This window comes from Alligator mississippiensis, chromosome 9, assembly GCF_030867095.1.
Source record: "Alligator mississippiensis isolate rAllMis1 chromosome 9, rAllMis1, whole genome shotgun sequence".
NCBI lineage: Eukaryota > Metazoa > Chordata > Crocodylia > Alligatoridae > Alligator > Alligator mississippiensis.
The window spans coordinates 22,125,648-22,197,736 of NC_081832.1; the positions used below are offsets into that span (position 1 = coordinate 22,125,648).

Genomic DNA, 72,089 nt, shown 5'->3' on the forward strand with positions numbered 1-72,089 from the left:
AGTTTTCAAGGTTACTGCCTGTGGATATTGGGTGGTATAGTCCATTAGGGCCAAAATATATTGGAACCCTATGTTACATCAGGGCAAAGGCCCCACAATATACACTGCCACCCACTGAAAAGGCTCTTCCATGAACAGCATGGCAACCAGCTGAGCCCTTGCCAGGTGCCCTTGGCGTGCTAGCTAGCACTCGGGGAAGTATTAACAGAACTGTCCTACCTCCTACTGCATCCCCAGGCAAGAACTCTCTGGTTTTATCCTCCTCTAGGTGGCCTCCTGTGGAGAACTCATGGGAGACTCTTAGCAGGGCCCTCCGGTACTTTTTTGGCACCAGGAGTTGGGTGACCTTATTTTCCAGCCCCCACCCATGGTTTATTCAGTACAATACTGCCACTCTTTACCTCATATCAGGGCACCATCCATACCAGGTCGGGTTGCACAACTTCTTCCTCTATCCAGGCAATGCCTCCTTCATATATCCACCAGAAGCAGTCCTCCCAGGACTGCTCCACCACAAACTGCTCCATCTCTAGCTCCCACTGCCAATCCACATTGGTCTCCCCCATGCAGGCCAATCCTCCAGATCTCATGCTTGGCTGGGATTCACCTAAGAGTCCCTCTACCTTGGGCCCCAGCCAAGATATCTTTTGCTGCACAAGCTACCAAACAACTGCAGGCAGTTGAGGCCAATCCCTGCCCAACAATACCAGGTAAGCCAAGTGCCCAGCTAGGCATGCCAACACTTGGTGAGTATGTCTCTCAATCGTCAACTGCACACAGGTTCTCTCATAGGTCTGGAGCTTGCCATGGAGGTAGAGCAGCTCCAGATGGTCTACCTGTCAGCAGTCCACTTCCCACACCAATTCCTGCTGCACCACCATCCACATGGAGCCACTGTCTACCAAGGCAGTCACTTGTTGGCCTTCAAGCCAGGCCTTGATGGTGATGCAGGATCCATCTGCTGCGTGCCCTGTTTTCCCTGGACATGGTCTGTTACAAAATCTTCACTCCACCTCCTCTGTGGGAATGGGTTCATGTCTGCAGGATGGTTCCTTTCCCCAACCCTCCTCCTAGGCTCCTCCTGCACTTCCCAGAGGGCAAATACAGGTGTAGTGTCTGGGTCATCCACACCAGAAGTAGAAGCCACCTGACCCCATCTGTAGTGGTTGTGGCACAGCCTTGCCCTGAGGGGAAGGAACTCCAATCTTCTTGGATCCCAGGTGCATTGCCTCCCACTCTAGTACGTGTTCGCACCCTACTGCCAGAAAATCCTTCCCCAGTTTCAGAGCCACCAACTGATTTAGGTTGGTGCTGCTGCACCCATGACTTGACACCCCCTTCCAAGTCCCAAACAAATTTTTCTAGGACTATGATCCCCGTCACCTCCTTCGAGCCCCTGTCTTGAAGCTGCAACAACTGATGTGCCTCATCCTAGAGTAAATGAACTAACTGCTGAGGGCTTAATGCCCCAAGGGCTTTCTTTGACAAAACCTTTGGTGGTGCAGTTCCTCAGCCACCTCCAACTGTGGGAAGATAGTTGCCTTCACCCAGTCATAATTGGTGGCATCAGTCAGCGGTATCCTCCCATAAGCCCTCTGGGCTTCCCCCATAAACAGTAGCCCTAGCCAGGGTACCCAAGTGGCTTGGGACCACTGAGGCTGTGCAGTCAAAGGCCTCCAGAAAAAGTTCTGGATCACCATCCTTGGTCATCTGGAGCATCGCTGCAGGTCCCAGGCTGACCACTGAGGCTCCTGCACTTCACTCCAAGACCTTTGCCATGGCTCTCCTACTCGCCTTGACCAACACCCTTCAGCTGCTCAGTGGCCTGTACCTGTAGTTGTGCCAGGCCATCTATGTGGGCCCCTTGCTGTTTGGTCTGCTCAGCCATTGCTGCCTGCTACTGCACCAGGAGCTGCAGTACCTGTTCTATGGCACCAGCTAGGACCTAATTCCAGCTGCCCCTCTGTCACACTCTACTTTGGAGGTGTGGGTTCAAGCCCCACTCCTGACACCACTTGTGGGCCACAAAGGTAGCTGCAACTCAAGAGGGGTAGTACTGGGCATGTTGGGTCAGGTGTAGTGCCACACCCCACCCCCTTTTATTCTAGCTGTGGAGATTTGGCCAAGGATCCACTGATCAGGACCCTGACCCCCCAAGCAGCCAGTCTGAGGCTTACCCCCAGACTATGGGCTTCTTTCTGCCCAGGCCCTGTGCTCTCTGCCCTGGCTCTGTAACTGAAAACACAAATCAATAGCGATAAAAAAAAAAGGTTGCACTTACCCTGTACCAGTCATTTCTAGTCTCTGTGGTCCATCCTCCACATTATGGTCCTGGTGCCCCAATTTCCCTGACCTGGGCATAGGCTGGAAACAGAGCCTTGGCCAGGTGAGGAAAAGCATGCCCAGGGACCATGTCATCCACATATGTCCCTGGTAGCAGCCACCTTCCCCTCACCCCAGAGGGACCTCTTTGCAGCCATTCCTGGCCTCTCTTAACCCCCTTTCTTGCAGAGGCAGGCCCTTCCACCTCCCTGAATGGCTGGGCTTTCAATTGCCCCCATCTAGGGGCACTCCCCTAGCCAGGGCTGCTTACCATGGCTGAGCCTGCCATGTGGGCTTCTGACTGGCTGGTGCACCTACAGCACAGCTGCATGTGTTTCAGAGTGGAAGTAGGGGAGGCTGTTCTAGGTTGGAGGCAGCTCAACACGCTCCTCCCTGCAGTAACAAGGCCTGGTCCTGTTACAACATATATAAGAGATTACTTCAACTGCCATGGAAAAAAATGCACTGAAGACTTTAATACACAAGTAAATGTCTTCTCTCAGGCATCTGGAACCCTCTGATTTCAGACACATTCTCTTAGACAGCTGGAATACATCCAGTGTTGGTTCCAGAACCCACTACATGTGAGTGTATTAGAGATGTGAAGGGTAACTGTTTAGAAATCAATATGAATATTTTTTCTGAAGAGAAGATGAACTGGAAAGCAGAGCAAATTGTTTTGGACACAAGGAGTTACTTAAGAAGTCATTAATGCCTTGCTACAGACGGCTTAATAAACTAGAGAGGGCAAAAGTCTGATAACTGTATAAGCCAGCTTGACAGAGTATGTATTGCTGTATATTTGTGTATTTCCTCTTGAAAGTCTCATCTGTCCCACATACCTGCTGAGCCTGGAACTGCTAAATGACAAACAACCTTTACCCACTCGCACCCACACCATGCACTCCCAAGCCTGGCAGTTAGGCAGAGCAAATAGCTCAGAGGATGCTCAATACCATGCACCAGCTTTGTGTCTTTGTCTCTGAACACAGACAGAAAACACTTCAAGTGGGTTCATGCAAGAGAAAATGTGTGAGAGACATGACCCATGTATGTGTGTATTTGCCAAAGGAAAAATATGAGTATGTATGTGCGTTCATCACTGTCAGGAAATACATACCGAAGAGAAAGAAACAGACCACTCACAGCCAGTATCAACATTTTAAAAATAAATGTATATAAATAGAGGACAATATCTCTACAACCACCCCACTGTTGTGCAGTTTTGAAAATCCCATAAGGTGACATGCCAGTTCTAAGTGACAGAGCCCAGGGAGCAATTCTTGCCTACAGAAGTGAAAATTCATTACTGGCAGTAAATCTAGTTTCCCTTCTCCACAGTTTAATTCAGCATTCCTGTCATAAATATTATACCAGTCCCTACATGACTGACAATCTAATTCTTCATGGGTTAAGACCTGTCTATGTTAGAAAAAAATTGTACCATATAATTAACAAATAATAATACCTAGCTCTTACACAGTACTTTTCAGCAATAGATTTTAAAATGCTTTATAAAAACAAGTCAGTTTCTTCATCCTGATCTTAGGGCCTTGTTACACATTAATTTTGGGCAGCTCCTGGAGCTCTTAACCCTTGGATTGTCCACAAATTAATACCTTTAAGTGGCTTAAAGCACTTGTTGTGTGGCTCAAAGTTACACTACTCCATGGTAGGATTATCTCTTGATCCACATAACCCTCCCCTGTTCCATTAAGGTGTGGTCACTCACCACAGATGTGCCACTGAGGATGCTATGGCATGGCTCGCTGATTACACACATGCGGACTGACTGACAGATGTGCCACTCAAGTTGAAGGTGTGACTATAAGCTAGCACTAGCCAATCAACATTCATGTCGCTCACTGTGTAGCTTGTTACAAAGCCCTTTCAGAAATGGAAACAAAGGGTGATGAGATAACTCACCCATGGTCAGTTACCAGGCCAGTGGCAGAGAAAAGAATAAACCCAACTCGCCTCTCCTCTATCCATTAGACGTCAATGCTCCATTGATTCAGGTACAGCATGGTGGATCACTATCATCTGCATGCTGCACTGCTTTGAAGAAGAGTTAATATCAATATGGCCTACTCTGTGTCACTCTGGTAACGGAGTGACACCAATTTATATTTCTCTAATGTGTGTGGGACCCTTGAATGGGAGGAGCACAGATGAAGCTTATGCTTTCAGAATACTGAGGTAGAGCAAGTAGAAGGGAGAGGGGGATGCATGTCCCATATACATCCTTAACTGTGGAATAAAACTAACAGTGTTCATCTTCATCATTCTGGCCAGACGGCAATCAGTGCAAAATGTAGGCCAACCCCACACATGAGGAGCATATATTTTTCACAAGCTTCCCCATATTTGATATTTCTACCCTTCAAATATTTGCAAATGGTTATCACTTTTCCCCTTTACTGTGGTTGTGCCCTGCAATAAAAACAGGTAGAGGAAAGTGGAGTGAAAGCAGCAAAAGATTGAAAAGCTTCAGCTTTCCAAGGAGTGAGGTCTGATTTCAGCAGCACTTCCCAAGAAGCATGATGGAAAATCAATTGCCCAAGGCATTTCAAACTGGACAAAGCAAAAATGAATATACAATAGGAATTATTAAAGCAGCGTTTGGGAATTTGCTGATGAATGGCAACAGTAGGGGAAGACCCATCTAAAAGGTCTTTGTCATCTAAAATTACTTAAATTCTAACAATTAATGGGGAAGATAAATATCTGCTCCCCTCTGCAGACAAAGCGCATACTGACAATTAGCTGCTTGCCCACTTAAAAAAAAAAACAACAACAAAATTGTAAGGGATGAAGAAAAGCTCCCAATAGAATGCAATGGAAATAGAATGGGGAAAAAAACCTCAATTATGGTTGGAAAAAGAACCACAGTTAATTTTTTTTTTATATGGGTTTCATAAAATGAGGCAGGGAAGCATACTAATTACATTTCTAGCCCTTATTGGAAACAGCTGATTCCATCTAACAAGACATGGGTCGAGTTTGGCTCAGCAATAGGCATTTTAGATCCAGTTATAGTTTTGCAGCTGCTAACATTCCCACTGTTCTAATTACCTTCTTCTCTTAAAGGAAATATTTTCATATACTGCATTTTCTGAGAATGGCCATTAAAACATAATGATCCAGTGATCACACGGGACATAGAGTCAGCATTCATATGTTCGTGTGTTCCATGAGCATGCCACCCACCCACTTTATGACTGAAAGCATGTCAATCAATTGTCCCATGCCTCAGTTTACCCATTTGTGAAATGAGATGCAAAATAGTATTGAATGCCATAGCAGATGTATAGTCAGCCAGAATGGGAATTTCTATGAGGATTTTCATAGGGGCATTAGGAAGGTAGCAATATAGCAGCCTCAAAATTATAAATGAAAAAAAAATAAAGCCAAAATAAATTGATGCTTGTTTTTCAAGATGAATTCCTGGTTTTTGCTCTTCCTTCTGGTTGTTGATTTTCACCCACTCCCCTCTGGAATGTGATGCAACAGTTACAGTAATTCCACTTTGGTAGATTTTGCCCCCCTGTTGCTGAAGCTCTCACTGGAAGCACCACTAGCAATTGAGGCTCTATTATGCTGAGTGCAGTATAAATCCATAAGAGAAAAGCTAACAATCGAATGCAAAGCATGATGGTGAGTTTGCATTATGGAAATTGAAGTGAGGACTAGCCAGGCTCGTTTTGTGTAAGGGCTACAGAACTTCCATTGAGTGGACGCAAATGTTAATCCCTTCTAAATTAGTATAATAAACCCCACCATCCCAGGAACTGGCACAGGAAGCCAAAAGAAAGGTTTCCAATTTTATACAGAAAATGCAAGGGATTACGGTCATAAGCTAATGGGCTAGTGAAAAATAAATGATCATAAGTAGATAAACATTAACATTAAAATACATAAATTTCAAAGCTGAGTAACAGATAACAAGCAACAACACTGGTGTATTCACTTAAGAACAGATACCTAATAACACACACTAGTACCAAAATACAGACACTCAAAGAACCTTGTACTCTCCCACACCTCCAGAGGTGTCCCAAACTATCCTCTAGTCCTGAGAGTGCTCAGTTGCTGTCCGCAAATCCGTGCCCTGCTGCTACAGTCCAACAGTCCTAGCTCCATCACTCCTCCAGAGTCTCCAGCCACGTTTCCCCTCTGCTGCTGCATCTGTGCTCCACTGCTGGTTCCCACGTTCTGCTCCTGCTTCCTCTGTCTTTTGTATCCCAGCGACTCTGGGAGTTGTAGTTACATGTAGTTAGCACAGTTTGAAAGGTCACATTCAGTTAGCAGGACTGCTCCCCCACTGTTGCACATGTACATTACAGTGCATTATAGTTAGCTTACACTGGATGCAGCTACATGAGATGTTTACTGTGAAGTAGACTAATTAGCTCAGCAGTAAATGTCTCAGCATCTATAGGTGCAGGGCAATAAAGCTGGAGTAAACTAATAAATTCTGCATCAGGGCAGTACTTGTAACTACAAGTACTATCCTGCTGCAGAGTTTTTTTCCTCTGCAGCAGAACATATATAGATGCTGATCCAGCTAGCTGGAACATGAGGGTGCTTCAGTGTGGGGGCTGCCTACCAGCTAACCCCACAGTGAAACACCCTTGTGCCCCAACCAGTCCCTCCATGGCATGTTGAACCAGAGCAGCCCTCTGCTCTGCAAAGCAGCCTTGGGCTGGCAGACTGACACCCTGGGCTCCCTGCCAGCCAAGGTTGCTCCAACCCAGCTCAACATGCTGTGGTCCTGGGAGCATGTGTTAACACGGTGCCCGGGAGCAATAAACTCCAGTGCAATAAGCACCAGAGTTTATTAGGTCACATTAATATGCATGTGTAGAGCTACTCACTGTCCATTACACTAGACCAAATCCATAATGGTGACCTAAAGGTAAAAGCCCAGTCTCCCATGGTTGCTATTACACTTTCAAGAACCAGGCTGCTTGACAGAATGATACGTTTATTAAATCAGATTCTGACCTTTCTGGGTGTGCAACACAGGTACTCTGACAAACAAAGAGTCTTCTGCACACTACTCTCTGTTGCAAACCCGATTTAAATATCCCATGCCCTATTCTTAAAGTAACACTTCCCATAACCAAATACATTTAATTGAAATGAAACAGTCAAATAAACATAGTTACAGCATCTACATTCTATTCAAAATACCATGATTTACAATGCAGAACTGTTCCAACAATTATTCCAATACCCCTACACTAACACTTATACCCACACATACATATATATACACATGCACACATATACGTATACACTAGGACTGTGTAAAATGTCACTGAGTGTTTCATTTCAAAGCTGTTTTGATGCATTCTGATCTCAAAACAGCAAAATAGAAACAACACAAAAAGCTTTGAAACAGCTTTGACATGAAATGAGGGCACTTGAAACATTTAAAAGGTTTCAAAACATTTCAAGTTTTGAAGCAGCCCAGTGGAGGGAGGCAGGGGACAGCCAGGGCTCTACAGCCCCATGGATCTCAGCCCAGTGGTGGGAGGCAAAGCGCAGCCCTGGCTCTCCCCGCCTCCCACCACCAGGCTGGGCTCTGACCAGGCCTGCCAGCCCCATGGAGCTCAACCCGGCAGCGGGAGGCAGGGAGAGCCAGGGCTGCACTCCGACTGCTTCTGCCAAATTCCTCTCAGGGATGCGGGCCCCTGGATTGGCATGCCAGATGACAGGAGGCTGCCACTGCTGCCTGGGGCCAGTGGCAGCATCAGTCTTCCCTGGCGCTAGGCGCAGGCTGTGCCCAGCACTAGTCCCAAGCGATAGCACCAGCCTCCTGTCGTTAGGCAGATCCAGGGACCCACATCCACAGGAGGAGTCCAGCACAGCCCCACAGCCCTCCTGGGGGTGGAGGCCCCCGGATTTGTGTGCTGGGTGACTGGAGGCTGCCGCTGCCAGCAAGCATCATGAGTTTTGCTTTGAACAGTTTGAGGCGCAGTTTACCAGGAACTTCTGCACCTATTTCCTTGAAACTTGGTAGGCTTCATGCCCTCAGAAGGGGCTACCATACGTACAATATTCATCGAAATCAGGCAAGAAATGACAAAGTTGTAGGCATTTTCATGATTCCCCATTATAGCCTATAGGCAAAACGTTGAAACGCGTCAAAACAGTGAAACAGTTTTGACAAAACGGAACAGAACAGTGCTTTGAAATGAAACGACCCAACAAAACAAACACTGTCCCTTTGAAACAGTAAAATGGACATCGGAACAAAATGGTAGTGTTTCATACAGCCCTAATACACACACACACACAAACACACACATGCACACACACACATATATATATACACACATACACGCATATACACATACACACACACACACACACACACACACATATATATATATATAAAAATTTTCGCAATTGTCATCAGCATAGTTTTAATGCAAAGACTTCAGTGCTGTTATACAAGCCTCTTTCCCATAAGCTATAGCCAGAGGGAAAGTGTGCTTCTTTCTTTTATGTGGGCCAAGACACTTAGGCACAGGCAATATAAACCCATTGCCAGTAGAATACAAAACCATTTGTCAGAACACCAAAGATGTTCAGAATTCATGCTTTCCCTTCCTGGCTCTGGAAGCATATTGTGGCCTAGCAGTTTCAGGTAGCACAGACAAATATAGCACCATCTATTCATAGATTGTTAGGGGCTGGAAGGGACCTTGTAGATCATTGGGTCCAGTCCCCCTGCACTAGACAAGAAAAAGCCAACTCGGGTCAAGTGACCCCAGCGAGATGACTGTCCAGTATCCTTTTGAAGATTTCTAGTGTAGATTACTGCACCACTGCTGGAGGGAGTTTATTCCACAGTAAGGACACCCTGACTGTGAAGGAGTTTTTCCTGAAATTGAGCCTGAAACAGCCTTCCAGGAGTTTGTATCCAATGCTCCTGGTCTTCCCTAGGGGTGCCCTGGTGAACAGCTGTTCACTGAGTTCATGAAGTACTCCCCTGATGTAGCAGTAAGCCACTACCAAGTCTCCTCTCAGCCTTATCTTCCATAGGCTGAAGAGGCTCAAGTTCCTCAGCCTCTCCTCGTGCGGCTTGTCTTGCAAGTCCTTGATCATATGGGTGGCTCTTCTCTGGACCCTCTCAAGTTTTTCCACATCCTTGTTGAAGTGCGGCGCCCAGAACTGAATGCAATACTCCAGCTGTGGTCTCACCAGAACTTCATCTGGTTCCTATCTGCCCAACTCTCCAGGCTGTCCAGGTCCACCTGCATCTGCAACCTATCTTCTGGCATGACCATGCTCCCCCATAACTTGGTGTTGTCCACAAACTTGGCCAATGAGTTTTTCACCCCCACATCCAAATCATTGATAATGATGTTGAAAAGCACCGATCCAAGCACAGATCCCTGAGGGACACCACTGGCCACTTCTCACCAGGACGACACAAATCCATTCATGCGAACTCTCTGGGTCCTGCCATGCAGCCAGTTTTCCACCCACTGAACTGTTGAGCAGTTAAGCCCACTGCGCCTGCCTTGCTTCGAATGCCCACTCGCCTGCCACCTTGGCACAAGCTGTAGAGAATGTCCATTCTCTGGCTTCGTGGGTTGTCCGCAATGGACTTCTGTTGTCCTTCTGGCTTTCCCCAAACTCACCTGCCATGGCTTTGAATGTTAAGTCAATGTGGGGTTCAGCCTCGAAGTTCCCCCCAGGAAGGACCACTCTGCTCACAGGATGTTTGTGGGGCTCCACCTTCCCTACACCCCAACCTTACACCAACCTCTGGTGGGATGCCTGGTCTTGAAATGGTCCCCCTCCAGTATGGATGTGCTTTGCACGCTCTCTAGACACTATCCCTCCTGCTCCTTGGAGAAGGATGTCCGGCCGCCTCAGGTCCTGGATCTGAGCCCCCCTCGAGTGGGTTGGCTCTGTTCCTGGAACCAGCGGGATGCCCCTGTCGGGCAGGGGTAAAGGAAACAAAACAAAGAAAAGAAGAAAAAGGAAAACACAGGAGAAAGCCCAAAAGACCTTCCAGTCCAGCATCCTACAGGCTGGCTCAGCAAGTCCTCCTGTCCATGCTTGGCAGTGCTCCTCCGACGCTGGTCCCACAGGGTCCCCTTATCCTTCCTGCCCCCAGCCCGGTTCCCTGACCTGGTACCTGAGGGCAATCGTGTGGGGTGACTTCTGATCCCTCGGGATCAGCTTCAGCCTCCGCCTCTGTGTCACCGCACTCAATGTGCCATGGTCCGGGGGTTTCACCGCCCTGTGTCCCCAGTAGTTTTAGGGGCACATCACCCCCAAAGCTCCTCCCCTTTCAGGGCTCAATTTTAGTGCCTCAGGTGGGGAGATCCCTTGCAGGCTCTGCTGCTGCTCACTGTCCGGGTGATCCCTGCCTGCGCCGGCTCCGCCTCTTCTGAGTACGGAGAGCCTCCGTCTCCTTGCTTGCTCTCCCTGCCATACTGCTGGCAGCCGCTTTTATCCTTGCCAACTGGTACGTCCCTGTGACATCACCCGCCGGCCTTAATTGTACAAATATGCGGCTTTTCTCCTCAGCGTTCCAGCATTGCTCCTCCTGCAGGTAAGTAAAAGTTCAGTTTTTCCCTCTCCATTTTGGGGTTTTTTCCTGTGCTGATCCCCACGGATGGGGCTTCCTGGTCCCGCTTCTTGTTCTCCCTGGGACACCCACAATCTACCGATTTTTCCACAAGGATATTGTGGGATACTAGATCAAAAGCCTTTTGGAAGTCTAGGTACATAACCATAATCATGTCGACCTTCTCTCCTGTGTCCAGGTGGCGAGACCTGTTCATACAAAGAGGTATGATTGGTAAGGCAAGACCTACCCACGATGAAGCCATGCTGACTGTCATTCAGAATCTTACCCCATGCTCAGGAAATCCCTGAGGACTTAACCAGGGACCTCAGCAGTAACATCCACTTCTACTCCAAGGCTTTGAACCCCAAATGGACCTAGTGGTTGTAATGTTGAGCACTGCAGCACTCTACTTTTAGGTTCCCTACCAAATAGTGAAATCCATAGCCGTGAGTTAGGCATTTAATCTCCCAATAATATCCATAAGGATAGCTAGGTGCCTAAGCATCACAGTCACGGAAGCCAACAGGCAAGGGTACGTCTAGTTTTTGGATCCCAATGTAACCTAAGCTAGAGCTACACTTTCTGGTGAGCACTGCAAACATTTAGGCTTCTCTGGGCACACCCAGAAGCCAGCATTTAGGTGCTGAGGGAAATTTATTAGCAGGAACTTAGGTGACAACAGACTTTACCCACCTCCAGGGTCAGGACAGGCACAGACATAGTCCCAATGGAAAAACTGGAACTAGAACTAATAGTCCCTGCCTGTGTAATGTAATGCATCTTCCACCACACTACAGAGAATTTTATGAATAAAAATATTATTATTGCTCTGTATTCCAATATACGGTTTATAGCTGTGTTCATCACATGGACATGTTTGCCAGGGCTTTTCCATTCAGCCATAGCCCATCAAATGCAAATACAAGAAGAATAGGTAAGTTACAGTTATCTGAGCAAAGTATTATTGTGAGGTGTGATCTGATTAGCAACTGATAGTGGCTTTTCTCAAGGCAAGCTTTTCTTGTGGCAGAAAGCCATAAAACGCAAGGGTCCAATCATCTTCACTAACCACTGATGCAACATGCTAATAACCTCAGCAAAGCTTCTATGGCCTTAGCTCTTTCTTTTTTTTAACTCTTGGAACCCACGCACAGAAAGCATATGAATAATTAATTGCACATTAGAAGGCACAATTTACTCAATACTGCCCATGATCTTGCTTGTTATTTATGGCTAATAAGTGAACAAATAAGAGACAAGAAACTAGCTGAAGTAGTAACCCTTTTCAACAAGCAAAACAAGGCTGACATGTTCAAGGCTTAATTTCCAGACAAAAAGAGTTGGAGGGGTATGTTTTAGCTAAGTACTGTATTTTACAGTGTACAAGTCTACACAGTAAATAAGTCGATCCCATATTTCTGTTGAAAAAAGTTAGGATTTTCATAGATCCAGTGTATAAGTTGACCCCATCACTCACAGCACTGCTCACTGTTGCCATCCTGGGCCCTGATGTTGCTGGTAGTGGGCCACTTGCTGTTGCCGCTCTGCATCCTCGTGCTAGTGCTAGTGGTGGTGGGCAGTGGTACCACAGCTCCCACACTGTCGAACAGTAGCTCCACCCCACTGGCCAAGATCTACCCACGGGGCAGCCAGTGGGCCATGGGTAAGTGACCCCACGCCAGACTCAATGGGCGCAGGGTTTGGGTGCCCAACCTAGCTGCCGGGGTTGCGCAGGGGTTGGGGGGGGAGTCAGGAGCCTGACTTGGCCTCAATCAGTGCTGGGGAAGCCCCTGGATGCCATCACACCACCTCTTCATGGGCTAGGTATGGCAGGACGCCAGCACAGAGTCCAGGTTTGTATTGATACAGTGTATAATCCGAGGTGGAAATTTAAATATTTTGGCTTCAAACTTCAACTTACACACCATGAAATACGGTACTACCTGCCCAGGACCAGGGTTCATGGAGTAGTATGAGCAGCGAGACTGAAGAAGAAAGACTAGGTTTAGCAGAGGCCTCATTTGGTGTGGCATGAAAGGTCACAAATGTAAGCTGGGGTACAAGCTGCTGGCACATAGCATGCACTAGAATGGACACGTACATTTTACAGTTCTCTTTTTGTGCCCTGTCCAGAGGGGCAAAGAATCTATTTTTGCTCACACTGTAGAGGCTCATGCCCTTAACCCTGGATATCCCCAGTGGATCAGATAAGATGGCAGCCATTACACAGGTCTAATAAAGATCTCTTTCCTATAAATCTGCCAGCTTGACACATTTCTTATTGCTGAAGAAACACATGGCTGAGTTTTTACTTTCACAGTCTGTGGAGAAGCTGTAATAGGTGGCTTGAGTCTTTACTGCCTAGCACTCTGCATAATCAATTACATGGGGACCAAATGAGTGTTCAGATTTGATAGAATTTACATTCCCTTTGCATAGGTTTAAATAATGAAGCAGTCAGCAAGCAGAAGCACTAGGAGAAAGTCCATCTCAGTTGATTCCTGGCCCCTCTACACTGAAGAAAGAGGCCCCAACAAAGCTTTGAAGCATTCCCCATACCCATCCACTGGCCCCAAGAAATATCTCATCCCTGGGCCCTCCCAAACCCCTCTACATAGATGCAAAGCTGTGAGAGCTGTCTCTTTGCCATTCCTTACAGGAGCCACAGTCACACAGTGCATGCCAGTAGAGGGGTATGTCTTGGCCCTTGGATATAGTCCAGGGAAAGACCCTTACCATAGAAGGGGTGGGCACCAGCCATTCATAGTACCAGTAGCCCATCTCCCCATTGATTATAGAGGCTACAGGATGTGCGTGGAGATAGATTTCATAGACTTTAGGGCTGGAAGGGAACTTGGAGATCATCGAGTCCAGCTCCCTGCCCCAGGGGCAGGAAGTCATCAAGGATCATAGGATCCCAGCAAGATAAACATCGAAGTGTCTCTTGAAGGTGTTCAAAGTAGGTGTTTGAACCACCTCCGGCAGCAGTCTATTCCAAACCTTGGGGACTCGGACAGTAAAGACGTTCTTCCTTATGTCCAGCCTGAAACGGTCCTGAAGGAGTTTGTGACCATTCGACCTTGTCATCCCTTGGGGTCCTCTAGTGAACAGACATTCCCCCAGATCCTGATGAGCACCCCTGATAAACTTATAGATGGCCACCAGGTCACCCCTGAGCCTGAGCTTTTCCAGGCTGAAGAGTCCCATAGCTCTCAGCCTCCCATCATAAGGTCTGTTTTCCTGACCTCTGATCATGCATGTGGCTCTCCTCTGCACTCTCTCAAGCTTTTCCACATCCTTTTTAAATTGTGGAGCCCAGAACTGGACATAGTACTCCAGCTGTGGCCTCACCAAGGCCGAGTAGAATGGGAGAATAATGTCCTGGGATTTGCCTGAGAAGCATCTATGGATGCAAGCCAGCATTTTGCTCGCTTTACTAGCTGCAGCATCACATTGATAGCTCATGTTCATCCTGTGGTCAATCATGACCCCCAAGTCCCTTTCATGGCAAACTCTTATTGACCCAGGCTAGCCCAGAATGTGACGGACTATTGCAGATCGTGTGGGATGTGCCAGCAGATGGGCAAGAGTGGAGACAAGAGAAAGGCTCCCCTACAGCTCCTACCTATCATTGATCAAGCCTTCCAAAGAGTGGTAATAGACATTGTGGGCCCTCTAAGGTATAAGACTCATAGAGGGAAGAAATATATCCTGACTCTTGTGGATTTCACAACACGGGACCCAGAGGCAGTTGCCCTAGCCTCCACAGAGGCTCTGGTGGTCGCTGATGCACTGACAAAGATTTTTTTTCCAGCTGGCTTTCCCAATTGAGATCCTGACTAACAGGGGTGGGAACTTCCTGGCTGAAGTGATAGAGTGCCTGTGGAAGTGCTGTAGAGTTAAACACCTCAAGACCTCAGCCTATCACCCACAGACGAATGGGCTGGTAGAGAGATTCAGTGAGACCTTGAAGGCTATGCTGAAGGCCTATGTGAACTCTAACCCCAACAACTTGGATGAGAAGCTTCCACATTTGCTCTTTGCCTACAGAGAGGTACCCCCGGAGTCCACCAGGTTCTCACCCTTCAAGATGATATTTGGGAGATGAGTCAGGGGTCACCTCAATCTTGTGAGAGAGGAATGGGAAGGTAAAATCTCCACTTCTAAAACCTCTGTGGTAGAGTACACGCTAAGCTTTTGCCAAAAGCTAGCTGATATGATGAAGGTGGGCAAGACTCCCTGGCCCAGGTCCAGGAGATGCAGTGTCTGGTATGATAAGGAGACTTGCTTGCATACCTTTGAACCAAGGGATAAGGTCATGGTCTTCCTACCCCTAAAGACAGACAAGCTGCAAGCAGCTTGGGAAGGTTCCCATATCATCCTGGACAAGCTAGATGACATGACGTATGTAGTGGCCATATGTGGGTCAGGCAAAAGGCCTAAGGTAGTACATGTAAACATGCTTAAATGCTACTATAACAGAAGTGATGTCATATTTTGGATTTCCTCTGTTGAGGAATCACCTGAGGACCCAGAGGACCTGTTCCTGTGTGCGGACTGGGAAGGAGAGGTAGGAATAGAGGAGTTTCACCTACCATATTGTCTGAACGCGCAGGACAAGCACAGCTCTCAAAAATGTTGAGATGGCGTTCTCAAACAAACCAGGTAAAATGAACCTGGTGGTACACACTATAGGCATGGGCAGCCATCGCCCTATCCATTCAATGCCCTACCCAGTCAATAGAAAGGTGCTGCAAGAGATAAAGCAAGAGGTCAGTGACATGCTAGAGCTGGGTATAAAATGGCTTTCAACAAGCCCCTGGGCCAGCCCTGTGGTACTCATCTGGAAGCAGGATGGGAATGCTATTACCACCCCCAACACTTACCCTATGCCCAAGATGGACTCTCTGCTTGATACTCTGGGCCAAGCCAAGTTTACCTCTATTCTCTATCTATCCAAAGGGTTCTAGCAGATGGTACTGGATCCAGACGTCATAACCAAGTCTGCTTTTACCACACCTTTGGGACTGTTTGAGTTTACTGTGCTACCTTTCAGTATATGCAATTCTCCCACTTCTTTTCAGAGACTGATTAATAATTTGCTACTAGGATAGGAGCAGTTTGCAACAGCCTACGTAGACTATATCGCCATCTACAGTCATGACTTTCAATTGCACCTGATTCATCTAACCACAGTGTTAGATAAGATAAAACAGGCTGGATAACTGTAAAGGCAAAGAAATGCCAGTTGGCATTACCCAAAGTGGCGTATTTGGGACACCGTGTGGGTAGATGTACAATCACTGTGATGTGGGATAAGATTGAAGCCATTAGAGACTGGCCACCTCCACAAACTAAGAAGCAGGTCACAGCCTTTCTTGGTCTGGCTGGATACTACAGAAGGTTTATCCCTGACTTTGGGGCATATGCAACTTCCCTGCATGAGCTGACAACAAAGGACAACCCTGATCAAGTAATCCGGAAGCCAGAATGTCAACAGGCATTTGACACCTTGAAGGCTGCCCTGATCAAACAGCCAATTTTAAGGGCACCGGACTATGATAAGCCCTTCTGCGTAGCCACTGATGCCTTAGACACCAGACTTGGAGCTGTACTTCTGCAGGAGCATGAAGGGACATGACACCCCATGGCTTACTTAAGCCAGAAGTTTATTCCCCACAAACGGAATCTATCATCTATACAGAAGGAGTGTTTGGCTATCGTCTGGGTGCTGTGTAAGCTGAGGCCCTGTCTGTGGGGACAGCAGTTCATCATCCTATCAGACCATGCCCCATTTCAATGGCTGTAGACAGTTCAGAACATCAATGCAAAGCTTCAAAGATGGGTATGGCAGCTTCAGGAGTTCAACTTGACAGTGGAACACATCAAGGGAAGCCAGAATATGGTGACAGCTTCGCTGTCCAGAAAGGACTCTGGGTAACAGAGCAGAAGACTCAGGCCTACCCCCAGAGCACTCTGCCGCTTGGACACCTCAACTTTTCCTGATATTTTGTGTGTTATATAGGTTCATTTTAGGTATAGACAATAACCTTTCCAGACAAAGCACACCAGTGCATACAGCCCTGTCAGGCAATGGGCATGAGAAGAAATCACCTTTTTGGCTCCAGCACTAATTTTCTAAAGGATTCCTTGCTTGCTACCCTAGCAAGAGGGATTTCAGAATACCTTTTTCTTCTAGGCGCTTTTATTTTATTATTATATTCACTGATTCATTCTTTTGAATATTATACTTATATTGGATGGGATTACTATAGAATTTAATTTATATAGGAAGGGAAATACATTTCTATTTCATATAAATTTCTATTTTATATCTAGAGAGACAAGGTTCCTTGGGTGAATTTGATATCTTTTATTAGACCAACCCAAATGGTTGGAGAATAGTTATTAAGCAAGCTTTCAGGTTCAAAAACCCTTCGTCGGGCTAAGGAAGCTGCAGCAGTTGGTGTGTGCTCTTCCTGGATGGAATGAAAAGTAAACAAGCCAGGGGCTGGGCTGGGCTGGGCTGGGCTGGGCTGGGCTGGGGAGTCAGATTTTATATCTATACATTTAAAGCTTTGCAGTATACCATACATCATACATTATAGAATTTATATAGGAAGAAAGATACATTTATATTTGTTTTATATGTTCATTCTTTGCACCACACCTATGCTATTGAATTTATATAGGGAGAAAGATATATTTATATCGGTTTCATAAATTGCCTCACTGCACCACACCTACATTTTTTAATGCATATAGGGAGAAAGACCTATTTTTATTTGTTTGTATACATCATGGGGGCACAGAAGGGAATTGGTGAGGCTTTACTCACCAAGGCGCCCCTGGGGGTTACAAGAAATAATGGCCATAAGCTAGCAGAGAGCAGATTTAGACTAGACATTAGGAAGAACTTCTTCACAGTTAGAGTGGCCAAAGTCTGGAATGGGCTCCCAAGGGAGGTGGTGCTCTCCCCTACCCTGGGGGTCTTCAAGAGGAGGTTAGATAGGCATCTAGCTGGGGTCATCTAAACCCAGCACTCTTTCCTGCCTATGCAGGGGGTCGGACTCAATGATCTATTGAGGTCCCTTCCAACCCTAACATCTATGAATCTATGAATTTCTTCACTGCACCACACCTATGCTATTGAATTTATATATGGAGACAGATTTATGTCTATTGGTTTTCACAGATTTCTTCACTGCACCACACCTATGCTACTGAATTCATATAGGAAGAAAGATATATTTCTATCAGTTTCATACATTTCTTCACTGCACCACACCTACACTATTGAATTTATATGCAGAGACAGGTATATTTCTATTGGTTTTCATATATTTCTTTGCTGCACCACACCTATGCTATTGAATTTATATAGGGAGAAAGATATATTTCTATTTGTTTGTATACATTTCTTCACTGCACCACACCTACATTTCTGAATTTATATAGGAATGCAAATACATTTATATATTTGTAGAAAAGGAAGACATGAAACACACCATGAAGTGTGATGGAAAGGCAGGTGGCCACACTGGCCAGCCTTCAGGAAAGGGTGAAAGAGGGGGTAGAGGGAGAGCTGTAAGTTCCCCTGCCACACCAAACTGAGATGCAGCCTCTTTCCTCCAGCTAAAAGGGATGAGGTTGCTACAAGCAGCAAGGAGAGGGAATCAGTGCCACTCCCACTGCCTGTACCCGGGACTGCATCTCCTCCATGCACAGCAGCCATAATGCCCCCAACCCCCACCATGATGACAACCATAACCAGCAGCACCAGCACCAGCACATCAGCCTACTCCACCCCTATTTCACTTTCCATGCTGAGCCTTCCAGAGCCAGAAGAAGAGCTGGCACTAGATCTGAATCTCAGTACCCTAGCAAGGGAAATTCTGGGCAAGGAGGGGGAATCACCTGAGTTTGTGCTTGACACCCTTCAAGTTTCCCTTTGAGCCAGGTCTCCTTCCCCAGAAGGCACTTTGGAGGAGGTTGATGTACAGGTGGAGGCAAGTGGTTCAGCTGAGTCTGCTCCTCCTCTTGCTGTGCCTCTACCTGATGAGGAGGGGGAAAGTGCAGCAGCATCCACAGATGCATCTGCACCCCAAGCAAGTGGGTAGTGTGGTCTGAGATCATTTTGAGCTGGCAGATGATCCCATATACACTATCTGCCTGCACTGCCAAGCCAAAACCATCTGGGGCAAGGGAACAAAACATATGAGTGCCACAGGGATGCTGATGCATCTCCACAGGCACCACCCCCTTGCCCTTGCTCCTCCTCAGCCTGGCACCAGTGGGAGCATGCCCAAAGAGAAGTCCCCCACTCACTCCAAAGCCCCCGTCCCTCCATGGCAGAGGCAGACCACCCTGGAACAGTGGGGGAAAGCTGGACAGAAATGGGAGGGGTGTTCCAAAGGTGAGCAAGCTCACCCAGAGCATCAGGGAGATGCTTGCTGTCAATGGCCAGCCATTCTCCCTACTTGAGCAGCCAGGGTGCAGGCAGTTCATGGTGCTTGCGGTCCCATCATACCAAGTGCCCGCACATACCACCTTCAGGATGGTGGTGCCATCCCTGTATGAGGCATGCACAGAATACTTGAGGGAGGAGCTGTGCAAGGCAGGTCTGCAGGTGGCCTTACACTTCACCTCAGACATCTGGAGCAGCCAGGGCAGAGATCTTGCCTACCTCTCCCTCACAGGGCACTGGTGTGTCCAGTCAGGCCGCCAGTGGGCTCTCCTTCAAGCCAAGGTTATGGATGAGTCCCACATAGCAACAGAGATAATGGGGGCCATGAACTGCTTGGTGCAGGGGTGGCTCACTGGGAAGGACGAGCTCACCTGCAGGTTCATGGTCACCGACAATGGAGATAATATGGTCAAGGCGGTCCATGATGCCAAATTTGTTGGCATCTTCTGCGTGGCACACAGGTTGCACCTTGTTGTCGGGGATGCCGTGGAGGAGGACAGGGCTGATGGTGATGGTGCTGCCACTACCAGCAAACTAATTTCAAAATGCAGGAAGGTAGCAGGCTACTTCCAAGGAGCATCAAGGGGGGTAAGATGCTGTGGGATAAATAAAAAGAGCTGAACATCCCGCAGCACAAAATCATGCAGGATGTGGAGACTTGGTGGAACTCCACATACCTGATGCTCAAGAGGCTGGTGGAGCAACAGAAGGCCATCCATGAGATGGACTTGCTCAGGGAGATCAGGATCAGTGGCCCCCTGAACAGAGCTGAGTGGGATACCATGTCCCAGATCTTGGTGGTCCTGACGACCTCCTTAGCCAGGTGATCCCCATAGTGAGGGAACATCAGAGCCAAATGGAGAGCTTCCAAGTGATCAGTGTTCCTTGCTGGGGAGGGCCACTGTCACCAGACATGCAGGTTCTGGTGAGGTAGCTGAAGGAGGGCATCAGGAAATGGCTTGATCCCTTGCAGTCTGGCACAGTCCATGTGCTGGCTGCCATGTGTGACCCAAGGGTGAAGGGCACTATATGCAGCAGCCAAATGCTGAATCAGTGGACAGAGGCACTGGTAAAGAAAGTCAGGGAGGCAGAATGGCGGAGGCAGGGGGACATGGAACAGGGGGATCCACTGTCTCATGCTAGCACGCCATCCATGAGCCAGTCTTGTCCTCCACCACAGGCACTGCCAATATGGACTAAGGGCATGGCTTCTATAGTGGGGTCCAGAGCCACCAGACCCCAGATTCTGGCAGGTAGCACTCACACCTTGGTGGCTGCTTATCTTGCCAAGGACATGTAGCCGCTGCTGTGCAACCCCTTGGCCTACTGGGCAAGCTGCAGCCAGATGTGGACGGATCTGACCGCAGTTTTCCAGAAACACCTGTCCTGTCCACTGAACAGTGTTCCAAGCAAGAGGGTGTTCAGCATCTCTGGAGATATAGTGAGACCCCACTGTACCTGCTTGGATGCTGGTTTGGTGGAGCAGCTGGTGTTCCTAAAGATGAACCTCCTGCTGCTGGGGTTCCCCAAGCTCCAGGTACAGACATACTGAACGCCACCCTTCTCACTCCATCCACACCTATTTCCTTTTTTCATTTTTTTTAAAACCAGGTAAAGCCCCACTCTCAGCTGCAGGGGACACTCACTGCATTACCAGCCAGCAGGGGAAGAACATGTCCCCTGCCAGAATGAACTTGGAGGTATGGGCCCCAGGTCCTGGGCATGATCACTAAAACTGCACCCTGCCAGGGTAGGGAGGCCTGGTGGGACTGCTGGCAGCATGGCAGCCCCGTAAATGCCAGAACCAATGATCCCCTGGTGAAAGCCGGGTAGGAGGCACCATAACTTCCAGCTAAAGCACACATACATACACAGTCCTGGCTGGGGAAAGCCAAGACAAGTCACGTCTTTGACAGGCCTGATGCTTACTGGTTGCAGTAGTTGTGAGGCTCCTGGTGAGCTCAGCTTAGCTGCCTGGGATTCCAGCATTTGTGCTGAAAAACCCCTTGTCAGGATGAGGAAGCACCTGCAGTTGGTGTGTCTCCTGGTCCTGGATGGAAGGAATAGTAAAGAAGCCAGAGGCTGGCCTGGCAGGCAGACTGGCAAGAAAGCCAGTCAGTGAAAATAGAAATGGAGGCATCAGGGGGTGAGGGACAGGCTGGGGTGGGGAGGGGGAGAAAAGGGGATGTAGCAGCGCAGACAAAAGTGCATAAGCTGGTGGCATAATGCCCTCAGAATGGGCTACCATTCCTGCATGTTTCATCAAAATCAGGCCAGAAATGACAAGGTTATAGACTGTTTTGACCTTCCTCATTATATCCTATGGGCGAAATGTCGAAACAGGCTTGAAACAGTGCAATTGTTTTGACAAAATGGAAGGGAACGGAACAGCTTCTTTTGAATCAAAACCAAGTTTAAAACGGAACACTGTTCCATTGAAATGTCAAAACGCTGGTCGAAACGGAACGCTTCTGTTTCGCACAGCCCTACTGCCCATAAGGCAAAATGCACCATCTGCACTGCTGCATCTCCTTTGAAATGTCAGTGTTCAGAAGGAATGTTCACTCTACAACAAAAGCTGTTACATTTTTCTGCAGTAAGAATCAGGATGACTCAGCAACAATGGGCTAAAAGGACAAGCACTCTTCCTCATTATTCAATTTGGATTTCTAAGGTGAGTGTGTGTGTTAATGGGTTTTTTTACCTTCTTCCATTTTCCTGCCTGCAGGTGTTGCCTGGTGTTGTCATCATCATTGCCCGCTCTTAACCACACTGAGTTACCATTAAGCTAAAACAACCCAAGCAAACAATAACAGTCATGGATAAGAGATTTGAGGTGCATCTACAAGAGATGCTAATTATGCAGTAGACTAATTCTACTGTGCATTAGTGCAGGTGGCAAAAAACATGCTAATGCGCACTAGAATTCATCTACTGCACATTAGTGTCCCAAAAAAAGCATGTGCCGGCGCTACTGCACAGCAGTGCCAATTACAGCACATTAAGTTAGTACCTGTTATTACAGATACTAAAACTTAATGCGCTGTAATTACGTCACATTAATGAACATTTAAATGTGCCCTTGGAGAAACTTAATTTTATGAGAAACACATGTTGGTAAATCTCATCTAACTTAGGTAATGATGCAGCCCACATAATTTTCACTATGTTTATCCTCAAAGCCTGTGATGTACAGAAGTGCTATTATCTGCAATTTACAACTGAGGAACCCAGACCCAGAAAAAAGAAGGAAGTGATCTCCCACATCCTGGCGATAGTGGCCCTAGCCACTAGGGGTGTGCAAAGCTTTGGTTGCTGATTTGATTTGGAGAAGATTCGGCCTGTTCAGAGGCTGAATCACCGAATCCAAATTGAGTCGAGAGACAAAAAAAGTCTCCGAATCAATTCAGAAAAGATTCAGAAAACAATTAGGAGATTCGGAAGGCAGGGGAACAGAAACTAAGGAGAGGGAGAGGGAGAGGGAAAGGGAACAGGGAGGGAAAGACTGACATCTGTAGCTGGACAGTGACTGTGATCTTTCCCTAAGTCCCATTTCAATCACAGTGCTCTGGGGAAGGGACATCATATAAGCCTCTGTCTGCAGCCTTTCTGTCTCTTTTGTGAGCTGTTTCTGCCTGAGCAACAGTGTCTGAACTACTGGACTGGCTTGGCTTCCTAGTCAGTATCCTACTAGTCCCTCTTCTTGGAAAGAATTGGATACAGCTCTCCCAAAAACCTCATTTGTTCTTGTTAATTTTTCCCCACACTTTTTAAAAAGAAAGCTGTTTTCCCTGGCAATCCATCACTGTGCAGGAAAGCGCACACATTACACACACACACACACACACACAAACATATAGTAAACAGAGTACAGTACATACAGTAGAGAGAAGAAGTATTAATTACAGACACATACAGTAAATGGAGAAGAAGAGATATTAGTTACACACAGAGAGAAACAAGATATTACAGTTGTGCACATAAACACACACACATTTTCCATCACAACAAAAATTAATATGAAGTGTGCTGGAAAGGCAGGTGCCAGGTCTTCTGGCAGGGGAGGGAGAAGGACTAGAGGGGTAGGGGAAGAGCTGCAAGTCCTACCCCACTTCCCCAACCAAAACATAGATGCATCCTCTTTCCTGGCAGCAATGAGTCTTCTGCTGCCAGTGGGAGCAAGGACGTGGGAGCAGTACCTCCACCCCAACTTCATATCCCAGCATGAGCCTCCCAGTGGTAGAGGAGGAGCTGGATCTGGAAGCAGGGGACCTGAGCACTCTAGCAAAAGAAATTATGGGGAATGAGGGGGAATCTGTGTTTGTGCTCCACACTCCTCAAAGTTCCACTAGAGCCAAGTCTCCTTCTCTGGAAGGCACCTCAGAGGAGTTTATGGGGACAGGTGGTTCAGCTTCCCCTGTTGTTGTGCCTCTGCCTGCTGAGAAGCGGGATAAGGCAGGATCCCCACCCTCAACCCAGAAGCGGGGTGGGGATGGGGGGGATCATTTTGAGGTGGCAGATAATCTCAAGTATGCTATCTGCCAGCGCTGCTGAAGGCAGATCAGCCAGGGCAAGGAGGTGAAACACTTCACCACCATGGTGATGCTGCTGCATCTCAGGAGACAGCACCCACTTGCCCTTGCTCCTCCTCAGCCTGGCACCAGTGGGAGCATGCCCAAAGGGAAGTCAACCTCTCACTCCAAAGCCCCTGATCCCACAAAGCAGAGGCAGGACACCCTGGATCAGTGGGGTAAAGACACAGACAAAGGTTGGGGGTGGTGTTGCAAGGGCGAGTAACGTCAACCAGAGAATTGAGGAGATGCTTGCTCTGGACAGCCAGCCCTTCTCTTTAGTTGAATGTCCAGGGTTCAGGCAGATCCTGGTGCTCATGGCCCCATACTACCAAGTGCCCACTTGCACCACCTTTAGCAGGACGGTGGTGCCCTCCTTGTATGAGGCATGCAGGGAGTACTTAAGGGAGGAGCTGCAGAAGGCAGGTCTGCAGGTATCTCTGCACTTTACCTCAGATATCTGGAGCAACAGGTGTGGAGATCATGCCTACCTCTCCCTTACAGGGCACTGGTACAATCAATCAGGCCATTGGTGGGCTCTCCTTCAAGCAGAGGTGATGAGTGTGTCCCACATGGCAATGGAGATCATGGTGGCCATGAACCACATGGTGCAGAAGAAGCTCATTGGGCAGGGTGAGTTCACCCGCAGGTTCATGGTCACCAACAATGGGGCCAATATGGTCAAGGCAGTCCATGATGCCAACTTTGTTGGCATCCACTGTGTGGCACACAAGTTCCACCTCATAGTCAGGGACGGCTTGGAAGGGCATAGGACTACCAGTGATGGTGTCATCACTTATACCCTGCTAATTTCAAAATGCAGTAAGGTGGTGGGCTACTTCCACTGGAGCATCAAGGGGGTGGGAGCAAGATGCTGTGGGAGAAACAGGCAGAGCTGAGCATCCCGCAGCACAAAATCATGCAGAATGTGGACACTTGGTGGAACTCCACATACCTGATGCTTGAAGGGCTGGTGGAGCAACAGAAGGCCATCCATGAGATGGCCTTGCTTGGGGAGATTGGGATCAGCAACCCCCTTAACAGAGCTGAGTGGGATACCATCTCCTAGATCTTGGTGGTCCTCAAGCCCTTCCTCAAGGCCACCAAGACCCTCAGCACTGGCAATGCCCTCCTTATTCAGGTGATCCTCATAGTCAAGGAGCTTGAGAATCAAATGGAGAAGTTCCAGGGGATCAATGTTCCTAGCTAGAGCAAGCCACTTTCACCAGAGGTGCAGGCACTGGTGAAGTGGCTGAAGGAGGGCATCAAGAAACAGTACGGTGCACATGCTGGTGGGGATGTGTGACCCAATGGTGAAGGGGAGAATGTGCAGCACCAAAACTCTCAATCACTAGATGGAGGTGCTGGTGAATGGAGTCAGGGAGGTAGAAAGGCAGAGCCAAGGGGAGATGGAAGAGGGGGATCCACTTTCCTGTGCCAGCACTCCCAGCACCAGCCAGTCTCCTCCACCACAGCTGCTACCAATGTGGGCCAAGGGCATGGCTTCAATGTTGGGGTCCAGAGGCACCAGACCCCAGCCTCGGGCAGGTAGCACTAAGGCCTCAGTGACTACCTATCTCACTGAGGATGTGGAGCCGCTAGACTGTGACCCCTTGCCCTACTGGGCATGCTGCAGCCAGGTGTGGCAGAATCTGGCCACAGTTGCCCGGGAACACCTGTCCTGTCCACTGACCAGTGTTCCAAGTAAGAGGGTGTTCAGCATTGCTGGTGATGTTGTGACACCCCACTGCACCTCCTTGGATCCTGGTTTGGTGGAGCAGCTGGTGTTCCTCAAGGTGAACCTTCCGCTGCTGGGGTTCCCCAAGTTCCACCTGCAGTCAGAGTGTGTGCCACCCTCCTCACTCCATCCACACATATTTCCTTTTTTTTTAAACTTTTTTATGCCCCACTCTCAGACTGGAGGCAGCACTCACTGCATCACCAGCCAGCAGGGCAAGAATATCTCCCTGCTGAGCTCCCATACTAGGACCAACTTGGAGGTATGAGCTGGGGTTATGGGGAAAGAGGAGGCCTCAGGTCCTGGGCATGACCAAAAACTGCACCCTGCCAGGGTCAGGAGGCCTGGTGGGATTGCCAGTGACACAGCAGCCCCAAGAAATGCTAGGACTGCAAACCTCCCCGGTGAAAGGCAGGTAGGAGGCACCTTATAACCTCCAGCCACCACATGCATGCACAGTCCTGGCTAGGGAAAGCCCAGACCTGCAAGATATTTGAAAGGCATGAGGATTTCTGGTTGCAGTGGAGCTGTGAAGCTCCAGGTGAGCTTAGCTGCCTGGGATGACATCTGCAAGGCATGGGCCACAGTGTTAGGGGAGGTATGGAGCTGTGGAATGGATGCATGATACCCCTACACATCAAGGGCCTAAATGGGCAGCCTCCCACCTGGGAAACATCTGAATCAGTTTTCCATCAAGGTGTGGCAGGCGAAACAGGGGTGGAAGGTTGGCCCAGAAACAGGTGGGCGGGTCGAGATCTCACCCACACTGGGAAGACCCACTGCTCTTCCTGTATGGAATGAATAGTAAAGAATCCTGAGACTGACATGCAATGCAGGCAAGAGAACCGGTCATTGAAAATGGAAACGGAGGCATCGGGGTGAGGGACAGGCTGGGGTGGGGGGTGGGCAGGGGGAAGGAGGATGTAGCAGGTAAAAGTGGAGAGGTACCTGGGGAGTCAGATGTCTGGCAGGTTATAGTGTATCATAAATCCAATGTCTATATTAACTTAATGAGTTTCTGTATGTAGGGGATTGATGAAGTGAAGTTCATAGGCTCATCTGTGAAAAGTGGGCCTAAAGGGGAGCCAAAGTTCCCAGAGAGGGGACCACAGCTGGAGGGGGTGAAGGATGCAATCTGTGAGGCATGGCCCACAGTGTAAGGGAGGTACGAAGCTGCGGAATGGATGTCACCCCAAGACACCCAAATCGGCAGTCTCCTGCCTGGAAAACATCCGAACCAGTTTTCCATCAAGGCATGGCAAGAAAAAAGAGGGGTGGGTAGCTGGCCCAGAAACAGGTGGGTGGGTGGAGATCTAACTGGCACCAGGGAGGGCCCCTGCTACAGGCTGCCCTCACTGCTGATTTCATCCCACTGTGCCTCAACACATATACAAAGTCACACACGTCACGAGTTTTGCTTTCAGAAGTTTGAGGTATAGTTTCCCAGAAACCCCTGCACATATCTCTGTGAAACTTGGCAGGCCTCATGCTCTCAGAAGGGGCTACCATCCTGAATGTTTTCATCCAAAGATGCCAATAAATGACAAAGTTATAAGTATTTCAGTGATTTCCCATTGTAGTCTATGGCCAAATCACAAAATCTCTCCCAATTAGTGCCGAACCTTCTAAAGCCGATTCAGCCGAATCAGTTAGTCAACCAGATCTCTGAAATGAATCATTGTCCTCTGAATCAGCCAAAAATGAATCTGAATTGAATATGTCCCTATTCACACAAGCCTACTAGCCACTGGTCCAAGTCTTCTGCCCAATGAGGTACTGAGAACCCACTTGAAAAACCAAAGCTCTGGATTTAACAGTGCTCATAGCTTTTGGTCTGTGCATTTTCCTTGGTTCTGACAGGAGAATAATTCTGGGCTCCTCTCTAATTATTTCATCTGAATTTCATGGGTTAATTCAGAATCAAGAACATTTACCCTCAAATGCAAATCTTTTCTCCCTTTCCCCCTCATTTCAAATCACAGTTTTCCAACTTGGTTAGAAACAGACTGTTTGAAGTTTTAATTTTAAAATAAAATTTCCCTTATAATAAAAAAAGAATTGTTATTTTGATTGATTTAGTGTAGTTTAAGTTCAGAAAAGACTGTGTGGAACTTTAAAGGGATCTACCTAAATAAGGAAAATGGGCAACATATTAGGGGAAGGGGGATGAGGTAGGAGCAGAATGGTGCAAAATGCAGAGAGTATCAGGATGTGAAGTTGAGTAGGAGCCCCTGGGGTGGAGGCAGCACAGTGTAAAACATTGCTACAGCCAAGTAAGACTTTATTCATAGTTGAACACTGCTTCCAAGTGGGGGAGTTTGTTCATTTTAGAACACTCAATTAAAATATAAATGTCCCCAGATTTCTGGGTGGAGGCCCAAGCCAGACTTAGAAAATTGGTGTTAAATCCCTAAATTTGAACCCAGCCCTAATTACTGCCATCCAGGACCTGGATGAAGGTTTAAATGCACATTATATACAATATATGTAAGTATAAACAGGTCAGTACAAACTTCAGTTATTAGTGAAAAATTTGTAGATTGCCAGTAAAAAAAAAATTCTTGGATTGGCAACCCTGCTCCCCATGCTATCTGTACAACAGAGATAATAGCGCTTTCTATCTCTGGGGCTCCTATAACAACAAATACATTAAAAATTGTGAGGTGCTTTAGAAAGTACAGTAATGGGAGCCAATCTAAGTAACACAGACAACTAATAAGGAGATTCTAAAAATGCTGAACTGTGTAGAAGAGAGTGACTTCAAGCTTCATCAATGAAAGCAGAAGCCTGACAACCACCAACTAAGTCTCCGCAGTAACTTTGCACTCATAGTGCCCTAGACTTTAAAATTATTGCCAATAATGTAGTTTAATTACACTATTCCAGAAGAGCTGTTAAGTAGTCAAAAACACAGTTTAAAGCCATTTCACAATTACACACCTACTTTGCACATGTAATTTTAATTAGAAGCAGCTGTGCAGACACATGGCCAGAATGTGCATGAACTGCAGTAAATGCACACACACATTATTTACCCAATTGTGTCTCTATTTTGGGAGTATGTGATTTTCCAGAGCTGGATCCCAATATTTTTTCTTATGTAACAGCATCCCTACTCAAGTGGCTTTGAAATCAGGCCATGAATCTACAGTGCTTTCTCCCACTCAATTTGGGCCAGCTTCTTGGAGGAGACATATGAGTTAACGCCCATTGCACCCCCAGGAGCTGAAAACCTGGACCTGGACCCAGATTCCACTGACCCCTTAATGAGAGCCACGAGGTAAGGGAAACTGGGGCTAGAAAACAGTTGGGCAAGTGTAGGGGTGCATTGAGGGTGCGGGTGTGTGCAAGTGAGCGCATGTGCACGGGTGTGGGTCGTGCCAGGCAGGACGTGCCAGCTAAGTGGTACCTGGGAGGGGAATGCCCCCCACCCCTGGTCCCTACTTAGCTAAGCACCCCAGGGAGTACCATGACTGGAGCTGCACTAACAGAGAGCACAAACAGGTGCGACTCTACTTGGGCATGGCAGTTCGCACGGAAGAGTGTGCAAAGGCACCTGGAGGGCTGGTCTGAGTGAGGAGCCTGAGGCCAGAAGCCCAAAGAGGAGCTGCTGGGATGAGGTAGGGGCATGAACTCACTCCCAACCATGGTGGCAATTTGTCATGCCCACAGGCTTCCCAGCACCACTGAGATCTCCACCCAGACAGAGCCCATGAATTTGGCCCTCACCCAGACACAGCTGCTGGCCCCAAACTGTGGGGGCTGCCAGACACAGCTGCTGGCAGCTGAGCATGAAGGCACCCCCACTTGTCGTGTGTGCTCCCTGATGGAGCCCCTGGAGGGCTGGGTGTGGGAGCTTGAGGAGGAGGAAAATCAGCTGCATGCCATCAAGGCCCATGAAGAGTTCATCAATAGATACTACCAGACCCTTCTCCAGAAGAAGGAAGAAGAGAAAGAGACAGAAATGGTCACCAATGACCCACACGGAGACCCACACAGAGCTACCCAGAAGACAGTCACCTCATGTTCCAGGAAATGCAGGGCCAAGGATGCTCCTCCCTTGGCACTGCACAACACATATGGCTCCCCTCCCCACACATGAGGACACTCCAATGGTGATGCTGGAGGAGGAGGAAGGTAAGCAGCATGCTGCCACCCCCAAGAGGAGGCACAAAGTATTGGTGGTGGGAGACTCCCTCCTGCGGTGCACTGAGGGACCCATCTGTTGTTCAGACCCCCTAGAGCCCATGAGGTCTGCTGCCTCCCTAGGGCCCACATCTGAGATGTCGCAGAGAGGATCCCCAGGCTCGTCCAGCCCTCTGACTACTAACCCATGCTCCTCATCCATGTGGGAACAAATGACATGGCCAGGAGCAATCCAGACTGGGTCATGAGTGACTACAGAGCTCTGGGGGCTAGGCTTAAAGGGTCATGGCTCAAGTCTTTTCCTCTGTGCTCCCTGTTGCAGGCCATGGTCCTAGGAGGGAAGGATGCATCAAGGAAGTGAACTGACAATGGTGCCACCAAGACAGCTTCGGTTTCCTCAACCACAGCACACACTTCAGGGAGAAAGGACTCCTGGGAAGAGATTGCATCCACCTCATATGGAAAGGTAAGTCCCTGTTCTTGGCTAGGATGGCCAATTTTCTAGAGAGGGCTTTAAACTAAGAATGCTGGGGGACAGGGAAACACTGACCGGAGTGTGCCCAGGGACCGGCATACAAGAAAGCACCATAAATAGGGACACTAGGAGAGCCAGTCTTGCGGGAGCTGAGGGAATAGTTCTCCTTCAGCATGAGAGGAAGTCAAGGGCCTCAATAGGAGGAGCTGGGTGCCTGTACACTAATGCCAGGCACGTGGGGAACAAGCAGGAGGAGCTAGCCCTTCTACTCTCCAGTGGGCATTATGACCTAGTAGGGATTACAGAGACCTAGTGGGACTCCTCACACAATTGGAGCACAGCCATAGAGGGCTATGCCCTGCATAGAAGGGACCGAGTAGGGAAGAAAGGTAGAGGTGTAGCTCTCTATGTGAAGGAGCAGCACACCTCCTTGGAAGCTGTCATCAGCTCCAAAGGAGAATGGCTTGAAACCTTCTGAGTCAAACTGCAGGGGGGCATGTCGGTGAGAAAAACCTAACTATAGCTGTATACTACAGCACACCAAACCAGGGGGAAGAACTCAGTCTAGAGCTCACCCAAAAACTGACAGAGCCCGTATGCATGGGACATGGTCATCATGGGTGACTTCAATTATCCAGACATGTATTTGGAGGAACACTTGGCGAAGTCAGCTGCATTCCTTTCTGACCTGCATCAAAGAGCTTTTTCTGACTCAGGAGGTGCAAAGGCCAACCAGAGGAAATGCTCTTCTAGACTGAGTCCTAGCCAAAGAGATGACCTGGTGAGCAACTTAAACATAGAGGGAAGCCTGGGCAACAGAGACATACAGATAACGGAATGTTGGGACATGCCCCAAGGAGGACTATACAACAATGGCATGCACTTGTAGGGAACAGATTAGAAAGGCTAAGACAGTCTGAACTAAAATTAGCAATGGGAATCAAGGACAACAAGAAGTCCTTCTTTAGGTACCTAGGGAATGCCATTGTATACCTTGGCTTCCAAAAAGCCTTTGATCTGGTATCCCATAATGTTCTTGCAACAAAATTGGAGGATCGTAGGCTTAACTGCAAGACAGTTAGGTGGGTATGAAGCTGACTGTGGTATAGGACCCAGAGAGTCCTAATGAATGGATCTGTATTATCTTGGTGAGAAGAGGCCAGTGGTATCCCTCAGTGGTCAGTGCTTGGCCCAGTGCTATTCAACATCTTCACCAATGATTTGGATGTGGGGTTGAAGAGTACATTGGCCAAGTTCATGGACGACACCAAGTTAGGGGGAAGCATGGTCATGCTTGAAGATAGACTGCAGATACAGGTGGGCCTAGACAGGCTGGCAAGTTGGGCAGATCTGAACCAAATGAAGTATAACAACAGAAAATGCAAAATGCTCCACCTGAGGATGAACAATCCCTTGCACACCTACAGGCTTGGCAATGCCAGTCTGACCAGCCCTACAAATGAAAAGGACCTGGGGGTAATAATAGACCACAGTATGAACATGAGCCGGCAGTGTGATGCTGTAGTCAACAGGGCAAATAATACTCTGGCATGCATCAATCAATGCATTTCCAGCAAACCAAGGAAGTGAATCTTCCACTCTACTTGGCTTTGGTGCGACCACAGCTGGAGTACCGTATCCAACTCTGGATGCTGCACTTTAACAAGGATGCGGTAAAGCTTGAAAGAGTCCAGAGAAGGGCCACCTATATGGTCAGATATTTGCACGGCAAGCAATACGAGGAAAGGCTGAGGGACCTGGGACTCTTCAGCCTGAAAAAGAGAAGGCTGAGAGGGGACCTGGTAGCAGCTTACCACTACATCAGGGGCATACATCAAGGGCTCAGCAAACAAGTGTTCACCATGGCACCCTTGGGGAAAACCAGGAGTAATGGTCACAAACTCCTAGAAGACGATTTCAGGCTCAACACTAGGAAAAAATTTCTTCACAGTTAGAGTGTCCAGAATGTGGAATAAACTCCCTCCAGAGGTGGTGCAATCACCCACGCTGGAAATCTTCAAGAGAAGACTGGATGGTCACCTTGCTGGGGTCACCTGATTCCAGTTGTCTTTCCTGCTTGGTTCAGGGGGGCTGGATTCTATGATCTTCCAAGGTCAGCATGAGCCTCACAATCTATGAATCTATGAATCCAGGAATTTGGCTTTCTTGGCACAGCAAACAACACAAAATCCAGACAATTCTTCACCACAGTCAATTTTATTAATCCTTTCAGTGGTCACGTAAGTTGTATGAGCAGCTACAATATACCATCCAGTCCCTTAGAGAGTAACACCATGAATCGTCATCATCATCAATTTTAAGTGGTTATTTTCCTATGCGAGAATTTCACTTAATCCTTTTTGCTTATCTTTGTTAGCTAATTTTCTGGAACCATCAAAGCTACTATATTTGTAGTCATGGACAGCAAAGAAAAGCAAACAACACTGTTTTATTTATTTGTTTTTAATAATGCTTTATAATTGCAAGGACTGGATGGTATTTCACAGAAATTCGTCATTAAGTCTTTTTTTTACTCAGGGGATGGATGGTACACAGTGTTTTAAAAAGCATACAAAGCTCTAAGTCTTGCATTCAAGACTGACACCAAGTCAGCGGCAGCAGTTCTTCAATATGAGGATGACAGTCTTCTAGTAAACAGGAAAGTCATTTGTGAATCCCTAGATGACTGAAGAGATCGATCCAAGATCCATATGTTCTATTGCAGAGGTGGCAATTAGCTCCAGGTGGTAGGAGTAGATCCTTGTTGATGTCAGGTCACAGCTCTTTCCTTTTATCTCTGATCTATCTACCTCCATAGTGAGACAGAGGCAAGTTTTCTCAAAATGATAGATGCTTTGATGTACATCACAGTGCCACTGGGGATGATTCAGTGCTTGAGTCCTCCCAGTACAGATGTTCTTATTGCATTTCTTCAGATTGGCCTTCAAGGTGTCCTTGAATCTTGTCTTTTGCCCACCTCTACAGCAGCAACCATTAGTGAACTGGGAGTATAGGACCTACCTGTTTTGGGAGCCAGTTGTCAGGCATTCTTATGACATGTCCTGTCCAGCTGGTGTCCTATAAACATGGCTTCAGTGTTGGTATTGTTTTCCTGAGCCAGAACACTGGCATTTGTTCTTCTGTGCTTCCAGTTGATAAGAAGGATTTTCTGAGGGCATTGTGGATGGATAATATTCCAAACTTTCAGGTGTTTCTGATATGTCATCTAACTTTCACACCCATACCATAGGATAGGGATGAGAACAGCCTCACAGACTGTTTGCTTTGGGTCCTTATGTCATAATCACTGTAGACATAAATTTCAGAGGCATCTAAAAGCAGCACTGGAAGATTTTATCTAGTGTTCAATATCATTGTGTACATCTACTTTCTAGGAAAGGCAGCTATCCAGGTAGGGGAAATGTTCAACATTCTACAAAGATCTCCTTCTAATTATAATCTGTAAAGGACTAGCTGGTTGGTTTGGGGTAGGTTTGTAAAGTATATATGTTTTAGTGAAGTTGACAGTGAGTCCAGGCATTTCATATGCTTCACAGAAATGGTCAAGAGTGACCTGGAACTTTTTAACTGAGTGAGCACATGAGACAATCATCTGCCTATTGAAGATCAGTAACAGAAGTGTTGGTTTTCTTTGATTTGGAATGTAACCAGTAGAGGTTAAAGAGACTCCTGTCCATGCAATACTGGATGTTGACTCCAGATGAACTCCAAATCAGCGATGAGATGCAGAATAGCTGTGATATAGATGGAAAGGATATGCAATTGCATTAAGACTATTTGCCAACTCCATTTCTAACAGTGAAGAGATTTATTTCCAAGCCATTACTTAGGACCCTTGCTGTCATGTAATTGTGAAGAAGTCAGATAATGGTAACAAACTTTAGCAGGCATCCAAATCTCATCAAGATCTTCCATAGGGCCAAGTACACTGTGGCAAAAAAGCTACCTGTTCACTTGCCTCCATAAGCAAGTAATCTCAGAACAGCTCCTAGTGGAGAAGCATGAAGCAAACAAATAAGAGCTGTCTCCATGTTAGTGCCTTGGACAGGAGGCTCAATACAGAAAGGTGATCAAAGCCATGGAAACTGAACTGAACCATGGCCCCTAAGGTGGTTTCCTTTTGGGCGGAGTCAAGGCCCTGCGCAAGGTAGCAGGAAGCTTGCCTTACCTTATGTATGTTCTGTAGCTCTAAGATAGGAAATGGTATGCAGTGTTGTCTCTTTGGCATGTCTTACCACATTACATTCCCTGCATTAAAAAAATAATAATTAAAAAAAAAAACAGAAAGCTTCTCTCTTGCTGTCAGCTCAGTGGAAGCCCATTATATATAGTCCCTTAAAAACATGTGCAGGGCCACTATGAGCCAATTTATTTAATTTCTTCCCACCTCCCAGCAGATCATTATGAGGAACGTACATTTCTCTAAAGAACAGAATGTATTTCAATGACACTTGCTCCATTACAAAGCATAATACACGCACGTGTACACGCACACACACGTACACATTCCCTTTATCCAGCCCTGCACACACAGCCCAAAGCCATCACTCCAGTCACAATTCAGAGATCAAGGATCAGTCCTAATGGAGACAACATAACAGAAGTTATTTAATATTCCTCTTGGATTTGAAATAATAATATTGTCAACTAAATAAAAGGCAAGCGCTCATTTGTATGTAAAGCAGTTGGTTATATCAGGCCTATTTATGTCTGCTCTGCCTTCCAGCTACAAAGATTTATGACTGAACACCCAAGGGACCTTTATATATCTATCCAAATTCATGCATTTTTTTCCATTAACCTGTGTACTGATGTCTTGTACAACATGGCATGAAACAATGATATACATTTTTTTTTGTTTCTGTTCAGGCATCAAAGGGAGGGAAAAAATGTTTTTCTCTGATAATAGTAATAATTAAAAAAAAAAATCAACCACATCTAAGCTTGTTTGTTAAGATGGATTTTCTTTAGTACAAATCTCTCCCTCATTCTTCCTGCTCTTCTTCACCCAGTTCAGTTCTTCCCCAAGTCTTTCTACCTTCCAGAGATGCTGGGCTCTTGTTCTTCTTTCACTGTCTCCCTGGTGACAGGACATAGAGCAGAAGAAGCAGCAATAAATTACTCAGTCCTCTTTTTTAATTAAATATATTTTTTAAAAGTGAAAGTTTAAGAGAGAGAAAAAGTTTATTCCTGCTGAGCAAGACAAGTCTCATTTTTAACCTCCTGAAAAACTGCTGTTTGACAGAAGAGGTAGAAAGCTGGAGGCTTTGGAATAAAACATAGCTGATGTTATAACTAACGCTAATAATAATAAAAGGATTTTAAATCCACGGGCATGGTAGATATTAATTAATCAGTCCTATAATACCCCTATGATCTAGCAAGTAGCACATTCCTCATTTCAGTGATGGGGAAACTGAGTCAGGAGGGTGCATCTACACAAGACATTAACTATGTAGCAGCCTAATTCTACTGAGCAGTAGCATTCAGGGCAAAAAACACACTAATATGCTACTGCACAGTAGTATTAGGCTACTGCACAGTTAGTGTCACTAAAAAGCTGTGCACTGGTGCTACTGCACAGTAGCACCAGTTACTGCCTATTTATTTAGTACATGGTTATACAAGTACTAATTTTAATGCACAGTAACTATGGCACATTAATAAACATGTAGACGCATGCAGAGTAGGCAGCTTTGTACAAGTGCTTTAAGTGGTATAACTGATGACACAAGATACAGGAAAATGGTGAACTAGGCCTGAAATAGTGGAATTGTTTTAGAAGTCCTAGTACTGTGGAAATTCAACTGGACTTTTGGATAATTCTTGCAGAAATGTTTCAGGGACTTAGGACCCCTCTTCCCATTAAAAATTGGCAGGACATGCATTTTTGCAAAATATTGTCCCATGCTCCAAAGTCCCTTTAAGAGATTTTTAAAATCCTGCCCAAAGTAACTTGATCAAGGAAACAGGGAGAGGCAATATCACAGCCAGAGTGGGTTGTTCTAGGAGCTCAGTCATCTGCTTAGCCCAACTGACTGATGCTTTGGCAACCAAGTCACAAGGTAAGATAGCCCTATAACCTGAACAGGCTTCTAGAAGCCCCATTATAGAATTGAAACAGATTGGTCAAGCACCAGTGCAAGGATGAATTTGGACCTCTGCCTGCCACTGAGGTTAAAGCTCAAAAGACAGCAGGGAGCTAGAAAGATGACTGGCTTATGAAGCCATCAACAATAGACAAAAGTTGTGCCCCTTTTGATCCCTCTTGTTGGACACGGTATGAAAGAGCTTTAGAAGAAGGAGTGACTCAGTGATCAGGATGATCAGCCAGAGCTATAGGAGACCAGAGTTCAATTACTTTCTCTGCCACAGACCCCATACATGATTTTGGGCAAGTCACCCAGTCTCTATACCTCAGTTTCCTTACCAGAAAATTGAGAAATGGCCCTGCCCTGCCACATAAGGCTGTTTTGAAGTGCTACAATATAACAGAGGGGTGGTAGCACATACAGAAAGAAGCCCTTGCCTGTGGGTGATAAAGGAACAAGTTCATGTCTTCTTCCTATGGTTTAGGTTGCTTTCATCTTTTAAAAACTGCCAATATAATGGTGATTATTTATATCCACTGAGCACCTGGGATATCAAATGGGATAGAGGCCCCAGTATTCTGTCTCCTGTACAAACAATTGACAAGAGGGCTTGTGCCCTTGACAACTTCTAAACCAAACAGACAAATGGGGAACAGAGAGAAAAGGCAAGATCACCCAGCAAGCTGGTGGCAGAGCTGGGAAGAGGTCCCAGGCCTCCCAACGCATACCTCTGACACTTGCTATGCTTGCCAATAGGGTTATATCTGTTGTAAGAGTCATACATCCAACATGCCTCTCCTCTCATCTCCATCAGCACTTAAGAGACACAAATCCTTATAAAATGCCCCAGAAGACAACCATTTGAGTGTTTTTTCCCTCTCCCCAAGCCTGTACAGAGACACAATTGGACCCCTAAAGCAAGCAATAAAACAAATGAGGATACTGGGTGGGGAATCTCAAGCATAAATCTGTGGATTTTTCTACATTATATTTTATTCCCTTTCATCCTTGTATTTTTTATGTTTAATAACACGCTGAGGCAGAGTAATCAATCTTGAGTGAAAAGATCAGCCTTTCCTAAAGTAGATTTTGCTATATAATACTTGCTGTCCTGGCAGATTCTCCCTTTCTCTAACAAATTAAGCAAGAGTCCACCTCAATTTTCTCCCAGGAAATTATTCCTTGGGGTGCAATTTTGAAATAGGCCTCAACCAAAACTACTTTTTTGGGGAGCAATGAAAATACCAACATCCACATCTTTGCATCTGCACAAAATTAAAGCCACCAACACTCCCACTGGGCACCTAAGTAGGAGTTAGGTGCCTAAATGCCTTCTTAGGTCTGGCCCCTTGGTTACAGGGACAGAAGTTTGACTTGTAGGTTTAGATTTTCATTAGTCAGAGTGGAAGGTTTTCAGAGGGACAAGTGACTCTTAGGATCCTAAGAAACCAATAGGAATTAGGCACCTAGCTGGCAGTTTTGTGTATATGGAAAATCTTCCCTAGCACCTACAACTGGCATAAGAGTTCCCTAAGCACTCAAGACCCTGCATGCTTCCACTACCTTCATTTCTTGCAAAAGATCAGCCTCTAAAAATGGTACCTACCATTCATTCCAAGAACACCCATTACTTAATGGGATGGATGGACTCCCTCATCAAACACATATACTAACCTCTAACTATGGGTCCATATCCCTTCCCCAGCCACAAATAAACTCAATAGCAGAGTAAAGAACAGAACACAGAAATCTTGCTGACAAGTCCTCTGAATTTGCCACTTAGCAACACTCCTGTCTGTTTGGTCGAGCTGTCCTCTAAGCAGCTGTCTTATCAAGAATCAGCAACAGCAAGGCATGAAGACTGGGAGAGGAACTGGATTATCTGTGTAGTAGGGCTGTGTGAAACAGCACTGTTCCATTTTGACTTGAGTTTCAAGGTTTGGACAGAACAGCATTTTGTTTCAAATTTCATTTTGAGTCAAAACAGCTGGTCCATTTTGCTTCATCGAAACACTGAGGCTGTTTTGACACTTCACCCATTAGCTATAATGGGGAAGCTCGAAACAGCCCCTCTTATCTGGCAGGCAGATCAGGGCCCAACCCCAGGAGGGCTGCCAGGGCTGTGCCAGTCCTCCCAGGACTGAGGGCCCCTGATCTCCCTGCCAGATCAGGGAGGGAAACCAGTGCTGTCACCTGGGACCGGGGAAGAGAACTGAGCCAATTGCCCAGTTCCCCTCCCCAGTGCTAGATCCGGCTGGGGAAAGGAAATCAGCCCAGCTGGGCTGAGTTCCCATCCCCAGCACTACAATTGGGCTGGGCAAAGGAAGTCAGTCCAGCTGGCCTGCGTTCCCCGCCCCAGCATGACCATCAGGCTGGGGAGATGTTTCCCCAGTGCGATGGTCTGACTTGGGCTGGGAACTCAGCCCAGCTGGGCTGAGTTTGTTTTCCCAGCCCGATTGTCAGGCTGAGGCTGGGAACTCAGCCCAGCTGGACTGGCTTCCTTTCCCCAGCCTGATTGTAGCACTGAGGATGGAAACTCAGCCCAGATGGGCTGACTTCCTTTCCCCAACCCGATGGTCATGCTGGGGAGGGGAACTCACGATGGCCGCATTGGGCTACTCGCGATGGTCGCACTGGGGAGGGGAACTCAGCCCAGCTGGGCTGAGTTTGTTTCCCCAGCCTGATCATCAGATTGGGGTTGAGAACTCAGCCCAGCTGAGCTGAGTTGCCTTCCCCAGCCCAATTATAGGGCTGGGGAGGGAAACTGAGTGATCCCTTCTCCAGCCCGATTGCAGCGCTGGGGAGGGGAACAGAGCCAGGACTCAGTTCCCTTCCCCTGCACTGTGATAGGCTTCCTGCACCCCAGCCATGGGAGGTGGGGACAGCCAGGCACCATCCCCTGCCTGGCTGAGCCTGGAGCTGCTGGGAGCTCAGCCCTGGTTCTCCCCTGTCTCCCACCACCTGGCTGCTGACTGCTTCGAAACTCAAAATGTTTTGAAAGTTTCAAAATGTTTCGACTAGCCTCATTTTGTTTCGAGGCTGTTTTGAAGCCCTTCATTTCATTTTGGCTTTGCTATTTCAAGCTTGAAATGAGTCAAAACAGTATTGAAACAAAACAGCCAGCAAAATTTCACACAGCCCTACTGTGTAGTATGGCAGTGACATGACATAAGAACTCTGCCTTTGTACATCTTGGAAAAGCACAAATGAGACTCCATCCCTGGAAGGCTCAGCAAACCATTTAGCAAAGAAAATTAAACTCTAGATTGCCCCTTGATAGATTCCCTTGCTCAGCAACCTGCCATAACTCTCTATTCCCTCACCCCCCGCTCCCCTCCACTTCTCCACCACCACCCATCATGGAATATGATATCTTGTACACTTTAACACTTAGAGACTAAATTAGGTCTCCAGGGGATACTTCATTCTTAAATTTAATTTAAATATTCATTAGATGGCAAACTTCTACCTATACCCATGCTTCTCAGTGGGTGCAGGACAGATTGTTGAAATGACAATCATACATAAGCTATTAATGCCTTGCTGTTGGGTTCCAACAGTATGGTGTCTCCATTTCCCCCACCTGCTCAGCACACTGTAATAGTTCATAGTTGCCAGTACGTATCAAGTGAGAGAGAAGACAGTATAAACTGAACATGAACAAAAACAAAAGTCTGACCTTCCCGAATCTGAAGCCAATGCCATGCGCTGCTAAAGCCGCTCACAATATATTCCCCCCACCTGCCTCCATTCAGCAGTCTAGGTGGATTGTATGTCTCCACTTTATCTCCATGGAAACAAGGGCCTGGGTGCTGCTGCTCATTAGGGTCTGTCCATTATGAGCTGAAGGCATGAATTTGACTGAGAGCATGGTTTTGTATAAGGCTTAGATGCCTCCAGGGTACCTAACAAAGTAGCATGTTAATACAAGGGCGGCCTTAACTTTCTGACACGAGTCCTTCCCATGGTGAGGTGCTGCTGTTGGGCTCAGCATTAGTGCCTGGGAGACTTGAGGGCTATAACAAGGGTTATAACGGTCTACATCGCTCAGATAGGAGTGATTTCTTTGTCCCATTTTCCCAAGAACCCCCCTCAGCCTGGCATTGCATTGAGTAGACAGGAGCTTGGAGTAAGATTCAAAAGTACTGGCTTTCATTTCCATCTTGGGCTGTACCGCTAACCTGGTGCATGGCCTTGGACAAGTCACTCTGATCCCACTCCCTCTGTCTGCCTCATCTATTCAGCCTTTAAAATCTTCAGGGCAGAGACTGTCTCTTGCTCTGCTTGTAGACAGCATAGTTCAATGGAGTCCTAATCTTCTTTGTGATCTACAGGATCTAAAGCAGCTGGAGACTGGCTGCTGACTTCACATAGCAGGCAATTTGTATGTCTCCGCACTGAAGTGAGCAGGCTCTCATGTTATAATACAACTTTTGCTAAGTTGTATTATAACACATACTATCTCTAGTGGGGGCCAACAGAAAACTCAAAGTGATCTTATTGTGTGCTGAAAGCCCTCCCCTACCACTAGATTTAATGGAAACTTCATTGGGCCCTTGATTAGAAACTTGTATTTTTGTCTGTGCTTAGGGAAAGGGATCCATCCTCACCAGAAAAGGGACATTCTTAAGACAGCTGTGTAAAGAAGTTCCAAGGAACCAGCAGCGATTGCAAGGGCAGCACTGCTACAGTGGGTCTGAGCCCCTACATTCCAGATGGGTTTGGGGAAGTGATTGGGCTCCCAAATGGACAGGGTAGTGGTCAAGCCGTGACCCTAACCAGGTGAACCACCAGGAGTCCTGTATATAGCTAGAGGCACTAGCATAACTAGATCCTTGAGCACCTTGAGCAACTGCAGCTTATGGTTCAACATTGGTGGCCAGGTTACAGTATAGCTGCCACTGTACCTCCCTCCAGTCCCCCAAGATCAACCCCCAGGGCTGGTGTCCTGGTGCCCCTCTTCCCCTTTGTTATACTACTGGCTGGAGGGTGGCAATTTGTTTCCAAAACAGTGAACAAGCCAAATTAGCTGCTTTCCCTGCTGCTCTTCATGTACAACTCCACATCTCTCCAAGGTTTGACAAGAAATGCGCTGCTCCTCTTAGTGCAGCTTTCTAGGCTCTCTGAAAACAGTGATTTTCATGACTAAATGGATAGGAGAGAGTTGCAGAACATGATGTCAGTTTGCTAAGTGCTTCATCTCAGAGTTACACATACAATTATTTTCCCTGAAAAAATCAAAGGCAATCCATCAATTACTGTCTTTTTTACCTACCTGCTTTTCTATTATTTTGTACTTTTAAAATATTGTATGTATTAACTACATGGAATTTACAGCACACACATTGATTTTCCATTAATCTTGCTTTAGTTGAGTCTGAAAAGTCATGCCACTTATTTCTGCTTCAAGTCAAGCATGGACAGTTGTTAACAGTACAATCAGAAACTGTAACAGTTGTCAGTGAACAGTGTTTAAGGTCCTGGGCTGCTCAGTGCATTTAGAAGCAAAAATGGCCTCCTATGTTCTATGAAAAACAAACACTGGAAGAAAACATTCAGAGCCACACATTTGAGGCTAACCATGATGCCACTCGTACAAACAAACAGCCACTCAGCCCTACAAGCTTGCAACAGAGTGGACAAAATGGGCAATCATGCAAGCCAGCAGTTGAAACTCAGCTGTCTTTACTCTTAGGCTGTGCAGGAGAGTCTTTGTGTAAATGAGAAATAGACTTACCAGTTTAGGGCATGTAAAAGGTTGTAACATGATGGAGGGCTGAAGCACTGATTCAATCAGAAGACTTCCATCTCTCATAGTGTCTTCCTATGTGACCTTGAGGAATCATTTAGCCTCTTTGTACAACATTTCCCCACTCTGTAACATGGGAACAACATACATCTACCTTTACAAAGCACACTGAGCTCCTCCCCGCAAAAAGCACCCGATTAGTATTCAAATAGCATTAAGTTCCAATTTGCACACACATTTTTCAGGTGAAAGATAAATATACCGTTTAAAAGAAAATTGTGGTAAATATTTAGATGTAAGGAATCACAGTTGGAGCTTTTTACTCCTGAAGACCTAGGCCAAATTTGCTTTTAGTGGCAGAAATTGATCTTATGGCTGCCTCTTGGGAAAATGGTTTTCCACATTCTGGAAGCCCCACATAATTTAGGACTGTTGTACAATGAACAGAAAGCAAAATGGGGAAGGTTTCATCAAGGTGGTGGTGTACATCAGCAAAGATACATGTGGGGAACCGGCTGGAAAGAGCAGAACACTACAACTCAGGAGTGGCGTGGGTTTACAGCTGTGTGTCCTGGAGGATTTGGGGGAGTGCAAGGTGGCGTAGCAAAGAGAACTGCAAGTCAGCAAAACTGTGAACAGTGTTACTAGTTGGAAGCAAAGGTGCATTGGCAAAGCTGACAGGAGCAAGAACTGCAGGCCAGGGCTTAAGTCCATTAGAAGAAGCATGTGTGAGCACTCAGCCCTAGAGTGCTGAGGTCTAGGAAAGTGGCACATGAGTAGAGATGCATGACAGATAAATCAAAGGAAGAGCCAAACACACTACTTACTATTAAACAATGTTTGGGAGGCAAATTATATTTCCTAAAGCACAAACATGCTTCCAATACCCAGATAGGGTGGATTCTGCTGCTCCCCAATTTTGGACAGGCTTTCTGGGGCCCCACAGAAAAGACATAGCAGGGAACAGTGTGTGTGTGTTGCTGGGGGAGGTGTCACTTGAATTCTTCCTTGATGATGTGTTTCATATTTCATGGAGCCTGAATGAGCTTCTGTGCCTAACTGCAGGTGCCAATAATTACCACTCATGCTGATAAGTCCGACAGCAGCAGGTACAATGATTATCCTTCCATGCAGGGAGCTGTGAGCAGAGCTCTATAATGGCACGGCTGGATATTAAACGCTCCTTCGTGCAACCCTATTATTTCACACAGTCATTATGACAAATGGGGGCTGGGGGAAAGTGGGGGGAAGATTGCATCTTTCCCCCCTCCCCCAGAGTACTGAAGATTAATTTAGAGGATATTAATTACATTTGCATATGCCTGAAAAACAGTAGAAGAATGAACAGCCATTGAGACGGAGCACTGACAGCAGCAGGGCTCTACAAGCTAACAGCGGAAAGTTACCAAGTAGGTTTTAGCTTCTTTGCAGGGAGTGGGAGTTAAGCAACAGGAAAAGTTCTGCTGAATGGTGTAAACCAGGCCCCTTCAGATTGTACATGAATATACGGAGGGACAGAGCTGAGGCTCTATTGTGTCTGTGCAAAAAAGCTGTACCCAGGAAGAAAATCTACTCAACCCCTGACAGCAGCCTGCCTGCAAAAGACACTGACAGGGAAAAAGAAAACAGTACCAGAGATGCAAAACTGGAATACACTTAGAAACTGAACTCAGGCATCCTCTTTACAGATATAACATATGATCCCCCCAAACTCTTCATTCAAGGGAGGGAAATGAGACCATACCACACCTTTTGCTTCTGAGGAGCCTATTGTCCCTTACGGCTCATCTGCACTGCTTCTGTGTCACTCCCAGGAATGCTGCCATGAAGCACATCTTACACACTCGCTTCTTCTTGGCACATACCAAATCATGGAGTTGAGGCAACACAACCACCTTCAAGCAGCCCTGGGCATGCTAATAAGAACCTCCAAAACCTCATGCGAGTGGGCCTCTGGATGTATCCTCAAGGCTGCTCCAAAGTGGCTATGTTGCCTCATTTGCAGCAACTGGCACATATTGAGTGGAAGCAAGTGGGCTGGGCGTACTTCACAGTGGCACAGCCTGCGTGTGTAGTGACAATCCGTTTGTGATGCTGGCAGGTCCTTGCACGAGTGGTAGGTTCTTTATATTCAGTGTGAAAGCAATGTGCATTGATTCACCAATGGGAACTGAGGATCCTTGGCTCTCCCAATCATAAACTGGGCCCTGCAGAAATTTGGAAATGTTTGGTCACTGAAGATATTCAAAATGAAGCTGGACAATGCCCTGGGAAATGCCCACTAATCACCAATTCTGGCCAAGGTAGAGAAACCAATTAGAGCACTGGGGAATGAAACTTTTTGGCTGGCATGCCAAAGCTAGGCTCCCCACCCTCCCAGTGGGTCACTCCAATCCCCTTCCCCTGCTCCATTTGTAGCTCTGCTTTCTACTCTGCCTGATCTGCCATGTGCCTTGCAAAGAGGCTGCCTATGCTACTTGTGGCACAGGTGCTGTGGGTTGGCCACTCCTGAACTGGAGCTCTTAACCAATTTTCTCTGTAAGTCACAGATGGGAATCTCTGTGAATGAAACATGCCGTAGTGCCAGCTGGTATATATCAGCAGTTTCACTGGAGTGACGATGTGGCATACTGACCCTGTCAACACATGTTTCATGAAATGTGGGAAACAATACATTCTTTTTAGCTGTTTGCTTAAGAGATGAGCCTCCATCCCAATATCACTCCTGCAGAGTGGTATCTGAAATGAGCTTTCAGTAGTTTGTCTACACCTAAATATATTTTTCTTGATACCTCTCTCTCGTATTTGGCTCCACTGGGTATATCAAATTTTCTACTGAAAACTGAGATGAAGCTTGGCATGAATTCCAACAATAATATGTCAAAAAAATAGAGAGAGATCAAGTCTAGCTCCATTCTAGGGAGTGTTTTTTTTCACATGCAGGTTAAATTATAACTTATCTGACAGCTATAATAAGGAACATAACACTTCTGTATATTAGCAGATTTGCTGTTCATACTTAACTGTTGAGTTGCTGTCAGGTTTGAATAATATTCTTAGCCTTATTCAGCATGCATGGTAAGAGTAAAGGTGCACAAGTTAGGGGTGCACCTATTGTTGGGGGGAAATCACTCTTTTAAACCAAATTATAAAGCAGGCACAAACAACTGCTTCCTCTTGGATCTCTCCCCAGCAAGGCAGGGTGGGTCTTTGCCCTGTCCATATCTATCACCAGTTTTAATTAATAATCGTTAAGAGAATTGCTAAAGGTATATGAATAAAACAGTTTATTAAATCACAACAAACAACCGGTAAGTAAGCAACACATATACACATCCAGTTCCCACAATGACCCTTACCAATACAACAATATCATATTTACTCAAGGATGGGGTAGACTTTATTGAGGGAGAGGGGAAACTCTATTAGGCTCCTGTCCCTGCCTCTGTTCTCCCCAGCGTGGTTTGCTCCTCAGGCACCTGCTCAGTAGGGCTTACCTTCCCCTCACAAACAAGGAGGAGTAACCCACAACCAGGACAAGAGTGAGGGAGAAAAGGAATGGGTGATACTTACAATACTTACAGTAGCGGGCCGCTGCTTTATGTGATACACACACCCAGAAGGAAAGAAACCTGGGGAGCCAACCCTAGCTACCTCCAGTGAAAGTTCACCGCAATGGAGGGAGGAGATTGATGGAGCCTCACAGGTCACTGAAATCTAGCACGGCGTGTCTCCAAGGTGCACTAGCCAAAGAAACCAGTCATTCTATCCAAACTCTTGCTCCAGTCTCTCACCCTAGCAATGCAACCACCAATTCCCTCACCAAACACCTTCCTCCAATCTCTCAGAGCCTCTCCACACCCCAAAAACACACACAGACCTCTCAGTCAAGCTCTCGATCCAGCCACACCACACACCCACAGTCTCTCACACACCCCAACCAGTCAATCAGAGCCCCCTTTTATATGGGTAGTGCACCCCATTCACTCAGGCTCTGCACTCAGCACATGCGTGTGCACACAGCACTCTACTCCAGGGCCTCTGCAGGGAGCTGACATCACTCTGCAGAGGGTGGGTCTTTGCTCTCAACACTTTTATGCATGCAAAGTAGACATACCCAATCACTAAATGCTGGAAGTGACTGCACATACCTATGGGAAATCTACAAGGGTGCTGGCCAATGCCTCAATTCAAAGATTTTAAGGCCAGTCGTCCTTAATCATCCAGTCTGACCTTCTGCACGAAGCTGAGATTTGCATTCGGTGAGGCATTATTGGGCAGCAGAAGTAGCTGTGTCTTTTTAGAGACATCCACTCTAGAGTTAAAGATTTCAAGTGACACACAACATACCACATTCTTTGTTAACATGCTCCAACAGTTAATTACACCCCGGGTTAAAAACAAACAAAAAACATAACCCAATTTCTAGCCTGAAAGTATCTAGCCTTCCCTTACAGTCTTCCTGATCTGCTAGAGACAGAACCATTCATTTGTACACCAAACTACTCAATTTGCACACACAACTGCAGTAATTATGCTAGCAAATGAGGCATGCATTTTGCATTCACTAATTGCTTTCTTCTCTTTGGGAAGATGAAGTTTTCTTAAACAAAAGGATAAAGAAGGACTAGATGGCTTCTTGTGGGAATGTGTTGGTTTTATTTTTAACTTTGAAAATTACGCTATTGCTGGTGAAAACAAAAGATTAATATCACTACCTGCTGAAAGAGATGATGTAGGTAGGTGTTTCCTCATTTCCTTTATGCTAATAGCCCTTCTTCTGAGATACAATATTTTCTTGCTTTTCCAGTCCAAGTTTTCTTGGGAGCCCAGCCTGCCAAACCAGGTGGGGACTTTTATTTGCTTAAGTGCTTGAGTAGGATGGGAAGCCAGTAAGATAATTTTAACTTGCAGTTAAGTTAAGCCAATATTTGAGAGCTGTGGCCAATTCCAACGTTATTTATATATATAAATAAATTCAGAAAATGGAGAGTACAAATTTCTACTGAGTGTTTGAAAGGGATGCACAAATGCTTCTACTCAGATTTAGAAAACTCGGAGACTTCCAGCTAGAGGCTCTTGCTCCTTTCCCTGGGGTGAGATTAATCACCACATTTGGGATCAGGAAGGAATTTTACCCCATAGCGACACTGGCACAGACTGTGGACCTCCTGGACCTCCTGAGCATATTTTAACAAACTACTTCCTGTCCTTGGAGTGGCATTGACAGTGACCTTGTCAATTTACCTGAGGCTAGTTAAAGGCTGTTCTTTTCAGGCATTATGCCCGATAGTTGTGCGTGAGGACTTTTTCCCACAATTTTTAAGAACAGGTTAGACAAAAACTTGCCTAGGATGGTTTAGACAGGGATGATCCTGCCCTGAGAAGGGGGTCAAACTAGCTTATCTCCTGAGATCCCTTCCAGCCCTACTTTTCTACGATTCTTCCCTACTCACTGTTAAAACTTCCCACTTGTCTTCTTTCCTATACGACACAGCTTGGGCTGTGCACTGTAATACTCTAGACTGATTCCCCCACTATAATCCTTATTGTAGAGAGGACTAATGCGGACAACCAGTTTTAGCCAGGAATAATAACACTCAGTACCCTTGAAAACACACAGGCCAGTCTCAGTCATGATGCTATTTACATGCTGGGTGTAATCTGCTCACCCCAACAAGTGTAAATGGCAAAACAGCAAAGCTTGCACAGATATGAGGGGTCTGGCTTGTTGCACAGCCCTTTATGTCACCATTTACACTTGTGCAAAGTTACCATTCTAATCAGGTAGCAGTTTACACTCACTTTGTACAAGGGTTAATGTCTGTATAAAATAGAGAGCAACAAAGAGTCAAGCCTAGTGATTTTGCTTGGTGGAAGGTGAACACTAGGAGAGACAAACCCATTTCCTGAAGTTTATTTCCAATACCAGTTGGAGCCAAATTCAACCACTGGTGTAATCTAGTATAATTTGTGTCCCCTTCCAGTAGCATAATTGGGGGGAAGCAACTAGAACAGAGCCGGGCAAAATGGCCAATCCAGCTGGGAGCCAGACTCCATTTCCCAACAGCCCTTGCCACATGGCTGGGGCTGGTCTCCATGGAGACCACAACCACAGCTGCCTGGGATAGCTCAAAGCTGGGGTTGTCAAGGAGACCAGCCACAGCCACTCTGGCAGCACACATGGCAGAGCAGGGCAGGGGGCTGCTCCGGGGCCACTGAGATCTTGCAATGGGGGCAGCTTGCTCTGGAGCTAGAGCAGAGCCACAATCTGTAGCCTGCATGCTCTGGGCAGGGGCACACAGGCAGGGGATAGGGGCTCTGCCCCACCTCCTTGCAGCGGTGACAGCCTGGTCTGGAGCTGGGGCAGAGCTGCAATCCCCTGCTTGATCTGCTCCAGGGCTGGGATCTTGCAGCAGTGACAGCGTGGTGCGGAGTCATGATCCACTGCCTGTACCCCACTGCCCAGGTCAGGCTGTGGATCACAGCTCTGCCTTGGCTCACCACGTTGTCACCGCCTCAAGATCCTGACCACATAGCAGCTCCCCACCCAGCCTTGTGCCCTCCCAGAGCTACTGTAATTTTCCAAAATGCCTTTAAATTTGAAAGAGCAACAACAAAAATACAATATCAAAAGTTCACAAACGTTACCACCGCTTTCCACTACATTTTTTTGCTGAAACACTTTGACCTAACACAAAATTCCCTTGAAAATTTTGGACTAAGCTTTGTGCAGTGCCTCCTTGCATTTTTTAAAGCTGTTCTTGAACTTATCAAGAAAGTGGTAGAATTAATAAATATGGGCCAACTGGCCATACCAGTATTCACTTAGATTGGTGCTGTACATTGAGATAACTAAGGTTGCTTATGGTTGAAATTTGCTTGGTTAGTGAGAACTAGTATTGCAATTCAGTCCTAAATGGGAACTAATTCTTCACTACCTGCCAGAAGTGCTCCCAAAATGACCTTCACTTTTCTTTTGAGGTTGCAGGCCTCTATCAAGTACCTCTATGGATTGTATTCCCTAATACTTAGCCTACCCTTTATGTCCACCCCAACATAAGCAGTAGCGCAGTTCCAATTGCTCTGGCTTTTCTCCCAAGAGATGCGCCCAAAGCAGATACCAGCAACAAAATGGTTTTAAAAATTGTCCAAAAGTCTGATGGAAATGGGCAAAGTTCAACCAGAGTGCAAAACTCAGAAAACATAAGGCCGAAGAAAGTATAGCTTCACTTTTTGGGTAAGGCTTGAGATTGCTCTGTGCTCACAAAAGGGACCTTGGGACACATTGAAATAACGACAGGTGGTTAGACTATATACAGCAATGTGTCAAGACTACTTAGTTATGTTTCTGATTCTGCTGCTAATTCATCAGTTAACCTCAGTATTTCACTTTCTCTCTGTAAAGGGACACTGAAAGGCTTTCAGAATTAGCGTAAAGTGTTTGGGGAACTTCAAATACTCCAAGGGAAAAGCAGACTTAAACCAGCCCCACAAGAGGGACTGGATTTTTAATAAGTCAGTCCAGCACACAGTTGTTTCATAGACACATGCATTGCTGCTGCAGGTGCTGGTGAGGTATAAACCTCCACAGGTTTGCACAAGGGCTTTGGTCCAGATCCCAAGTCTTCTGATGTCAACACATGTCTTTCCACTGGCTTTAATGGGCTTTAGGAGCCTGCAGGCTGTCTTCCCTGTTCAGGTTCATTTAATAGACTTAAACAGGGATTAGGGCAAGCAAGGAGTTTTTCCTGCAGCATTTGCCTAGCACTAGAGAAGAAGTCACAGTGCACTATGTGCAGCCCATGAACAATTCAGTGTCCCAACCACTGTCCAGCAGCAGAAACAATTGAAATGTGGTTTCCACATAACAGAAAATTTGCACCTTTTAAAAATAGAAACTGGAGAGCTGGGAAGACAGAGGAATTGCCATCTGAGCTTCTTCAGAGGAATAAAGCAAGCCTCTGTTTAGTGCCAAAGGATGGAGAAAAATCATCAACAAAGAGGCAAGCTGAAAACAAGATCTTAGCATGAAAAGTGTTACAGACAACTGAATCCCCTGCTCTTTGAGCAAAGCAGTTGGCAAGTGGAAGCACAGACAAACAGTCTCTGGAGAGAAACTTGAGCTAGTTTCTTTCTGGTCTCCTAGATCCCCTCACCCCCTACTTCTGGTTTGTGGGGGGGTTTTGGAGCTGGTTAGCCAGAGGCAGAGCACAGGAGAAGGATATCATGCTGGAAATGGGACCTGGAGGAACAATAAAGGCTGGAATGATCTTACACTTGTACTCCTGCTATTATATCAGTACTGCTGGGACTTTTAACCTTCTCCTGTAGCTTTATTTACCTGCCTGCTCTATCCCAAGCTCTTCATCTTCCTCAATAACCCTGAGTCCCACTAGGCAAGTGGAAAAAATCTGCAAAGTGAATACCTGCACTTCAGCTAGAATGAATCTGTCCACCCCTGCTTTTAGTGAAGCTGCTGCAGATTCACATGACACAGGAAAAGAGCTTGAAAGCAGAAACACATCCTCAGAGTTTGAAAGAAGAATGAATGTGAATCCACATATCTGAACTTTCTTCTGCTTATACCCAATATCACAGTGCCACTGGAATAATAAAACCTTGTTCTTGCATAGTACCTTTCCTCTACTGATTTCCAAATGCTTCACAAAAGAGGCCTCTATTCCCATTTCATAGATGGGGAAACTAGGGCACAAGGCAATGATGAGACACACACAACATCACCCTACAAACTCGTAGCAGAGACAAGAACAGGACCCAGATCTTCCCCACAGTCCCAGCCCAGCACTCCATTGCTTCCCTGTAGAGAAGGTGAGGCATTACTCTGCTTCAGAACAGAGCCTTAAGCTGCTCTTGTGGCTAGAACAATGAAGGCTTCTCTTCCAGCTTGAGTCAGCAGTAATCCCTCCTTAAGCAAGGCTGTATCCCCCCAGGTTAGTGTGTCTCAGAAGGGCCATTCATACTTAGGGTTCCTAGAAACTGCCATCTTTCCCACAAGCCTAATTCCCAGTTCCTGTTTAAATGCAGCCAGTCACTCTTCAGAGCAGCAGAGCTCTACCACTTGCACACAAGTGATGTATTAAGCTAACTGTACCTTAACCAGACTGAGGGCTAGTACAAAGCTCCTGTTTAGATAGGGCCTAAAACTGCAGCGTAAGCTTTTCAAGGCACCACTATTCCACACAAAGCATCCTGCCCTCTTTTCCACGCTGTAAAGCTAATAAGCCAAGTCCAGGGGCATAAATAAACTACTAAGAATGCACAATGGGTCAGGTGATGCAGACCTGCAAGACTCATCTGTACACCATCTACTCTGTGGCTCTGCACAGAGCCCAAATGTACCACCTTCAACTAGCCTGCAACAGCCACAGTGGACTTTACACCTGCTCCAGGTGTCTGGCCCCACCCCATCTTCAGGCCACACCCCCTTTCCTCCACTATTCTTACAGCAGGTGGGGCAGGTGATCTCAAAGCTCTGTACATCAACTGTATCCAAGTGGAGGCTCATGCTCATTAAGGGTTGGCTGCGCCAATTACGCTCACTCAGGGCTGGCTGACCCAGCAACACAAAGTGGCTACCACATACCAGAGAGCCAGGTTCCATAAATCATCATCAGAACAATAAAAAGACAAAGCCAGAAAAGCTTGGACGAATTAAGTGGCCTCCTATCTGAACACTCTTGCATTTTTTATTATGATATTTATTTAAAGAAAGCAACCCGTTAAGTTAGCAGCATGCAGTGTCTCATTAAATGTGTTGGGCTGGGGGGTGTGCCGAGCTGCTGCTGATGTGCTATCTTCTTGTCACATTATTACATTTCTTCTCTAGCAGCCTGCTGCCCTCCCTCCCATCATCTCCTCCAACTCTCAATCTTACTTTATTTTCACACTCTGTGCATCCTCAGCTCTTTTTCCCTTATTGTATTCCAGCCCTGGTGCCCCCATCAATAGTTGTGCTGTGGCATATATTACAGCCAGCCTCCTGTGTTTAAAACTCTCACAGCAATTGGAAGCAGAAAGTGTAATCTCAGTGCTGAGCCCCTCAAATTAGCTCCTAAATCCTGTGGCAGCCATCTGTCCTGGTGCGGTGCAGTGACAGAGACATATGGGGATTGACCAGCTGACCCCACGCTCTTCAGTGCCTGGTATCTGCAGCAGAAGGCAATATTGGGCAAAGGCTGGAGTCTAAATGCTTGATTGTTCTGGGGCTTCTGTTATATCCCAGAGATCAGAATATACACAACTAAAGTACTCAGCTATAATTCTTGCCTGAAATCTTTATTGAGCGCACAAGCAGCTGCCACCTTTCGTATGCATGGTGCCTGTGCCAGCTATCGGTATGCAGCGTTAATTCCCTCCCCTCCCTCCCCCCCTCCCAACTATTGAACTGGAATTTTTACCACTTGGTCACTGATTGCTTCACTAGCATTATTGCCTATTTAAACAGCAGATTAGCCTATTTCAGCAGGAAACTGCAAAGGTTTTTGATGTTAGTTCTTCCATTTAGAAAGCTAATCTGACTTCCGTTGGGAGCAAAGGATTCCAAGAGAAAATTTCCCCGCAGCCATCCTGCCTTGTGCTGCGTGTGATCTCATTAGAGGCAGGCAGCATCAAGCTGGATGGGATGCAGACCTGGAGGAACAAAGTGGCCCAGCATGAAACAGCATTGATAATTTAGCAGATTGGTGCCAAAACGGCTCGAAAAGATGAGCCTTTTGCCACAGCCTGAGTCTAGCAGAGAAGGCTGGGCAAATTGGTCTGGATTAAGAGACCAGTGTCAACTTTCCTGTTCTTCCACAGACTTCCTGTAGGAAGACCTACAGGCATATCTCTAGTGCATTCAAAGCAGTAATTATGTATTAGGGACCAAGAGCAGTGAAGCAATGATCATAGGGATTTCCACATGGATTATCCACCCATGGTCCCGCATGGTCTTTTGCAACCTGCCCTGAAAGCTGGGCTGCTGCAGTGTCATTGTCACTGGTGCCCAGGCTGGCTTGAGTACGTAATACCTCAGCTGCAGTCAAGATACAGCCTTAGTCTTTCCCCTAACTCTATTCCCCATGTATAAACTGCTTCTCCCAGGGGTGCTGTGAGGACATGCCTGTTAAAGCCTGTGATACTTATAGACACGATGGCAGAAGGGCAAGTAAATACTCTGTCTAGAACAAGGGGGCTCTGTGCTACTAGAAGGGGGCATGATCACAGAGGCATGAAAGACCTTCTTGTAATTAATGTAAAAGCACAAGGACACATCTACACTGCTTCTGTAGTGTGGCTGGGGAGCACTGCTCTCAAGCACACCTCCAGTGAGGGACATGGAACACTTCTGTAGCATCCCAAGGGTGAAAGCCCCACTGCCTTGAATCCTCCTTTACACCAACGTGTCAAACTGGATCCTGCCTCACCTCCAGCAGGGAAGTGAGCAGCAGTGGCATTAACTGCCACAGGTTCCTGAGCTGCAGGGTGTAATGCACTGGTTACCCACCCTTCTGCTGCTGACATGCATCCCCAACAGGTCTCCATACCCTGGAAGTCAGCGGTGGTGCCTTTACCCCCACTTGCACCACCCCAAATACCTGGCCCCTCCAGCAGCTGCAAGGGCTGGATGATACAGCACCACAGGACCTATCTTTACCTCAACGTGCAAAGCAGGCTGAGAACCCTACCACGTCAAAATCCCCCACAGCTTCTCAGCAGAGACAGGATTCACCCTCCCCCTGCAGATATCTAACGCTGGCATTTATCAAAGGAGTTGGATCCCACTGGGACTTGGGTGTGTCACTCCATTCCATCCAGGAAGAGCACACACCAACTGCAGAGACTTCCTCAGCCTGTTGAAGGGTTTTTGAACCCGAAAGCTTGCCAAAAAATGTTTTCCAACTATTTAAGTTGGTCTAATAAAAGATATCAGATTCACCCAAAGACCTTCGTCTGCCACACTCTTTCAGGCTCTTTTGAAACTTTTATACACAACTCAATGGCAGGTGAAATCAGGCCCACAACCTTTCCAGCAGCAACCAATAAAAACAGGGACAGTTGGCAAACCAGGTGCTCCAAGGACCTTGGTGAGAACCTCTGTCATTGTATAACAGTGAGAGCAGTGATTCTGCATGCAGGGCTGGGGAGCGGGAAGCAGAAGGGATTGAGGTGACAAAGCAGTCTGGGGCCTCTGGGCTCAGACACCTTTTATTAAACTGACATTTTCAGATGATTTGTTTGGAAAAGATTAAAAAAGAAAGCGAGAGAAGGGGAAAGAGAATAGAAGCCACATGGGGAAAAAAACATACAGGCCTATTCAAATATGCATATAAAAGCCTCTGTCCTCCAGACACCTTTGCTTCGGCAGGTTTGTCTTCATTCTGATGATCATTTTCACTTTTAACAAGCTCTACTCTTTCGGATTTATTATCTCTTTCAGTTTCCAGGCCCCCTGAAACTCATCCATAATAAGCAGCTATTATATTTCAGGCTTCATATTAGAAATAAAACAATCCAACCCTTCCACCCTATCAAAACAAAACAAAAAAATCCTCCGGGCATTGAACAAAACAGCTTTAATGGCAGGGACTGTTTTCACTGCAGGCCTCTGACCCAGGAAAATTGCTCAGGCACAGCTTGGTGCCGGGAGCCTCTAAGTGAAAGGACAGCAGGGGCATTGCATAGTATGCAGCCCTTTTCAACTAGTACTGACTCCATCTCCCAACAATAACTAGCCTCCTCGCGCTGCCAAACCACGGGAACAGCGGATTCCATCGGCATGGGGGCTGCTCTTCTTTATTTTCTCCCTTATTGGGAAGTGGGTGTGGCTAGTGTAGACCATGGCCCTCCTCCTTCCTCCCCTCCAGCTAGTATAATAATTCTTCAGACACAAGGGGCGGGTTTCTTTAGCCCTATCTCCTTTCACTCACTCTTTGTTGCACAAATACACTTTCTTTTCAAAAGAGAAAAGATGCTAATATTAGCTGTCCTTCATCTTTAAAGAGACCAAACCCCAGCTTGCTTTATAGTTTAGCACCTAAGTCTGACAGAAAAAACCAGCAAGACAAAGTCAAAGTGCATCTTGTTTTAGGTGTAATATCTTTCTATCTTACCTTAGGAGCAGCTTTCCCAGTGGGAAAGGAAGGACTCACACTTTGTAACTTGAGAGAGATCTTCCATCTCCAGAGAGACTGCATCCTCTCCTCTCACTGTACCTGCTGGTACGGTACATTCTCCCTCTCTCTCTCTCAACACAGACTGAAAATATTCACATACTCTTCAGACTATTCATATCCCCACCCTCTTCAGAAAGAAACAGAAATCAATCCTGGTTCAGAACATGCACAGAATGACAGCAATTAATTTCTATTCAGATGGTAACATATCCTTCTCTCTGGCCTCAGCTGACATCCAAAGATACTAAAGCCACCTGTTCTGTTCAATAGAAAGACTAGTCATCTGAAGCAATAAAAGCAGCTAAGCCAGTATCTTGGCATGATACGTTATCTTAGCATGAATATGAATGGACTATAATAAGATTGCATGCCTAATCCACTTTTTTGGTGATAGCTGGGGCACATGAGTTTGAGCCCAGGACGTTTGGTCTTGTACATACTGCCCCTGAAAGGGGTCATTTCACAGCTGTTAAATATGCCACGAGAACAAAGGACCTGAGCCTTCATCAAAGGCTTTTTTCACTTGAGGATCTCAAAGCACTTTTAAAAGCTCTGAGTCATTAACCCTCACTAAATGTGGGGCATATCTACACTGCAGACTTAGCATGCCAGACAGCAGTGCCCCTCAACACACTGTACTACCTCAGGTAGATTCCCTCCTGGACTGGAAGTGGTGTAGCCATATTTGCACAGCACTGCAGGCAGATTAACTGGCCCTGCCATTCAGTAGTACTGATTAACCTGCTTGCAGCCCCACACAAACATGGCTACAGCAGCACAGCAGGTTTGAGGGTGCCACTGCCTTGCATGGCACATTTGAGATGCAGACACTCTTACACAACTTAAGAGATTTGGATGCCTATTTCCCATTTGAACCAACGGGACAGCTTGTATAAATCTCCTAGACAACACTGAAAATACCTATCACATATCACTAGCTCTTGAATGTATCGCAAATAGTGTGCTTGTCACCATCATTATTACTATTCAATAGTCATAACTGTACTAGCGACAAATGGCCCCTACTGAGACTGGAGTCCATGTATATACAGCACCATACACAGTGTACTCACCAAAACCAGACGGAGCCTCTATACTCTATTGTAAAGCTGTTAATAAAACAACAACAACCATTTTAAAGTGAATTCTACAAAAATACCATTCAAAATTGAACCTTAAAAGAGATCGTTATGCTATGTAAATGAGAGAAAAAACCCAACAACAAACAACTCAGGAATGAGATCTCTCATGTTTCAATCCTGCTCCAGGGGATGAGACAGCACAAGGTTTTTATGAATTCTGTGTCCTTCTGGGGGAAAAGAACACTAGAAATGCAGGCTGAAGAAAGGGAGCGCAAAGCAAAAATAAAACGAATGCAAATGCACAATCTGCTCTTCCTGCATGACGCATATGGAACAGAACCGCAATCCCAAATGCACACATGAGGAAGATTTTGCCTACCCCGATGGGGTGGGATGAACGATCAGTGTAACACCCCAGTCCCAGGAGCTGGCATGAACTAATCCTGCTTTTGGCTGCACTAGAAATGCTTAGATTCGGGTGACAGAGTTAGAAAGATAAAAAATCAGAAAAGGACTTCTAAAAAGACAATCTGGGACTGCATAAGCATTTGTCCACATGTGGAGTTATTCAGAAAGAATAGGTTATAATAAATGAAAAAAAAGTGCCCCTTATTCCAAAATAAGAAGTGTCCACACTGTAATTATTTAACTGTGTCTGAATAACTCCATGTATAAAGAAGTTCCAAAAGCAAATGGTCTTAACATCCTAAACTCCTTAAGACTCCACCAATGCCCAACTTGGGAATTTATATCCTTAAATGCCTATATAAACATTTAATGGAGATTCTTGGAGCCCTGTGCTTGAAAATTGCACTCCCTGAGTGAAACCTTAACTGATGCAACTTCCATTCAAGGGATCCCAAGATGATGGCAAACTAACCTACCACCAACTTCCAGAGGAAGAGAGACGGAAAATGAGGAGAAAATAACATTAAAGGCACTATATACTTGCAAGCTTCAAGGAGAGGGAGCCACAGCAGACAAAAGTTCAGGATAAATTACTAATTCAAGGCTGCGGTGAGTTCTGTCTCACAAATTTAAAGGGACAGGTATATAGCGAGTTTGTTAGGAAATATTCTTCTAAAAGGGGCAATGCAACACAGAGATGCCACTCTGTCAAAAAAACAGGAGGGTTTAAAAGCCTTCAGAAGGGCACTGGATCTGGGTGACAGCCTGAGATTTTCACTTGAGCCTCATGCTGATTACTTCAAAGTGAAGAACGTTTAGCGGGGCACAATGAGACCGCTAAGAGATTTAGAAAACAAGAGGTGCAAGGAAAACTTGAAGGGGCTGGGTTTCTTGTGTCTAGAGACATGTTAGTCTTCTATTAGGTAAAGAGCTGTTATAAAGAGGACACTGATCAACTGGTCTCCATGTCCATCACAGGTTAGGACAAGAAATAAGATGAATTTGCATCAAAGGAGATTTAGGCTACACATTATGGATATTACTTTATGGGTAATGAAAAAGTGGAACAGGCTACCTAAGGAGTGGGAACCTGAGGATGTGGTGGAATCCCCTTCAGTGGAGGTAGAGAAATGCCTGCCAGCAATGGCCTAGGGAGCCTCATGCCCATTCTTTGAGGCAGAACAGACTAAGTGACCCACTGAGGTCCCTTCTAGCTCCCATTTTTATGATTTGTATGTGTCCTTTTTGTTTAGCTATGATAGGTAGATCTTAGGTGACTATATCTGGAAACAGATCTAAACTACTTCACGTCCTATCTTAGTCTCCTAAGCCAGGTACAATCATTACACTATTACTGGTATAAGTGATTGAAAACCAGTCTATACCAGTCTGTATCCATAATAAAACAGAAGTTTGGTGCACGGACGGGGTGGGGAGGGCATGATGTCCATGTCCATGCTAAAGAGCAATATAGGTCTTCCATAATCAAGATGAGAGCAGAAGAGGGGCAAATTGAGGTACTGTGGGTCAGAATACAAGGGGTCGGGGTGAAAGGGGCTTTGTAGTGGGGGTCTATTATAGGCCGCCACACCAGAAGGATGAACTAGACCAGGAATTCTCAAGTCAGCTCTCAGAGGCAGTACACTCAAAGGGCATGGTTGTCATGGGTGACCTAAACTACCCTGACATCCACTGTAAGGAGCAATCAGCTAGATCTGATCATTCACATGGGTTCTTAACCTGTATACAGGACCTTCCCCTAACACAGGAGTTATACAGTCCCACTAGGGGAAGTGCCTTACTGGACTTGGTGTTTGCTACAGGGGATGACCTGGTGGGAGATCTGCAGATACAGGGTAACCTAGGGGATAGTGACCACCAATTGTTGGAATTCGCTATCTGGTGAAAGATGAGATAGATAACCAGTAGAGCAGAAGTGTTAGACTTCAGAAAAGCTAACTTCAACTAGCACAGGAGATTAGTAATAGGGCTGTGTGAAGCTTTCGGTGGTGATACGATTTGGAGGAGATTAGGCCCTATTCAGTGGCCAAATCTCTGAATCCGAATCAAATCAGGGGACCAACTTAAAGGTCCAAATCAATTCAAAGCTCTCTGAATCTTTGGAAAAGATTTGGAGAGCTTTCATGATTCAAGCAGTCCCCGGGGGCTGCAGCAGGGAGCTGCAGCTGACTCTGAGCTGGTAAGTGCTAGGGGAGGGGGATGGGGAGCTGGGGGAGGGGGAAGGGAACCATGGGGAGACCCCTGCCAGCCCCCCAAACCCCCCCTGCTCCCCCAGCCCCTCCAACATCCCCTGCTGCTCCCCCAACCCCCCACAGCTGCCCCCACCCGCCCCAGATCCCGGTACTTTAAACAAAAGCCCCAGTGCTCACTGGGTGCTGCTGGGCAGGGGGGCGATCTCTGCTGCCCCCCACTTCCCCATGCTGCATGGGGGACTCTGCACAAGCCCCCCAACCACCCCCCTCACTCCCCCAGCCCCCTCATGGGTGCCCCACCTGGGCCAGCTCTGGACCTTTAAGAAAAAAAACCAAGAAAAGCCCTGGGACTCACCACTCCTGCAGTGGCCTCAGGGGCTCATGCAGAGCCCCCCACATGGCACGGGGCAATAGGGGCAGGATTGCCCCCTGCCGGCAGGAGCAGTGCGTCAGGGTTTTCTCACGTTTTTTTTTTCTTAAAGGCCTGGAGCTGGCCCAGGCAAGACACCCATAGGGGGGACTGGGCATGTGGGGGGGTCAGGGGGCTCGTGCAGAGTCCCCCATGCAGCATGGGGAAGTGGGGGGGCAGTAGGGATCGCCCGCCTGCCTGGCAGCACCCGCTAAGTCAGGGCTTTTTTTTTTACAAGAGCCAGGAGCTGGGGCAGGCCGGGCAGCCATTGCTGGGCTGGGAGAGGAGTGGGGGATGGGCCTGGCCAGGCTGATTCGGAGATTCAGCAGCAGCCAAATCTCCCAATCAGATTCAGCTGTATCGATTCAGAACAGTGATTCAAATCACCAAATTGAATCACTGCCCCCCAAATCGCCCAAATCCAAATCCACTGCGAATACTAGCCACTTTGCACAGGCCTAATTAGTAATAGAGGCACTGAAGAACAGGAGCATTGATGAGATAGGAGCCCAGGAAGGGTGGTTGTTTCTCAAAGGAATGATCCTTCAGGGGATAGAAGGGAACAATCCCATTGCACATAAAGCAGGGCAGAGGGGCCAGGAAACCCTCTTGGCTGAACAGAGAAATACAGGAAAGCCGAGGGGCAAAAAAGAGGCATACAGACTGTGGAGGAAGCAGGTAGCCACCAAGAAGGAGTATACCTACTTGTCTCGCACTTGCAGGGAGTCAGTTAAAAAGGCCAAAGCAGCAATGGAACTCAGGCTGGCATCAAAAATGAAAGACAACAAAAGGTCCTTCTTCAGGTGTATAGGGAACAAAAAGAAGGTGTACGGCAACACAGGACCCCTACAGGACAGATTAGGGGAATTGGTGACAGGTAGGAGTGACAAAGTTGAGCTCTTCAGTGCGTTTTTCGCATCCATGTTCCTGAACACAGATATAAACATATCTCCCAATTGGATTATAGACAAGCACAAGAGTGACACCAGCCCACCAACAGTTAGTTCTGACCTAGTGAAGGGACATTTGGAGGAGCTGAATGTGTTTAAGTCAGCAGACACAGACGATCTTCATCCAAGGGAGCTGAGGGAATTAGCCAATGTCATAGCAGAGCCACTAGCAAAATTGTTTGAGCGCTCACGGCACTCAGGACAGGTCCCAGATGACTGGAAAAGGGCCAATGTGGTCCCTATTTTCAAGAAAGGGAGGAAGGAGGAGCTGGGTAACTATAGACCAGTTAGTCTCACCTCTATCCTTGGGAAAACCTTTGAAAAATTATTAAGGATCACATTTGTGGAAGTCCAGTGGGGAAAGCAATGCTAAAAGGCAATCAGCATGGATTCATAGCAGGTAGATCCTGGCTGACTAACCTTGTTTCTTTTTAAGGCCAGGTCACAAAATGCTTAGATGCAGGACTTGAGGTAGATGTCATTTACTTGGATTTTAAAGAGACCGTTGATACGGTGTCTCATCCTGTTCTTATAAATAAGCTATGCGGCTGTGACAGATGATTACATGGTCAGGTGCATGGTAAATTGGCTTATGGGATGCAACCAGAGAGTGGTGATGGACAGGTCAGTATCGACCTGGAAGGATGTGGACAGTGGGGTCCCCCAAGTTTTGGTCCTTGGACCACTGCTGTTCAATATCTTAATCAGTGGCTTGGATGAGGGCGTGGAGAGCACTCTGTCCAAATCTGCAGATGACACCAAATTATGGGGCAAAGTAAACACACAGGTGGGCAGGAGACAGATTCAGGCAGATTTGGACATGTTGGAAAAGAGGGCAGAACAGGATGCAGTTTAACAAAGATAAGTGCAAAGTGCTGTACCTAGGGGGAAAGAATCACCAACACACTTACAGATTGGGAGATTACCTTCCAAGTAGCACAGCGGCAGAAAGGGATCTCAGAGTCATAGCAGACACCAAGATGAACATGAGTCATCAATATGACAAAGTGATAAGCAATGCTAATTGCACTCTATCATGCATTAGCAAGTGTATCACAAACAGGTCTAAGGAGGTGATACTTTCCCTCTATGCGGCATTGCTAAAGCCACAGCTGGAAAACTGCATCCAGTTTTGGGTACTGCACTTCAAGAAGAATGCGGATAACCTTGAGAGGGTCCAGAGGAGGGCTACTCATATGGTTAGTGGCCTGTGGGTAAGGCCCTACAAGGAGAGACTGAGGGACCTTGATCTTTTCAGCGTCCGCAAGAGAAGGCTGAGAGGTGATCTTTTGGCTGTCTATAAATTCATCGGGGGGGCATCAAGGAATAGGAGATGCTCTGTTTACCAGGGTGCCCCTTGAGGTAACTAGAAACAATAGCCACAAACTGACAGAGAGCAGATTTAGATTGAACATCAGGAAAAACTTCTTTACAGTAAGGGTTATCAGAATCTGGAACGGGCTTCCAAGGGAGGTGGTGCTCTCCCCTACCTTGGAGGTCTTTAAGAGGAGACTGGACAAGCACCTGGCTGGGGCTATCTGACCCAGTGCTCTTTCCTGCCCAGGGCAGAGGGTAGGACTCGACGATCTACCAAGGTCCCTTCGGACCCTAAAAATCTATGAAATCTATGAAATCTATGACTTTAAAGAGGAGGCTGTTTGAAAAAAAAGCAGTGGTAGGTGATCAGCAGAAGGGAGCAGAGGGGAACAAAATCTGTGAAATGGGCTGGATAAAGCAGGTGGGTCACTAGGAGTGGCACTAAGTCACGATGACTAAAAGCCTCAGCCAGATTTTACTGTAAGGACAACGTATCAGCAATAAAACATCATGCAGCATCCAGAGCTGAAATGAAGCCCTTTCTAAAATCTTGCTTGAAAGCCACTGTCCTCCTCCTTTTGTGCTTCCTTTTTGGTGCCGCATGGCAAGAAGCGTGAGAAAGTGTATTAAGCAAAGGAACCAGAAAGAGGAGGAGGGACAATTATGAAAAAGGAAAATGAGTAATTAAAGACTGCTGGATGGACACTTTGCAAAATCCCGACATTGTTATTTAGTGGATACAGATGAAATGAAATCAATCAAACTGAAGGCTGGAATTAAAACACACTTTGATGTCTAAAATTAATTTTTTGCAGCTGTATCAAAAGAGGCACTCTGGGAAGGAGCACAAGTGACAGCCCCATTTGCCACCACCCCATGCTTGCCAGCTCCCCAGAGGTAGCACCACTATCGCAGAACCCAGGCAAGGGGAGGCAAGAGACCAGGTCAGATTTCAGCCTGCCAGTTGTGAAATATTCCAACTTGGCTCAGGGAACATGGTTGAACAATTTCAGATCTCAGCATAATTTTGATGCATCTTTATTATATTTCATCCCTCCATCCCCAGCACTTCACACCATTTTCCTATTTCTTGTAAAAATGCATGAGATTAATTTCCCTTGGATCCCCTCTTTGCATTGCTTTGGAAATTTCTTATTAAGCATTCGGCATTGTGCGAGTATTTTGGTGCCACTCTGCAGCCGACCTCCCTTGGCTTTCCCAGCAGCTGCACTGTCTAGATACCTTTTTCCAAGTCAAGGCACATGCATACATTGGGTGGGTTTTTTATCATAGTTTATGAAACATCTGCTGTCTATAAATTATTTCCTTTGAATGCCATAATCTTTTTAGTTCTGTACTCCAATAAAGAACTTTGAGCAGCACAACTGCAGTGCTATCGTCCTAAATTGGCTTTCACTATAAACTCTACCCTCTAACAAAATGTGCAGCTTTCCCCTTTATATTAAAACTCTTTAGACATCCTTGATCTACAAGAAGCAGCAGATGCAGATACAACCAAACACACAAACACTCATGAACTGATGCATCCCTACTCAGTTCCATGCACAGACACAATATGCACAGACACAGATTTATCAATGCACAGAAAAACAAGCATCTACAAATGCAGATTCGTAGAGATACACACACACACATACGCACAGATATTCACAAATATACAGGCACATAATTAGATAAGCACATCAAGGCATAAGCTCAGAGTTGCACATGCTATGCTGAGATACACACACTATGCACATGCCCCCCAGAAGATATACCCACACAAATATAAAATACAATTGCACACACACAGATTTAAAAAAATACACTCTAGGCCACTCCACAAACATATCCAGCAAATACATGCAAACAAGAACAGAGAAATTCAGCTGCTCACATGAATACATGCACATCCAAAAGGATGGATGTGTTATTAAAATTTCTTCTGTGAAAATTACGAAAATTAATAAAGAGCATTATAAAAACAAAACAAAATGAATAACCCCATTGTATTCCAATATCAAGGCATTCTCATCTCGCTCTTCTTATTATTTATGGTTTGCTTGTTGGTTTAATTTTTTTTGTTTTGCTTTTCAAAGAGGTGGCAAGAAGCCAGATAAGCCTTTTGGGATTTGAGGATTTTCTCATGCTGCTTATCAAAAAGATTTATATAATTGTAAATACCCAGGGAAATCAATACAGTATTATCACCTCCAACAAGTCAGATGCTCCCTCTTGAGTTGCCTGGTTGCAAGTTTGTTGTGCCTCTGCTCAATATTTTGTGCTTTACTTTCTCCAACTGGGAGTGACAGCAATAATGGGCCTATGCATAACTATCTGCAAGGAAGGGAGGATAGAACAACTAATACAATATTGTGAAACCAGTGAGTGCCACTGATCTGACTGTGGGGAAAGGGCTAGCTTTCAACTCCTTGATCTTAGGGCCCTGTAGAATATTTTGTACCCACGCAAAGCTATTGGCTCTATCAATTGCAGGGAGAGCGTTCCACTTAGTATCAACAGATCCAAGTACAGTAAGTTCAGCCTCTCTCCTGGCATGCTTCCTCCCTCCAACATGGTGACCACACTCTACATGATACAGGGCTTAACCAACTTTATGCCACCCAACGGATTCCCTTGGAGTAGAGAAGCAGCTCTCAACCTTTTAAACACTTAAGGAAGGCATCCCTCAAAAATGCTAGTTCTTAGTTTTTGCTTGACTTGTGATGCCCGAATAGAGTGGTTTCTCTCTTGCAAAAAACTCAGGAGCCCAAGAGGTCAGAATGTTTTTGACACTATGGATTTCTATTCAAAACCTCTACGTTTATCTTGCCAATCACAGGTAGGTGTTTGCACACCTAACAGCACTAATATTGCTCAACACCCTTTAAAGGATCTCATAGCACCCTGGTTGAGAATCACTCCACTGGAGGAATCCCAGACTCCCCTTTAGAAGAAACTTTGAATCCCTTTGCACAAAGTAGCAGGAGGTAGGGAGCATGGATTCTTCCCAGTGTCTGCAGATATTCACTCTTGATTCCAAAGGCTGCTCAGTTTGGTGATATTTTTAGTGGTTGTTTAAAAATATTTATGTACTATTCACACTAACATAGGAGGCGTGATCTGTTCTCCACATGCAAAAAATACAGGACACAGACACATGGACAAAACAGTGGTGTGGATGCAAAAGTGAATTATTAAGATACAAGGACAAACTCAATTAATTAAACCCCAATTAGCTTAGAAAATTGCATTTCTCCACTAAACCTAACTTCCCTCAGCCAGGAGCTGTGCTAGTGAATATTCTCTAGAGTCACATTCTTTTTATATTATAAAATTGCTTAGAAGCAATTCAGGCAAGAAGAACACAAAAAATAAAATGAATTAGGAGTCTTTCATCTGGGCCAGGAGAGCAATGACATACAATAGAGAGCCAAACCTTGATGTGCTTGCTCCCAGTGAAACCAGTGAGAGCTTTGCCTGAGCAAAGATTGTCTTATAAAAAAATAACTCCAAAGCAAAAGCCCAGAGAATGAGATCCCTGAAAGTCTATAAATGCATTAGAACTGACAATGATATTTTATAAATAAAACAATTAACTGGGGGTAGGAGGGGAGGAAAAAAGAAAAATTGTCAATTAGGCTAATCCTTGGGTTATTAGCTAACTCCCAGGTAGATATCAGCTAGGGACTCATTAATTTTCTGTGCCCCAGGAGGCTCTATGCTTGAGAGGAGAGACAGTCTCTGGTCTCCAGGTGTGGCTTGCAAACCAAGTGTATCCCAATTATCCCAGTTATCAACCTCCTTCCTTTTCTGGGACCCTGCTTTTTTCTGTGTCTTCATTCACAGGCTAACCAGTCTTTGCTGAAGCTCTTCCTAAACCTGTACCTGTCAAACTGGGAGATAGCAGAGAGAGACAATTTAATACAAACCGGGAAAAGGAGACCACCCACAGAGGTGGTGGCAGTAAGGGGAGAGGGGCGAGGGGATGGTGAGCGGCGACTACCCACAGGCGACACTGGCAGCATCAGCAGCACTTCTTTCAGGGGTGCACCACCAATCTCAGGGGGTGCATGTGCACCCGCGTGCACCCCTTACGCATTGCCCAGAAGTGGTCTGGAAGTACTTCTGGTCCACTTCCGGGTCTGCCACCGAGCGCGCTGAGGGCCCCCCTCTCGGCTCAGCAATCGGCCATGGGGGGACCCTGGGTTCCCCCCCAGACCCAGAAGGCAGCAGTTGCTGAGCCAGAAGGGTGCGGAGGGGCCCCCCTGCGTGGTCCCCCAGTGGACCCAGAAGTAGACTGGAAGTGCTTCTGGTCCCCTTCCGGGTCTGCTACTGAGTGCGCTGGGAAGCCACCTCAGCTCCTATGGGATGCTCCATGTGCCCCACTGTCACAGCATTCACGAGCTGCCTGGTACCTTGAGGTATGTAGAAAAAACATTTAAAGCTGTGTCTATGTCCAAACCACCGAATCTTTCTGAATCCCTCTGAATCAATTCAGAAGATTCCAATTCGATTCAGAGAGATTAAAGGGTCTCCTGATTCAATTCAGATTCAGAGACTTGGCCACCAAATCAAGCCGAATCTCTGACGAATCAAATCAGGGACCAAAGCTTTGCACAGCCCTAGTAAACATGCACATGGCCAGGAATACAGTCCCAGACAGCAGTGGAGGGGAGCTCCCCCAGCTGCCTACAATTAATCTATGGGGGGACAGATTGAGGCCCCCATGGTCAGAGAAGAGTGGGGCAGGTGTTGGGCCTGGGGCTCTGCCCAGCCAGGGTGGTGCACGCAGCCCAGGGCAGGGCGGGGAGGAGGGTGGGGTGTGGCTCCCTGATGCTGTGCACACTTGCAGGGAGAGAGGCATTAGGGGGTATGTGACCCCCAGATTTGTGTGTGGGGTGGAAGTGGATGCAGCCTGCCTGCTGCAGCTCTGCTGCCCTCCTCTTGGGAGCCCTGCTCTGGCCATGCTGCCATGCCAAGGCACCACCTGCACACCCAGCAGCAGCGGGGGCAGTGGCATGGCAGGATATACCTCACTATGGCAACACAGCTGACAGAGGGTTCTTGGAGGGAGGGAAGTAGGATGGGGAGCCCCAAGCCCACAGTGGGCAGCCCACATCCACCCCCGTGCCCTCCCCCCACATGGGCTCCGTTCAGCTCTGTCCCAGCCATGCTGCCATGGGGGGACCATCATCTTAGGCCTCCCCTCCCATGGCAAACATAAAAGATGGTGCATATAGGGCATGTGTAGATGAAACGGGAGTTAATGTCAAGCACCGGAAAATTTTAACTTGGCTTTTTTTTGGTGCAGTGAGTTTGTGTTTGCACAACACAGCGTTTGTGTTTGCATGACACAGCACTGTCAAGTTAAGTCTACTATGTCATTCCCTGCAGATTTCAGTAGGGGGAGTCAAATACCAATCTACCCCCCCCAATGTCTTTCATAATGTATTACAGCAGAAAGCGCATGCAAACCGGCCTCCCCTGTCCCCACCCACAGTCTCTCACTGGGAGTCTTCTCTGGGTACGGTCACCCCAAAAACCTTGACACTTGCACCTACCTACGATTGGTCAGTCAGTCTGGTCTCTCTCCATCAGTACGCGATCCCAAAGACATCATCGCAATCCCCATTCCAAAGATAAGCCGCGTGAATTCTCCCCACCTGTTCCTTTCCCTTCCCATCCCACCATGTTACAAATATATGTGTTTTTTCTTTTATTTACTATATAACTGCTATGATATCACATAATGTTCAGGGTTTAGAGTAGTGGGTGGGTGGGTGTTTGTTTCCGCCCAGTTGAATGGTGATTGCTGTCAATGATATTGGTGGTGGCAACAAGCTGGCGAGCTCTTCTGGCTTTTTTTTTTTTTTGTTCTGGTATTTTTGGACTACATTTTCCAGCATTCCCAAGCTCAATGAGCTCTGTACAGTTTCCAATGAGGGCTCCCATTGGAACCCTCCTGTTCCCTGCCCAGGTTCCACTATCAATCTGTTTGTGTGGTGCAACATACGGCTTTTGGAGGTGCGCAGTGAAATGTTTTATAAATGTTTTTTAAATGCTTTTGAAAATGTGGGTTGCTGTTCAGCTTGGTCCCCAACCCACCCAGCCCTCCAAGAGCTATAGCTAACCTTCTCACCCATGTGGGGTCATTCAGATGTAGGTGATGGTATGTAATGCCCCCCCTCCCCAAACCACTGACAGTCTGGAAGCAGCAAACTCCTACCCCTGTCCACATTTCCTTCCCCTCCCCTGACCGTCCTCCCCTCCACCCCCTGTCCACAACACCATAAGCCCTTGTATACAGACACATATTTAAAGTGTAAATTAATTTATTTTAACATAAGCAAGAGAAAGAACAAAGCACTCCTAGGTGTTGTTGTCAGCAATATATCCTGCCAGACAATCACGCACAATCATGCATCTCAAGCCAGTCCAGAGAGGTGATACTCCCCTCTATGCGACTTTGGTCAGGCCACAGTTGGAGTACTGCATCCAGTACTGGGCACTGCACTTCAAAAGGGATGTGGCCAGCCTGGAGAGGGTTCAGAGGAGGGCCACCTGCTTGGTGAGAGGGCAGCAGGACAGCCCCTACGAGGAGAGACTGAGGGACCTGAACCTGTTCAGCCTCAGCAAGAGGAGGCTGAGGGGGGATATGGTGGCTGCCTACAAACAGCAACAGACACCAAGCTAATTATTTGCTTTAATTTTTTGCAGCTAGCATAGGCAGTGGCAGCTGTGGACCTGTTTCTGACGCGGGTACTTGTAAGTTTTGGGCAATACGAGTGGTGCCCCACTGTTGCGAGGTCTGTTTCCATGCCTGCCGGCATTTTGTGCACTGCATGGTAGGGGTGGGGGGGTGTACTTTCCTCCTCTTGGGGGAAAAGCAACCATTACTTTTTTCTTTGTTTATCAGCCACCGCGACCCATGGCTGCCCAGAACAGCCCCCAGGTCACACTACAGCAGAGTGCTGCAGAGATTGTCACAGCAGGTAGTGACAGTTCCACAAAAGCTCACTCAAGGTTTTGGCAGAGTCCTCACTAGCCAGAGCAGCAGGTGCAGATGCCTGGCAGGACAAACTCCTTGAGTTGCTGCATAAGGATGATGTCATCCTTGAGGAAGTGCAAGACACCGTGCAGAATTTGAAAGATATGTTCAATGAGTCCCATGTTGAATTATAGAGGTCACAGGAAAATTTCAGAGTGTGCAGAACTACCTCTTAAATAAACAGGTACGACACCCGAAAGGGAAAAGTCAGTCTACTTGGCTTGCCTCTGTGCAGGAAAAACCTGGACAGAAAATTACAGCTGAGCCTGCTCCCCCTAACTCAGTGGGGTCACAGGAGGCCCATACAACTGCCAGCAGAACCAGGAGGGTGCCACTGTGTTTCAGGGAGACAGGGTTAGTTCAGGGTCATGGTGGGGTGAAGGCAAAGAAGCACAAGTAACTGCTTATAATAGTTCCAAACAATAAAACCTCATGTTAGGGTGACAGTATTTGGATCTTGAGGAGCATTGGATTTCCAGCTGAATAAAAATGCTATACAAAGGCTATAAAAAGGCTAGCAAGCTGCTAACCACAAGGCAGAATGGCATGTTAAAAGTAACATTGCAAGATGTTTAGGCAAGTATTTTCTTAACAGTATAGTAATGTTGTAAGACATATAGCTCATTATGTATCGTTAGGAGATAAAGCGGATTTTGCTTATGAATGCTTATGCTAAGCCAGCCATTTGCTTATGCTAAGTAGCCATCCTAACTGTGTCAACTATTTTCTGAAAAAAGCAGCAAGTGAGTCTGTGTAAGTCTGTTTGCTGTGAATGAGGTGAAGTCTTAGGAATGTGGAGATAGTACGACTTGGGACTGAAAAACAGACTGGAATGTGAAAGACAACATGTAACTGGTAACAGAATCCAAGATAAACATATGCAAAAAGGTGAATGGTGATTGGTAAAGAAGCCTCCAGAAGCTTCCAGGCTTTGATAGAAGTCTGCCCAAGTGACCAAAGAAGAGGGGTCAGGGTCTTATGCATACGCTCATAAGAAAAAGATTCGTAAATAAGTGAAATGCATAGGTAATTCCATGCTAATGGCGTAAACAGTAAACAGAGGCAGAGCTTAAAATGGGAAGGACTAGAGGTGGAACAAAGGAGGGACAAAGGTGGGGTAAAAGTTAATGAGCATAAGCCAAGGTGTATAAATATGGAAAAAAACTAATGTTCACTGCGGCTTCCTGGTTTGTTGGAGCTATTTCGAAGCTGTCTCCATTTTGAATAAAGCTGTTGATAAGCAATGTGTGCAGGTGTTGCATGACGGCATCGATCTACTGTCTCCCTAGCTGTTGGGCATCACATGGAGTCAAGGTATAACAGTTTCCGGGCTTCCTGTGTCTGCCTCCATATACACCCTTACACTGATTGGTTGGGAAGGTGGATTTCATTCACGGTTAGGGTTCATTTCTCTGTTCGATTTTCCTGCCGCTTGCTGCTTGGTGCTGGAGTGGAAGGGTTGGCAATCTCTCTTGCACAGGTATATAGGGGGACTCCAGAGGTAAACAGGGGGGCTGTCTGGGTGGTTCACAACACACAAGTGCTGGCCTGTAAACCAGCATTTTGCAAGGACAGCATCCATTCTGCAAAGTCACTTTTGAGGCCATATTGCTTCTGATTTCACTTTCCTTAGTTGGGAAAAGGGAAATGGTGTGTCATCCCTCAGCAGCCTGGCTTGCTTTTTGGCAAGCCACCAGCCACTTTACAAAGTCACCCACAGGAGCTCATGCCTTCCTAGTCAGGTCTGCCTATAGTATGTGCTGCGGAGGCTCTTTGGCTCACCCTTAACAACCCTTGCATTTTCCCTGGACAGAAACTTTGCAAATGTGCTTTTTCTGCATTCTTTTCATGCTCTTTTCCAAGCAGATGCCAGGCACTGTCTCCTTTGTTGTGGAACACCAAAGTAAAGCTGTGGGTGGGGGGGCGGCATGGGGATTAAGACTTGCTTTGCTTGCATACAAACCCAGAGGCTTTGCAAACTTTCCCACCTTCTTTTTGTGCTCTTTTCCAGCCTAGCACCAGAGTGTCTAGGCTTTTTCCTCTCACCAAAATGAGGCTGCTGGGGCGTGCGGGGGGGGGGGGGGGGTAGGGGCTTGCCCCACTGAAGGACTATAAATTGAGGGAGCAGAGGTCGGGGTGTGCATTCGCTGTATCGAAGAGGGAAGTTTGAGGCAGATGAGGGATGACACCACAGCAGAGGCAGAGAAGGAGTCATCCCAGACACGAGATTTGCCCCTGGGGGACACAGCAATGTGAATCCAGGGTTTGAGTAAACTGCAGGCTGATCAAATGGGGTGCACTGAAGCTTTGAGTGCTATTTGATGCCCACACCTCTGCGAAGTGCAACCCGAAAGAGAACATGGCGATGTGCTCCATGCCACCTTTAGTAACTGACACCTGAAACTCGTCTGTGCCCTGAGGGTGGCAGGGTCATCCCTAGCAGGGTGCAAATAGAAGCAAACACCCTGGCCACAGCACTTTGCGGGCCCCGCAGAGATGGGCAGGGTGGATGGGGCAACTCCTCAGTGCCACTGCTGTCCTCGCATCCAGACATTTGCCAACTCTCCTCCCCCCTGCCCCGCCGCTGCAGCACATGGGATCAGCTCTGCACAAGGAGGGGGCTCATTTGCCCAAGGCCCTGCACCAGTGGTATGCTGTGGGTCTCCAACACCAGGAGACAAGCCCAGGGTGCTGCTTCCCTCATTCCCACGCATCCCGAACAAGCCACTTTCGGCGGCAGCTTCAGCAGCTGAGGAGGGGGAGGGCAAGTGGCATTGAGTGGTAGCGCCCCAGACACCTGCCAATGGTGCCCGCTTCTGTCCACGCCCAGGGCAGCTGCCCTGCCCACCACCATCAATGTGCCACTGCCCTGCACCCTGATAGGGTCATCTCTGGTTGGGGGGTACACATTGTTTAGTTCAAATTTATTGTAAACGGGGCTGGTGGAATTTTATGAGCATGAAGGAAGGTATGCGAGGTGCACAAGAGGCACCAATACAAATTCTGATACTCTTTCTTTCATCCCTGGTTCCAGTTTTTAGATCCCCTTCCACTGCTAGCCACAGGCTGATCAATCCCTGTTGGTGTGCCAGGAGGCAGAAAGAGAAAAGAAAAAAAAGAAGATGAAGAGGACGACAACACTTGGTGGTGGCAGGGGTGATTGCCCACCTCCTGGTTACTGACCAGAATAATGAGCAAGCTCATCCATAGGTCCCTCTATTCCCATGGCTCAGGCTTCTGGCTTGGGGAAAATTATCTCTTTTCCAAAAAATGCCAAATTCTGAGCCTGACACCGCTCCGT

General features: G+C 46.7%; 1 long non-coding RNA gene across 1 annotated transcript; it reads right to left on the reverse strand.

Moving 5' to 3' along the window:
- Positions 1–32,516: 32,516 nt before the first annotated feature.
- LOC109282490 (uncharacterized) lies at positions 32,517–46,128 on the reverse strand. Its single transcript, XR_002089492.2, has 4 exons — positions 45,754–46,128; positions 42,169–42,306; positions 34,508–34,587; positions 32,517–34,073 (listed from the first exon to the last, which is right to left on the reverse strand). It is a non-coding gene; the product is annotated as an uncharacterized LOC109282490 (long non-coding RNA).
- Positions 46,129–72,089: the final 25,961 nt, after the last annotated feature.